At 43.3% G+C, this 55,878-nt stretch overlaps 4 protein-coding genes across 8 annotated transcripts in view; 2 read left to right on the plus strand and 2 right to left on the minus strand.

Moving 5' to 3' along the window:
• tmem238a (transmembrane protein 238a) overlaps positions 1 to 6,374 on the minus strand; it is a 6,752-nt gene extending 378 nt beyond the window's left edge. Inside the window, exons 1-2 of the mRNA XM_012829187.3 lie at positions 6,173 to 6,374; positions 1 to 311 (exon numbers count right to left, since the gene is read on the minus strand). The exon at positions 1 to 311 is cut by the window's left edge and continues 378 nt beyond it. Coding sequence (XP_012684641.1) covers positions 1 to 311; positions 6,173 to 6,181 — 320 coding nt within the window. The 5' untranslated portion in view covers positions 6,182 to 6,374. The remainder of the gene's footprint in view (positions 312 to 6,172) is intronic.
• Positions 6,375 to 7,971: 1,597 nt separating this feature from the next.
• ccdc106a (coiled-coil domain containing 106a) lies at positions 7,972 to 16,216 on the plus strand. Of its 3 annotated transcripts, XM_031576999.1 has the most exons (11): positions 7,972 to 8,142; positions 9,001 to 9,087; positions 9,475 to 9,576; positions 9,997 to 10,182; positions 11,228 to 11,278; positions 11,462 to 11,635; positions 11,832 to 12,038; positions 12,410 to 12,713; positions 13,347 to 13,367; positions 13,471 to 13,564; positions 13,687 to 16,216. In XM_031576999.1, the coding sequence occupies exons 2-10, from the start codon at positions 9,030 to 9,032 to the stop codon at positions 13,523 to 13,525; spliced, it is 1,158 nt and encodes a 385-aa protein (XP_031432859.1). In that variant the 5' UTR covers positions 7,972 to 8,142; positions 9,001 to 9,029; the 3' UTR covers positions 13,526 to 13,564; positions 13,687 to 16,216. The 3 variants fall into 3 exon arrangements, with proteins under 3 accessions (XP_031432859.1, XP_042565001.1, XP_031432860.1); XM_042709067.1 differs by lacking the exons at positions 7,972 to 8,142; positions 13,687 to 16,216 and adding an exon at positions 8,151 to 8,382 and having other exon boundaries at positions 13,471 to 13,635; XM_031577000.2 differs by lacking the exons at positions 7,972 to 8,142; positions 13,687 to 16,216 and adding an exon at positions 8,407 to 8,596 and having other exon boundaries at positions 13,471 to 13,635.
• A 2-nt stretch (positions 16,217 to 16,218) lies between these two features.
• Positions 16,219 to 30,852, minus strand: arhgef5 (Rho guanine nucleotide exchange factor (GEF) 5). 2 transcript variants are annotated; one of them, XM_012829129.3, is made up of 15 exons: positions 30,057 to 30,852; positions 25,242 to 28,914; positions 23,378 to 23,426; positions 22,672 to 22,724; positions 21,740 to 22,119; positions 21,192 to 21,352; positions 20,654 to 20,806; positions 20,098 to 20,227; positions 19,898 to 19,972; positions 19,713 to 19,802; positions 19,279 to 19,421; positions 18,275 to 18,418; positions 17,988 to 18,058; positions 17,493 to 17,597; positions 16,219 to 17,298 (listed from the first exon to the last, which is right to left on the minus strand). In XM_012829129.3, the coding sequence occupies exons 2-15, from the start codon at positions 28,891 to 28,893 to the stop codon at positions 17,156 to 17,158; spliced, it is 5,349 nt and encodes a 1,782-aa protein (XP_012684583.3). In that variant the 5' UTR covers positions 28,894 to 28,914; positions 30,057 to 30,852; the 3' UTR covers positions 16,219 to 17,155. The 2 variants fall into 2 exon arrangements, with proteins under 2 accessions (XP_012684583.3, XP_031432857.2); XM_031576997.2 differs by having other exon boundaries at positions 25,794 to 28,914; positions 30,057 to 30,844.
• Positions 30,853 to 34,203: 3,351 nt separating this feature from the next.
• Positions 34,204 to 41,582, plus strand: m6pr (mannose-6-phosphate receptor (cation dependent)). Of its 2 annotated transcripts, none has more exons than XM_031576535.2 (7): positions 34,204 to 34,527; positions 34,884 to 35,036; positions 35,152 to 35,312; positions 35,651 to 35,760; positions 37,722 to 37,852; positions 38,625 to 38,751; positions 40,486 to 41,582. In XM_031576535.2, exons 2-7 carry the CDS (start codon positions 34,888 to 34,890, stop codon positions 40,609 to 40,611), a joined length of 804 nt encoding a protein of 267 aa, XP_031432395.1. In that variant the 5' UTR covers positions 34,204 to 34,527; positions 34,884 to 34,887; the 3' UTR covers positions 40,612 to 41,582. The 2 variants fall into 2 exon arrangements, with proteins under 2 accessions (XP_031432395.1, XP_012684594.2); XM_012829140.3 differs by having other exon boundaries at positions 34,205 to 34,527; positions 34,864 to 35,036.
• Positions 41,583 to 55,878: the final 14,296 nt, after the last annotated feature.

Consider the following 55,878-nt stretch of genomic DNA (forward strand, 5'->3'; position numbering starts at 1 on the left):
CTGTGAGGCCTGCGTATCCGGCGGCTAAGCGAACGGGCGATACGATCCACTGCGCTTCGTTTGTAGGTCAGCTCTTTGCCAAAAGCCAGACCCTCGATGTTTCCGCTGTACCACATCACCCAGCCACCCATAGAGAAAAGAATCAACAGTGCGCCAGAGTACACCAGTAGGTCGCCAAAGTCTCTGCCTCTGATCTCCAGGGGCGCAAAGACACCGATCAGCAGGGCTGCAACGCCAAGCAGGTCCATCAGCACGGCGAATACCAGCACAAACTTACAGTGAGTCAGTCCACTACCACCCACGGACGTGTCCTGTGTGAGGAAAGAGAGATTACATGAAATAGGCAAGATGGGACATGTGCAGATTCAGGAAAGACAGGGAACTAAATGACAGGATGGAGATAAGAGCTTGCAGAGGACTTCAGCAGGTAGCCTATATTTGTTAGTTGACTGACTAGCTGTTCACATTCTCAGGATGTTTTTTGAATAACATAACTCTTGCCACTACAGTTGAGGCGCGTCTCTGGGCGTGGAGGGAGGCTGTTGCGCTAATGCAACACTCCCGGGAGTAGTCCAAGTAGGCTACTTGTCCCAAGTACCAAGTACACCAGTGACAAACCCGTTGACAGTAAACAAACCTGGGTTAACTCAGAGTAAGTGGTTAACATCATAAAGGGAGAGTCCTGTGGCTTTGTTTTGTTAGGAGAATGGGGCTCATACCTTTACCACCAGGTACTCTGAGTTAATTTGCCCAGGTTTGTCACAAAGCCCGTCACGGCCGATACCTTGAGGCGGCGTGTGTGCAACTTACACATGGGAATATTGTTTTACATTCTCTTCTCTTTACTCTATTTGACCCCACGAAGTGTGTACTTTATTATTTGTAGTCGTTGTGTTTTGTTGTGGAAAAAAACTAAAATGTTTAGACATTTGGCTAATGCTGAAACTGTTTCTGTGTCTTTTGCGCATGTTGATTATTTGTATTTTTTGTTGCCTTTCCTAACTTGGAATAGCCCATCTTCATCTTTATTTTAAGTCCAGAACCATCTGTATTTTGTCAACCAACTAGGCTACTATAGGCTACTTCCTATTTATTTGACTGATTTTGTACTGTATTTTAATGATCAATTTTGCCTCAAGAAAATTGTTAAAAGGGCTGTCTCACCAGTTGCCTCCAGCTGTGCACCCCCGCTGTGCAGGCCACTCACGGGACCTGGGGTCCATGAAAGGTCAGCCTATCAGTTGATCCCAGAGTTCCGTGGGGCTCGTGCACAGTGGAATTTCACTGACCATTTGGTCAAACCCCAACAGTTTCTAAACGGTTTCAAGGCTCCCCTTCATCTACACTATATAAGGCCGACCCTCCTCTGGCCAAGTTGTGGGTCAAGTCGAGCGGTGTTGGAGAAGTCATCATCAAGGAGCACATCGGACAATATCACGATCAGAGACATTCACTTTCATTCTTGCCGTGCGTCATTGAGAATGTGAGTGTTTGTGATATGTGTCATCTGTATAATTTGTATTTCACTTGTTACCGTCACTTCAATCAGTAACTGTTATTACGGGATAAATGGAATGTTCACCGTTACGCGGCACGGTGTGAAAGGAACATATCCGTAGTTAATCATAGCCGTAATATTCATAGTGTATATACTGTTTCATTCTTGTTGTATAGATCATCTTTATTGTATTTAATTGTATATATTTGTCATTTGTATTGTTAATAGAAACCACGGATTCATGTCTATCATTTCACGGATTCTATCAGTCAATCAACTAAATCACGGTTCAAACACGGACTCAAATGTGGATATAAGTCCCTTTACACGGGATAATTATATTCACGGGCATCATTCATCAACCACTTCATGTCTTAACTGAGTGTGTGTGTGTGGAAATAAATCAATCATCATTGGAACATTGGCATCCGTTCTTGTTCTAACCGGACAGACCTGTGGCGATTGTCACCTATTTCACAACCAGTAATACAGTCCTTTTGGGTTTCATTCAATTCAAATATCACCCTATTTTATATGGTCCTTCTTGCCGGAGATTACAATTACCACAGTTAAGGATGTCAATGCCAAGAGACAACACTCGTGCTCGCCGTGTTGGTCATCAGCCCTGCTGCTTGGATGACTACTCGGTGAAGCTCTGGAGGCCTCATCCACTTCAGACACACGCACTCCCAGACCAAGCCGTTGGTGGAGCCATCAGTCCCAGCCATGTGGACGCTCTAGCCCCACCTGCTGGACAGAAGCAGTCAAGCCCACTCCCAGAGGCATTCCTCTCAGCTCTCAGGGAGATGAAGGAGGACAATCAGCAATTAAGGCTTGATATGCAGCAAATTGTCCAAGCCCTCTCACCACGTGCATCAGATGCACCACCAGCTCCAACCAACAGCTTCGCTGCCGCATCCAGAGGACGACCCCACGTCGCAGACAGTGGGGTATCCTATTCAAGGCTTTCTTTCCCGGACTTCTCGTCCACGCCACTGACAACCAGGCAGCCCTTCCTTCCGCCAGCGGATGACCTGCAAGGTGTGCCGTGGACTACGTCTCATCATTCTCAGCTGGTGGTCCAACCAGATGATGACACGTCTCCGTGGCAGGTGCCACGCCCACATCATCCACCTCAACAGTTTGTGGCTGAGCTGACTGACCACATGCAGAGTACGCATATCGGTCCAGGGCACAGCCCGACTGCTCACGCACCGCCATCTCAGGTACCAACACCGCAGGATGAGGTGCCATTCATCCACTCCAGAGCACCGCTGGAAGAGCCACCTGACCGCCAGGGAGGCGTCAGGGCGAATCAGAGCCCAGCCGTGCATTCCACCACTGTCCTGCTTGGGTGTGACTCCCCTGTCAAGGCAGTCGAGCCCACCAAGACAGCACAGCCCTCACCACGGAAGCCAGAGCAGCCACCGAAGTACTGTCCGTTCTGCCACAGCATCCAGCACTACTTCAACCAGTGCACAGCCTTCAGAGTGCTGTCAAAGGATCAGAAGGTCAGCTGGATCCAGACAGGGAAACGGTGCTGGAGGTGTGGGAGAGATCATGCAACAGTGCAGTGCTACCTCAAGGCCAGATGCCAGACCTGCAATCTGACGCATCTGGAAGTGCTGCACGAGTTGAACATCAGACCGGAGAAGCCAGCCCCCGCCATTCATCAGCCAGTGACGGACTACCTTGATCCTACCAGGAGGGGTAGTAGTGTGCTGCTGAAGCTGGTGAAGGTGTGCCTGTACAATGGCAACAGGAAGATGGAGACGTACGCCATCTTGGACGACGGTTCCGAGCGCACAATGCTGCTTCACAGTGCTGCTCAGGAACTGGGTCTTCAAGGACGGAAGGAGGATCTGGCACTCCGGACTATCCGTCAGGACGGCAAGTCTGTGCCAGGGAGGTCAGTTTCCTTTTCCGTGGCATCAGCCAGTCAACCTCAGAAGCGGTTCAGGATAGAGCAAGTTTTCACCGCATCGGAGCTTGGCCTCTCTACCCACTCATACCCGCTCAAAGCCCTGCAGAAGGCCTATCATCACCTCAGAGGCCTGCCCCTGCATTCATTCAGTCAGGCCCAACCACTGCTCCTCATCGGGTCTGACTACCCTCATCTCATCACCCCAGTTGAGCGAGTGCACCTAGGCCCACCAGGTGGACCGGCTGCACTGAACACACGCCTGGGTTGGACACTGCAAGGCCCTTTCAAGGTACCCCTGCATCAGTCCTCCACCCCTCAGTGTCTACTCACTGGGACTCATCCTCCAACTGTTGAGCTGCTACATCACATGGCTCAGCCCTGGCAGATGGATGTCTTGCCCTCCCCGAATGTGAAGCTCATCACACGGTCAAAGCAGGACACAGCCACTGTCAGGTCACAGGAGGAGAAGACAGTCAGAGTGAAGGTGGATCGCCTGCCTCATCAAGCACTCCAACAGTCCGTCCTTGGTCCCCGGTGTGGCACTGGGAAACGGCTGCGTCAGGAGTCCATCCGTGCAGAGGCACGGAGCAGCAAAGGCACAAGGAAGAAGCCTTCCCCGTCAGCAGGAAGAGACGGGTCAGCATTCTACGAGCCTGCTAACCTGCGGAAGTCAATCTTCTGTGGTAACGTCTCTGTGACCTCTGCTCAGTCTCTTACAGATCCCGGAGGTTTCAGCAGCTACCAAGAGCTGCTGGAGGCCTCTATCAGAGCATGTCATGGGGCGGCCACGCCCACAGACCCCGCAGCAGAGGACGTCAGGCAAGCTGAGCTTGCTCTCCTCCGGACAGTTCAGAGAGACTGCTTCCCGGAGGAATTCATTCTTCTTTCCACAGGGAAACCTGTCCCTGCAGCCAGCAGACTGCTCAGGTTGGCTCCTGAGTTTGACGCAAAGGTCCAACTGATCCGCGTGGGGGGGCGGCTCCGCAGGTGTGAGTCCCTGGAGGAAGACACCTTGCACCCCATAGTGCTGGATCCTCATCACCCCATCACCAAGCTCATCATCCAGGATGGTGACAGCCGGCTCAAGCATTCAGGCCCGGAGAGGGTGTTTGCTGAGCTACGGCGACGGTTCTGGATATTGAGGGGGAGAGAGGCCGTCAGGAAGCACCAGCACGGCTGTGCTGAGTGCCGAAGATGGCACAGCAACCCAGTCATCCCCAGTATGGCTGACCTTCACCCATCCAGCTTGCGGCTTTCCAAGCCCGCTTTGCATTCTGTTTCCACAGGTGTGGTTGCTTCAAACTACACCTCATCAGCATACGGACAGCGCAGATCCAGGTCGAGGACCGGACCTACACGCGGCCCGCTGCAATCCGTCTCCCATCATTCCTGCAGGATGCAACTGGCTCATTGCAGGAAAACACCTTTGCTACGCAAAGTTGAGGGCGGCTGTTAAAAGGGCTGTCTCACCAGTTGCCTCCAGCTGTGCACCCCCGCTGTGCAGGCCACTCACGGGACCTGGGGTCCATGAAAGGTCAGCCTATCAGTTGATCCCAGAGTTCCGTGGGGCTCGTGCACAGTGGAATTTCACTGACCATTTGGTCAAACCCCAACAGTTTCTAAACGGTTTCAAGGCTCCCCTTCATCTACACTATATAAGGCCGACCCTCCTCTGGCCAAGTTGTGGGTCAAGTCGAGCGGTGTTGGAGAAGTCATCATCAAGGAGCACATCGGACAATATCACGATCAGAGACATTCACTTTCATTCTTGCCGTGCGTCATTGAGAATGTGAGTGTTTGTGATATGTGTCATCTGTATAATTTGTATTTCACTTGTTACCGTCACTTCAATCAGTAACTGTTATTACGGGATAAATGGAATGTTCACCGTTACGCGGCACGGTGTGAAAGGAACATATCCGTAGTTAATCATAGCCGTAATATTCATAGTGTATATACTGTTTCATTCTTGTTGTATAGATCATCTTTATTGTATTTAATTGTATATATTTGTCATTTGTATTGTTAATAGAAACCACGGATTCATGTCTATCATTTCACGGATTCTATCAGTCAATCAACTAAATCACGGTTCAAACACGGACTCAAATGTGGATATAAGTCCCTTTACACGGGATAATTATATTCACGGGCATCATTCATCAACCACTTCATGTCTTAACTGAGTGTGTGTGTGTGGAAATAAATCAATCATCATTGGAACATTGGCATCCGTTCTTGTTCTAACCGGACAGACCTGTGGCGATTGTCACCTATTTCACAACCAGTAATACAGTCCTTTTGGGTTTCATTCAATTCAAATATCACCCTATTTTATAAAAATTACAAAACAACACGTCCACCCGGTCCTGAAAGACTGGTTCTATCTACCTGCCAAGTGTTGCGTAAATATAGACGGTTCATTTTGACACACTTCTGAAAAACAGCAACAGGACTATGCGATACGCGATCTATGACATCAAAGTTAACTTATTTGCTAATTGAGTTGACCCAAGTTGTAGACTAACATGCGAATGTGAAATGTAGACAAACACGTTGAAAGTGTTTCATTAACAAGTTAGACCTATACCCAACCCTCGCCTGGGTATGTAACATGTTCATGAGAGCTGATTAAATGTCACCTGTCTTGCATTGCACCTGCACACGCTCAACAGGCTGTTGATTCTAGGTTCTCTCAAACTTCACCTAAAAAGCGACAATGAGAATGAGTGTTAAAAATGTTCGCTTACCTTGCCCATCTTTCCTAATTTACCAATGCCGTCAGTCTACATCCCAGCTCGTATACGCACACTGGCCAGTGTTTTCCGGGTCCACGTTTTCAGGTGCAGTGAACTCGTCACTCACAACTCATCCTTCCTATTCGATACAACTCCTCCTCCCAAACGCTACCGTTGGCTATTGTTATCCTAGCAAAACACGTGTTCAATAGCTATATTAATTATACTCAAATCCATAATGAAACATTTTCCCAGATAATCTGTTTGCACGATTGGGTAAATAGTTAAAGACAATAATTTAGCTTAATGCCTTGTAGCCAAACTGCTGTTGAGCAAGTTGTATCCAAATTAGGCATATGTTCATTCAAAAAGACAAATATTTTCCTATGACACTGACTTCGTCTTTGCCCAAAGTTCTTGAGTAAAATTGCCTTTTCCCTATAGCCTCCTAAATGTGCACGGTGTTCGTGGTCTGAATATAAATAGGTCTAAAATGAGATGGTGCGTTATCCCATAAACCAGTGTTTCTTAACTGGTGGGTCCCGACCCAAAACTGGGTCGCGGAGGTGTCCTGAGCGAGTCGCGGAGGGATGGTGTAAAAAATATATATATTTTCATGAAAAGAATGCGTTTTTTTCGCAACCGCGTAACGTTGACCCCATCCACAGATACTAGGCTACCATCGAGTGAAGATGAACAGGGGGTGCGCGATCCCTTTGGAATCGACCTCGATAACGTCGCGTTGCCATGTAATGAAGAGAATCAGCTGATTGAGCTTTCATGCGACCAGACGCTGAAAAAGAAATTCGGAGGAGTCAGCCTCTCTCACTTCTGGTGCAGCAGTGTCACGGCTGAGTATTCCTCCTTGGCTAGCCAAGCAATTAAAATCTTACTGCCCAAGCAAAGAAACAGGTTGGACACTGAACATGATTTACGTGTAGCTCTGTCTACCACAGTGCCTGATTTTGAGTCTCTGATCAGATCTAAAAAGCATCCCAAGTTCTCTCATTAATTATCCTAAAACAGCCTAGGCCTGATTTGCTCATTGTTAAAACTGCCTGTTCAGGTTTCATTGTAATTTTGGTCATTGTAAAAGGAGGTAGGTCCATCTCATATTAGTTGCAGTGTTCACATCCAGTTCATACATATGTCAAATCTAAATGGATGAAATGTTAAGAGTATTTTGCCAATGAATATTTGAATAAAAATGCCAATATATGTGCAGTAATATTTCCCCCAGTTCTCTCATTAATGACCCTAAAACAGCCTAGGCCTAATTTGCTGAATTGTTAAAACAGCCTGTTCTGGTCTTTTCATTGTAAATCTGGTCAATGTAAAAGGCGGTAGGCCCACCTCATGTTATTTGCAGTGTTCACATACAGTTCAGTGTGGTGTCAAATCTAAATGAATGAAATGTTTGAGTATTTTGCCAATGATTTAATATTTTAATACAAATGCCAATGTAATATCATATGTGCAGTAATGTTTTTGAGAAATAAAATAAGTTATCTTCAATGTAAAAAAAAAGTGGGTCGTGACCTAATGACCATAGGAAATTGTGGGTCCCAAGGCCAGACCAGTTAAGAACCACTGCCATAAACCATCCTTGGACTTTGTATTGTTCACTTTTCCTAGGAAACAACCTAAAAACATTGGTAGGGCTTAGATGCGCACTTTTTTTGTGCCCGCATGAGAGATTACATCCTGAATGTTTATACTATACCGTTCCAGACTGAAAAGATAAGGGTAGTTCGTGATGGTCCCTAAAAATCCTTCGCTTTGCAAATGAAATGAATATATGCAAACGGTTTCTTACCTGCTTTCCTCCACCGGAAATGCGTCACAAGAAGACGGCACAGTGAAAACGTTGTTAATTGTTATTGTTAGCATAGTTATTTAGTTAATGCAAGTGGATGGTACAATTGTTCATCGAAGGAAACACGTTTCGTTTTTTAATGCAGTGCTGTTTGAGCTGCAAATAGGTTTGTACACGACTACATTTTATTGTAGGTTACTGGCATGGCGGAATTATACTTTGCAATTGAGCTAGCTAGCTAGATAGCTTGCTTGGAAGAAAAATCACTAACTAAGCTAGTTATCAGACTACAGGAAGAGCTCAGAGTCGTTTGGCAGTTACCTGTTTTCGATAGCTATCGTGTTCGTATCCAGACTGCGCTTTAATTTCAGAATAAATGATATGTCCCCGAAAATGTCTCCGAGAGGTAGCCAACTTGCTCTTGATTTATCACCATACTGACAGCAGCATATGTAATGTGTTGTGCACGTACCCTATGGCTAGTTAGGTGTTTTAGTTAGGTCGCTAACTTGCTAAATGCTGAGAATGTAGAAAATGGGGTTGTATCATTTGCACTGCTTCAAAGCATTGGATGAGGCTTTGCTGCCACGGCTATTCTTGCCATTTCGGGTTTACGTGAAGTAAGTTGTCAATAGCTTGCTAGCGGGCTTCGCCGTCATATGTGCAAGAAACTGTAGCAATAGTTGTAGTTAGCCTAGCATAGCTATCGTAACGGGGTTAAATACCGACCTGTGTGTGTTATCGGCTACGTTCGCGTTGTCATGGAATTATAGGGTTAATCTATTATTACATTTAGCATATCGATTGGTAAACAGAATGGCCGATTTTTAACAAACTGTCCCATAACTGACATAGCTACGCTAGCTTGACTATCAGATTGATAAACCTTTGCAAAGCTTGTTGGGTTGCAACGGTGATCGACAAGGATCGTTTGAAAACGTTTCATTCTTAAGATCTGTGATAGACTTTTTTTGCGACGCCATCCAAAAACCAGGCTATTGTGTTTTGTTTTCCAATTTCTCAGTATAGAGACCCTCGCAATAGAAAGGAAATATGAACAATGCAGAGACCCCCACGACTCGGAAGCATGGAAGTTCACGCGAGCTCCAAGGTAAGTTTTACAGTTGAGGCTTTATGTAGTGAAAACTCGTTGCTACACTGGTGTGGACGGACTTGTGCATGGTTTTGACACATAGACTTCAAACCGTCTACTTAACACTAAATATCGTCACGTGAGAAGTAAATGTATGCCCCAGTTTCTTGCTATCAGCATTGAGAATTAAAGTGAACCCATCAAACGTCAGTCCATTCCGACTTTTAAGTTCGTGCAAATGCGTTGCATTGGGTAACGTGAGCCTGCATTGCTTACTAATTGATTAATGACGTTGCATGTTTTGCGTGAACATCTGAACATTATTGGTAGTGCAACCGTCCCCCCATTGCCGTAGCCAGTATATTGCTAAGCTTCAGAGCATGTGTGTGATGTTTCCCACTGCAGCTCCAAAGAACGAAGACGCCTATGAGATCTCCATCCCGTTTGAGGAGAATAACTTTGAACAATCTGGCAGCTTTTACAGTCAGCCCGAACAAAGCTTTGAAGGTGGGTATTAGGCGTACCTAGGCCGAGAGCTCTTAGGGGAAATTAATGATGTTGACTGTGACATGATCAGAAAATGTCAAGATCACCTTCTCATTACATTGTTTGGGATTGTCAAGCACGTTTTGGCATTACATTTGACACTTGTAGGAATTGCTTGTAGGAAAAGCCATGCCTCAACTAGTAATTTCTCGAACTGTGGTGCTGTGCAACTGGAATGCATGGGGATGACACAAGATGTATTTTTTTTTTACTTAATAAGGTAATGTTTTTAAAGACCTCCTGAACACTGTGTACATTTGTGTGCGTGTGTGTACACATGTCTGTGTGTGTGTGTGTGTGTGTCTCACTGTAAAATCCTATAATGAAACCACAGTGACCTGAACTGTGTTCACGTGTGTGTGTGTGTTTGTATGTATGTAGGTGCTGAACCCCCAGCCCCAGGCAGCTCCTACCTGTTGATCACAAACTTGCGCACTCAGCTGCAGATCTCCCTGGAGAAGAACTCATGGCTGCAGAAGCGCATTGAGGACCTGGAGGAGGAGAGGGACTTCCTGCGCTGCCAGCTGGACCGCTTCATCTCCTCCACCAAGAGCCAGGAGAGCAACGGTGAGGGTGGGGTAGGGAGGGAGGGTGACGAAGGAGTGAGAGAAAGGGGAACGAGTTGACAGAAAAGCGTTTTTAAAAAGAAAGGAAGAAAATGAATAAAGTGAGTGGTGGGGAGGTTATTGAGAAGATGAAAAGAAAGGGAAGCAGGTTGATGGAAGAGGTGTATGGGGGGGCCTCTTCCTCCCTCTCTCTCCCAAAGGCCATGCCAGTGCCTCCTCTCTCTCTCTCCACTCCTTCACTCATCTCTCTCTCTTCACTCCTTCTGTTAGGTAAATTATTCACCCTAGTTACCTCAGGACTCCGGAGCTGCATATAAGTATATTTATTAGACAAACAACAATTGCAATCGGGCTCACTCCCAGCACAAGGCTGAAAGTGAAGCCATGATAAACATCGCACAAGGTTTATATAGACAGAAGTTTAGCGTTCAGCAGAGTAACCACGCAGTGGATTTCTGGCGTCCGAGGCAAGGATGGAAGTTTTGCACAAGGTCGGAAGAAGCACAGTTCGACCCTTCTTATCACCTCTGGTCTAAACATGCTCTTGTACATATGCAGACTTAGTGGCACCTAATAATCTAAGTTACACACACACACAGAAAAGCCATGTTCCTGCTTTCATAAGCACATGATTCATATGCGGTTATTAATAATACAAGGCACTTGATTATTATATTCTTAAGTCATTAACAGTGTTAAAATTATCTTCATCACCTTCACTCATTTCTCTCTCTCTCCACTCCTTCACTCCTACCTCTTTCTTCACTCCAAGGCGCTCTCAACCAACAGAAAGGTGACAGTAGTGGCCAACAGGCCTTTTGTGGCACCGATGTTTACTCATCTCTGTTACTTCGGTAATTTGTTTCTGGGAACAGGACAATGGCGGGTTGGGATGTTTGTGTTTGTTGGTTAGAGAATACAAGGAGGCAGGGTAATGTACCATGAAAGTCGATGCTCAGGTGTCTTCACTTGGTGATCCTAGAGCCAACTTCAGGAGGCTCAGCTGACATGTGGCAGAGCCTAACGTAGTCACTCTCTTTTGGCAGGTAACGATTCCAGAAGCTTCTCCTGGAGGCGACGACGAGAGAATGATCGAGGTGAAAAGCACTTGGATCATTAGATTATGATGAAAAATCTGGAAAAGTGAATAACTCTTTGGCCAAATGTGCATTAATGTTGTTGAATCTATTAGAATTGTTAATGAATTCAGCCTGGTTGGTTGGATTGATTGATCGATTGATTCATTTATCTTGGTCATTTACCATCCCTTAATCCCACAGACCAGCAGTCTGATGGCCAACGTTCTGCCAGCCACCAATCATTCCAGAGGCCCTCCCTGCCCTCATCCAACTCCAAAAGTGGACCTGTCAATAATCAGATGGGCTCTCTGTTTGGTTCCCCCCACTCTCAGTCCCTCAACAGCAGTAACAACAGAACGATGAGTGACCTGCCAGGTAAAGGATTGTGTGTTTAGTTTCTGTGTATGTGTTTTTAGTTTCTCTGTGTGTGTTTTTAGTCTGTCTGTCTGTCTGTGATTGTGTGTCTTTGGTGCTATAAAGGTAATTGACCATATGACTGGTTGTATATAATAAGCAATGGATATTTTCATCATTATTCTGGTTGTTTTGTGAATGACTGTCTTCCTCACAGAGGCACTTTCACTCATTGGAGATGAGGAAGAAGAGTTCCTGGAGGACAATTATCTGGAGGAAGAGGAAATGATGTCAGGACAGGATGTGATGACAGAGACCATGACTCTGCGCAACATGGGAGCAGGGGGGCACAACAACAGCGGCCTTCCCGGCATGAAGAGGAGGCGGGTGTTCCGCATCTCCCGGGGAAGGGAGCGACAGAGAGGTGAGACTGGCTTTAAAAAGAAAAGGAAAGTGGGGAGGGGGATAGAATTCATAATTCACAATTACTAAGAAGATAAAAATGGATACGTTTACATTTGCAAAGAGAGAACGATGCAATTGGACATCAGGTCCATCGTCACCATTCACATGGTGAAAATCCAGCCCGACTATAAACCTTTCAGCTTCCTTTTCTTCATTTGTTAAGCACTTTCTTTACCAATAAGTATAAACTGTGTTTTAAAGCCTTGCATTTTCATTCACAGTCAAAGATCATTCACAATTCAAAATTACTAATTGATGTGTATATGCTGGAAGAGGTGGATCTGATCGGACAGCGTAACTAGAACCCTTCCCCCCCCTTGTCTCTCTCAGTCAAAGATCCCACAGGCGTGTTGTTCCGCTACAAGAAGATCCTGGTGACCTACCAGCGCTTGAAGAACATGTCCAAGGCCTTTCAGATCCACGGGGTGGACCGCAACACGGTGGCGTCCACCACCCCCATCGCCGAGTTGCTGCTGGTGGCCCCGGAGAAGGTGGCGGAGGTGGGCGAGTTCGAGCCGTCCAAGGAGAAGCTGCTGGACTACGCCCGGCGCTGCTTCCTCGCACTGGACCCGCAGACCCTCAGCAAAGTGCAGGCCCTGAAGAAGAACAACCTGCTCCTGCCCATCTCCTACAGGTGACTGAGTGGTGATGGCACTAGCGCTCCTTGGCTTGTTGGAGCCGTGTGCTGTTAAATAACATGTGCCACATGCTAGCTAGAGGTGTGCATGGATAACTGAATAACAGTTTTAAGCATGACTGTTTGGATGCTAGTATCCCTATTCGATTCATTGTTTTTTATGTACATACACCGAATCATGGGAAGATATGGAAACATGGGCCACTTTGGCAAATATCCACTTAAGATAATTACATTGCTCATTTGTGGAGATGATATGCACACTAGTTTTAGTTTTCATTTGAGGAGTGAGGCACATTTGAGGCAATATACAAAGAAATGGGATTAGTGCTTTCCCTTTTATTCATTTAATTACGTGATTTGTCTACCCCCACAAATATCTGAATAACCATTTGTGGACACTGTTGTAGGATATTCGCCTATCAAAAATGGTTAATATGTACTAATATGTTTTAATATGTAAAGAAAGAATTGACAGACCAATTACTTTTTTGGTCTTAATGCGTAATGTTTATTTAAAAAAACAAAAACAAAGGCAAGTTCATATTTGGTTACTAAAAACAAAATGGTGTGACTCTAAAGCCTAAATCTAATATGAAAACTAATCTGTGATCTTTTCTCCCTCCCCAGGTTGAAAGGCGCAGACCCACGGTAGTGGAATCTTGTAGCTCTATGTCCTTCCTGCTGTTCTCTAATGAATCACACTGTATTCTAATGTACCATCATGCACCTCTTCTTTCATGTTTTGTACCAGACTGATACAGCCCGCAGCCATGGAGGCACAGAGCATAGATGCTGGAGTCAGTTGAAGCGTCTGCTCCCCGGTGTACTGTGATGTACCCTCCCACTGGTGTGTGTGTGTGTGTGTGTGTGTGTGTGTGTGTGTGTGTGTGTGTGTGTGTGTGTGTGTGTGTGTGTGTGTGTGTGTGTGTGTGTGTGTGTGTGTGTGTGTGTGTGTGTGTGTGTGTGTGTGTGTGTGTGTGTGTGTGTGTGTGTGTGTGTGTGTGTGTGTTTCCTCAGTGGAAGCTGTCGTGTCCCATAGATTTTACCAGGGGCCTCTGTTTGTGGTTATGGTCCCCTTAAAACACTGGTTAATGCACCGGCCCCTTGCCATGGCAAATTAAGTAGAGGTAGGCTTTTGGAAGAGCTTGACCGATAGAATACCTAGTTTTATTGTACCTGTGTTTGAGACGGTAACGAGCTTAATGTCGAATGTAATATCACACGCAGTCTCAAGTGAAGTTTTTAACTTATTTAAAAAAACATTTTTTTATTGTTTTATGTTTTAGGGACCTATGTTCGTTAACATTTCCAGTGGACTACGTTGTGCAAGTGTAGAGTTTGAAGGGTACTGTCATCAGTTCTGTACTTGCAGCCATTAGACAACCACAAGACTACTCCTCTCACCCAACTTTGGCCATTTTGAAATACCTCAGTGTTAGGGCGATTTTTAGGTTGATTTTTATGATAATTTTTCTCTGGGACCTCTATACAGTTTTATTAGTGATGGGATATGGTTTTACAATCTCTCCCTCTGACACAGGGAAGAATAACAACCTCAAATCTTTGTAATCTGCCATGCTAGGAGCACCAGTTGACGGCGCTGCAGCTTGTGTGATGTATGACATGAGCTAAAAGAGATGGTCACTAAGTTAAAACCTCGTATTTATAAACCTCAGATCCGCAGGCACGGCTAACGTCTTGGCTCCGGTCAGTGGCATTAATGGTTAGGGAGACACGCTCAGGTGCTCTTATGTACGTGATTTTTCCTCAGTCATCAACACCAAGTCGCCCTCTAGACCTGTAAGCATGTCATGACTTCATAGCCAGCAGTAATACTGCCCTCTGTTTTAGCACTGCGTTCGTGAGTGACTGTGTGAATGTAAGCAGTGTTAACTGGTGCCGAGTAGCTGGATTGTTTTAGTTTTGCAGACTTGTCTTTTGTACTTCTTCTTTTTGAGAGAGAGAGAGAGAGAGTGAGCGAGAGAGAGAATGGAGGGAAGCTTTCTGGGGGGGGATAAAATAAACAGCTACTCTTAAATCAACTCTGGCCAATCATGGACTGGTTCATCTTGTCGCCAGGAGAGAAAAAAAGTTTGTTTGTTTGCTTGCATCACTGATGTCATTTCAGTGTCTGCCATTATTGATTACGGGTCCGGGACTTTTCAGTTCTCCTCAGGAACCAATCACTTTGGGAAATAGTCAAGAATGAAGCAGAAACACTAGAGTTTACCTTGATACTCCTCTACTAATAACAACAGTCCTTTCTGCAGAAACTAAATTAGTTCATGCCTTTATTGGATTAAGAAATTGCAAAGCATCTCCTCAAGAATAACATGGTTGTCAGAGGGGGGGGGGGACCTTTCAATACCATGTCAGTTATAATGATCAATGTGACACTAAAGTCTCTATCTGGCCTGGTTGTCTTATCCTTCTTCTGACTAGGGTTGCAAAGGGGCGGAACATTTCCGGAAACTTTCCATGGGAAGTTAAGCTTGGGAATTTTGGAAATTTTGACCCTTTTTTTGTGTGCAAAAGTTAGCTTATAACAGTGAACTTAAATGTAGTTGAAAACAAGACTAGGCAAGCCTAGCTCATCTGGACCCTGGATGCAGCTAGTTGGGAACATTGTCTGCCAGAACAAAAAAAACCTATGACTTTCTGTTGTTTTTGGACGTCTTTGTCATTACCTAGCATATTGATTACTTGTTACACTAAAGCCATGTTCATTTTAATACCAAGTTTATTTGTATACAGTAGGCTAACTTTTTACAAGAGTGAGAGTAGGATGTATGTATGTCCACACAAAAGTACACCATCACCTTGATTATTCGCGGCTGTTGGGGTCCATCAAAAAAGCACAAGTTGGGCGACTTATCGAAAATAAAAGTAATTACTGTAAATTAAAAGATTAACTAAATGCTTAATTTAAGAATGGGACTTTTTTGGAGTGGGGATCATAGGGAACACATTTATTTTATTCAATTCATGTTTTTGTTGTTCAATGAAATAATCCATTAAAGTTCTATTCACAAATGGATTCAAAGTCAAAAATTTCATTTGTAAAACGTGTATTAGAAATGTTTGCATGCATGTCTGCTTATGACGAAACAAAATGTTTTTGTCATGTATGACAAGGTAAATACAGTTAATATAAATTACCCCAAAATGTCCAGTATATTCCCGTTAATTCCCATGGAAAGTTTCCAACTTGGAATATTCCTGGAATTTTGCAACCTTACTTTTGCAACCTTACTTCTGACTGATGTTGCTATGTACTTGTGTAGTGGACGCTGTACTGGCCAGCCTCCCCTGTCAGGAATGTATGTATTGTAACATTCTATTCATGTTGTGAATTTGTTGACCTGGTGTGATGACGATTATCTCCATGTTTTACTGAATTTGCATTGAAATTCCCATTAACCACATGCACAAGGCCAGCTCTCGGTGGCTTTCAGGAGCTTGTTGTAAATAAAAAATGCATTGAATGCAAAAACACACCTTTGAGGTTAAGAGTAATGTTCCCATATTTTATGTTTCCTAGGTTTTTCACTGTACATTTGTTCTATTGTGTCAAAGGGGAAGCCATGGCAACTGCACATTGATTGTCAGCTGTTCCACAAGAACATTACAAAAGCTTTAAAATATTTAAATATGTACAGTAAAACATTTTGAGAGTTGACTGATTGCGATACAATACAGATTTATTGCCATTTCCATATCACACCAGGCAATGCAGGATGTACACCAGCACTGCATGTTTACAGTTCAATAAAAATGCACACAGCGGTGAAGCAGAAGTCTAAATCGGTCCTTTTACTTTGGTAAACCATAGCCAGGATCAGTGTGGTGTGCTTATATGAATTTTTGTTAAAAGTAAAACTATATTGTTAATTACAGTTCAAATATCATACAAAGTTCACTCCCAAGAAGCAGAGTTACAAAGTTCACAACAACAAAAAAAGCTTAGCGATGCACCTCCCATTTCTCTCTAACCTTTAAACAGCTATCTTACTTGCAAGTCGACTTGCAAGGCCTGGGAGCACAGTAAGACAAAAGAGTCTCGTGGCTTCACCATGTTTCGGGCAGCTCCCTCTTGCTTTTCCAGCTTGAGTTCATCCATATCCCCACGTGACTTGGAAAGTGATGCTGGAGCGCGGTCTGGCAAGTCTTGCCTCCAGCTGTGCTCCCGACGCTCGTCAGCTTTTGTGTTGCAGAGCGACAATAACGGGGCTCTGTGAGCCAGCTGTCCGAGCCCAGGTATTCTGGGGGTTCTCCCACGGGTCCCAGCAAAAAGTCTAGTTTGGTTGAGAAACCCTGACGATGCTCAGGGGGCTACATCCAGTCTGTGTGTCTGGAGGGCAGGGTGTCTTGAAGAATCCAGTAGTCTGAAGTTAACCTTCCTGAGTGAGGGTGCGTGCGTGTGTGTGTGTGGACACTCAGAGAGCTGCAGTCGCTGTGGTGATTTTATGGGTATCCATGAGGTTACGCTGCCGTGCTTTTTCATTGGTGATGGTCTCCAGGTGCGAGACAGGGGCCCACCCTCGATGTCTGTCCGACATCCTTGTTCCCTCCACCCAGCCTGCATGAGAGGGGAGGGAATCAGGTCAATGTTCGTGACATAATGTTTTTTTGTGTAGGTTACTCACTAGTTTTAAGGTTATGACACCCGGAGACATTTATGCTGAAATTTGTTAAAAATTTAAAAAAAATCTTGTGTCCTCAGACATGTGAACCCTAGGTGGGAACCCTTGTGGGAAACGTGGTCCAACTTACCATCACTACTCTGCTGATGGACCAATAGGACATCTGCTTTCTCCAGACCGAGTTCATCTGGTTGCTGGGCCATGTAGGCACGTATGCACTGCATCTGAGGAAAATCTGTGTGTGTGAGAAAGAGAGCGAGGGAGGGAGCGAGAGGCTGCAGTCAGAACAATTAAAACATTTGGGGTTTTGTCAACAAGAACCAACATGCTTCCTCTAACGTCTCTGGCTGGTTACACAACTCTCTCTTTCAGATAGAAGTGTCTGTGGATTACGTTCCAGCCCTGATTAAACACCTAATGCTACTAATCTCATGTCCCTCGGTGACTGAACCGTCATCTGATCTGTTTGTGTGTGGCTAGAGTTGAGCTCTTCCTGTTTCCAGGAAAAACAGCAGAGGGCGCCACACCCTCCTGTCGCCCTGACACTGGTGACTTTACTGGAACCGCCTGAGCGCTGGCCTGTTTACGACATAGCTTCCTGTGGAAGGAGCGGTGTGACACATACCCTGGGCTGCGGTGAAGTCGATCTCAGAGTGGGGGCTGGAAACGGCTGAGATCCAGCGCAATTTATCACTCCTACACACACACGGACAGACGAGAAAAGGTTTACCTACTAATAAACAGGAAGCAAAGCTATCCATGTTATCACAGTGAATGGACTAATAGGATTAGCGTGAGGCTGAATGTAAGCATGGCCAGTCATCAGGAATAAACGGAAATGTGAAAAAATGTGTAAAACAGACTGTGTAGACATTGTGTGTGTTTGTCACACACCCTGACTCTCCCACTTACAGCGTGTCCGTCCTCAGCAGTACAGATTTTTTGGACAAGTAAAGGCGGAAGACGTTCTTCTGCAGGGAGTGCAACTTGACCCGACAGTTTTCGGCGCGCAGTTCCTTCACAGGAGCATGATCAATCACTGTAAACTTCCCACCCCTGAGAGAGAGAGAGAGAATAAAAAAAACAAGAGGCAAAAAAGGTGATCTAAAGTGATGCGTGAAAAACACTACCAACTACTTCTCTGAAAAACACATGCTAAACAAAAGAGAACACTGAGTCACTTCGCTCCAGTTAAAACATGGGCTGTGGCGCTAGTTCAACAGTAAGCGGACAAACTTGTCTATTTTGATCGTGGGAAACGTACAACTGGAGGGTTTGCTCCACAAACGTATTCATCCACCCATTTATTAATGCGCTGCCTTTCTGCTAAGCCACATAAGCTTGTCATTATTCAGAATGAACCTCATCTTTTCAATTCCTTTTTAACACAGTCAGGACAACACAAGTAAAACACCTGAGTCCTATTGTCAGCACCACCATCAATTTCAGTGGTTGTTTGGTAAATTATAAATTGTATATACTCTTTGCTACAAAAGTACACACTTTCATGACCTGTAATGGCTTAGAGTGACAGTTGTGTGATTCACATAGTCATCTCCAGACTGTAAAACCCATTGTGGCAACATTTCCTTCAGTAATGATTCAGCTGTGGTTGTGAAACATGTCTTTGGAGCTTTTGATCATTACTACAAAGGCACAATCAGCAGGCTGAGATTTGAAAATAAGGCTATCTTGAGTCTTTTGCCAACTGTATCCCCTATACATTGGTAGCCGAATTAAAATTTTTATGGTCCGTTTTCTACAATTAAATCAAGTTAATTACTAGCCTACAGTGTTTTCACAACAAACACAGACAAAAACACCAATCGTGGGTGCATGCGTGCGTATATATATATATATATATGTGTGTGTGTGTGTGTGTGTGTGTGTGTGTGTGTGATCCACAATCCACTCACTCTTTGTGCAGTGAGAGCAGCAGGTGATCATTAAAGAGATGCATGTAGATGCTCCGCTCAGTCTCCTTCATGGAGAAATCCATCAGCTCCGTCACCAGGCCCTCTCTGACCATGCGACGGGACTGACTGATCAAGGGCAGGGTCTGACAAACAATCAAACAATAAACAAAACAACATCAACACCATGCGACGGGACTGACTGATCAAGGGCAGGGTCTGACAAACAATCAAACAATAAACAAAACAACACTATAATCAACACTATAGTCTAAAGTAGACGATATCATTTATATCCCATTGTGTCTTCATTTTCATCATAGCCCCTTCTTCAAACAGTTTGGTGGGTAAAACAGTCAGATGAACAGATATGTAAATGTAAATAGAAAATATCAGATTATTTATTTCTTTGTCAGTTGTTTTATTTTAGGTCTCACCTTGCATTCAAAGTCCACCTTGGCACTAAGAGACACCAGTGACTCTATACTCTTCATCTGAGTAATGCTGTCATTGCTGTCCTGAATCATCTGCAGAGAAAAGAAAAGAAAAATAAACGTTATTTGACAGGCAATTCCAGAATTTTGTCGAGAGATTGAAAGAGTAAGATGTGTGTGGTTCTCACCTTCTCTAAGAGCTTCATAGCTTTGCTGGCTTGAGCTTCCTCTTCTGTTTTAGGAGCGGTTCTTTTCACAATGTTCTAGAGAAAAAAACAACCAGATGGTAAATACAAACGTTTACCAGATCTACTCTGCATTTCAAAGGAGGGTAGCGATGGAGAGACAACGACAGAAAACACGTGTCATGGAGGAGAATGGTGTGTACCTGCACCAGTAGCTTTAAACGGGTAATGCGCTGGAAGGGGAGGATGAGGAAAGAGCGCAGAGGTAATCTCTGACAAACCGGGCTGCGCTCCAGCTTCTCAACATATCGCTTGAAGCTCGGATTCTCATCCCTGACGGAACAGAGACACAAGACGCAACTTTGATATGGATTCATTGATTTGATATATCTAATTTGCAATTGGTACTATGCACGTGTTAACCCATTCTTTGAGTGTTTATTTAACTGTATTACACTGAGAATAGACCAGACGGTCACAGCCCTGCTCTGAAAACCTAACTGAGGTCCTCTGCAGCATTCATGATTGGCCGATTTAGATAACCAAGAGCATTTCATTTGTTCTGGTTTCCACCTAGTGATTGGAGTAGACAGGGATAGATATGAGATTTTCAGTGTGTGTGTGTGTGTGTGTGTGTGTAGGGGGTCGCAGGCCTGAGAACCAATGGAGTAGACCAGTATTCCATAAGAATGAGTGGGAACATGCTAAGAGTGATGTGCATGCTGGGAGTAAGTAGATGGACAGAGACACTGTACTTACATGAGCCGCTGGTAGGTCTTGTCCTGGTAGGACTGGTTGGTGAGATACGGCACGTACACCATGCGGAACATCTGGCAGTGCTTCGAGATGATGTCACACACGCCAAAGTGCAAGGTGTCCTTCTCCACGCGTTCCTCCAGCTTGGTCAGGAAACTGGACATCACCATGGAACAACAGTCAGACAAATCATAGTAACCAGATTGTAGGGGATATGATTAGGTTTATCGGATTTATTTTGTGTAAACTCCCTGAAGATAGTCGGTGATTTGACCTTTTTAGTGTTCTTAATAGCACTTTATTCTTATTTGGTGGAAGAGAAAAAACAGCTGAGTACACCTTGAACACAGTGTGATTTAGCAATAAAACCGGCTCCTTTCAAACCTTGGGTTTGGCTCAGTGGAGGAGATGAAAGGTTATCCAAACAGTACAATTGATGGCACATTAGCACACAGTAACTGAGAAACCATTAGCACACAGTGACATGGCCATAAGTGACACATAGTAACGGAGGCCTGATCCTGTGATGCGCTTCACTGACCTGTGACTGATGGCCCTGACGTCAGCCAGGCGAGAGAAGAGCCAGTTCCTGTCCTGGGTGGTGAGCAGGGGACTCAGGTCTTTATTCTTGACAAAATGCTCGACCACGATGTCCAGACTGCGGCTGTATGATGCCTCGCTAGTCACCACCTCAAATCGGACCTGTTAATCACACACTGGCTTTTAGCATGCGTGTGGTGAGGTAAGATAGTAAGGACAATGACCAAACAAAAAACAAACCCCAAACCACTCAACACTGATGCAGAGAAACACACACCTCAGTTGCCTAGGATCCTGCAACATACAGTAGTTTGCTCATAGGTTACAAATATTTTCTTGTGCCTGGAGACCTATGAAGAGATACTGCTATTCAACGCAACTGTCGTGTTCTCGACCAAAACCACCTCGTCAACAGAGTTTTATGTGACATCTGAAAACTACAGTTCCCCCGAGACTTGCAAGTAAAACATTCCTCCTACACCCATAATTTCCAATGCACACTCATGTCTATCCATGACATGATGGGTGATGGGAAATGCAGTTCTGTACCTCCTGCAGCCTCCTCTGGTCCTCGTTCATATCCTCCAGCTCAGCGCTGTTCCTCACGCTAGGCAGGTCCTGCCACAGCGACTGCGACTGGGCAGAGATGGAGACGCGAGGCGAGGGTGGGCGAGGGGGTGGAGCGGGCACGAGCAAGGTGGAGGTCCCGCTGGAGATGGAGCCTGAGGAGGGGATGAGAGTGTGGGGGTGGGGAACAGGCGGCAGCGGGGGCAAGGGCCGCTGGGCCGGGCTGGGGGTGGGGGCCGCAGAAGAGCAGGATGCCGGGATTGCAGGAAGCTCGTCGGACACTGAGAGTGTGTCGGAGTGCGACTGCCGCAGGATCTCCCTGTTCAACACCACTTCACTGTACTGCTGGTAGAGCTGAGAGTCTGACAGAGAGAGAGAGAGAGAGAGAGGGAAAAAAAGACAAAAATGAATATATGGGAAAGGCAAAAATAGAGAAAAGAAACTAAGCGAAAATGGTAGAAAGTCAAAGACAAAAAGGAGAGTGGAGGGCGGGACAACAGTAAAATCCCTGGTGGAGTGAATAAAAAAAACAAAAAAAAACAAATTGAACTTCCATTGAGAGGAACAGATATGTTATGAGACAAATTCCTCCCTCAACATACTTGTTTGAATGATAAATAAGCAGAGGGAGCAGCTGTTTTTTTCCACAGAAATCGGCTGCCTGCTCTAACCTGTCCTAAAGCCCGGGGCAGAGTCAGAAAACAGCCCGTGTCTCACCATAGCTCGCGCGCCAAGCTTGCACTCTTTTACAGAGACCACTGCAACTTACAGTGGGCATCTAGCACATTAGATAATAGCTGATTAGTCCGTTAGATATTTGGACCTGTTTATTAAAAGACATGATACAAGGAGGAAAAGGGGTGAAGACAAGAGTGAGAAAGGCGTGCTTGTGGAAGGGGAATTGGGGCACCTACTGAAGAATTTAGAGTTCCTTTTCTTCGTCCTCCCAATGGAGTCCACCGCTTTCCTGAGGGGGTGAGGAGAAAGAGGAAAAAACAGGGAAGAATGTGTGTGTGTGTGTGTGTGTGTGTGTGTGTGTGTGTGTGTGTGTGTGTGTGTGTGTGTGTGTGTGTGTGTGTGTGTGTGATAGAGAGAGAGAGAGAGGGATATATGAAGAAAAGCAGAATGTATGTTAAAGGTCAATGTTCAAATCTTGCTATACCCATCTCATAAAAGACTGAAGTCCGCACCAGATGGTACGGGAATTGCTGATTCTATCTGTGCTTGCCCTGTTGCACACAGGCATAAAGCTGCCTTCCACTTTCAGGAATGTATTGGATACATTTAGTCACACACACAGGAGCAGGAACCCTCGAGTGGAGGAGTTCTTAACAGTCCGTTTCAGGAAATTAAGCACTTTATTCAATGTAAACTATTAGCGATATTCCCAGAAAGTCATGTGATGCCGGTCATGATACCAGAGGTCATGATACCAGCTGTTACTTCCAACATGTAAAGTCATTAACTTGATATTGAATATTAACATTCAGATACAATAATTTAATGTAAAGTTCTTCTCATCTTTTAACAGGTCTGACTGACTGGTAAAGATAACAGATGACAAAGGGGTGTCTTGAGTGGCAAGATGGTAATGGGTCCCCAACTGCCCCTTCTTCTTACCTTAGATCTACTTCATTCCAGCTGAAACGCATTTCATCGTTTTCGTCCTCTGCAAACACACACACACACAGACACATATTTACTCCATGCTATAAGTCAGGACAGCTCCCATACAGATATCACACGTTTATGTATAGTGACACTTGGGTACACACAGTGAGGCTGGCAAGGATTGCTATTCTACACAACTGTCACATACACATACAGTGACAGCGGACAAGATTACCATCAAGCAGAGTAGCATTCGAAATTGAGAGGTCCAAAGATATACCCACACTCACACGAATAAAATACACTGAGAAAAAAGAATAAGGTTCGATACATTCAGCAGTAGCGTGCACACACACACACACACACAGACACACCACATCGCTTTAAACACAAAACGGCAGAGAACAACCCAACACAGCCATGACCCAGAAACTAGATAGAAGCAAAAGAATGCCATACAGGGCCCATGCAGGGCTCTCTCCCTCTTGATTTCTCTCTGTCTCTCTCTCTTTGCGTGTGTGTGTGTGTGTGTGTGTGTGTGTGTATGTGTATGTGTGTGTGTGTGTGCGTCCAAACCTCCTGTTAAACTGTTTAAAAGCCTCCTCTCTCTGGTCTGGTGTGTGCTGAGAAGTGAGCAAGTCTGAGCTGAGCACCTGCCTAGCCTGCCCCCTCTGGCTTTACAGCCTTGTATGAGAAACACAACCCCGCACTTCCCAGAAGTGGGAATTCCAGATTTACCCAACCAAACTGTTTGAAGCTGCCGGGGTGACATCCTCCTTCCTTGGAAATCTACACGTAGCAGACTAGTCTTACTTACTACGCAATACTTCAACAGCTACAGAGGCAAGAAACTTCAATAAAACTGTCAAATCAAATCTGACAGGATATTCATTTCATACTCAACCAGAATATAGATAACAACATACAATATTATGATGTAGGATTCGGATAACTTATGGAACTGTTGTTGATTATTGTCATGACTCAACATTATGGTGTGAATATATAATGCGTTTCCCACTATGAAATGGATCTTTCTGTTTCTGTTTCATTCTTTCTCCTGACCACTAAAAGCCTTGAGGAGAGAGATCCAATGGGCCAACAGATCTTCACAAAAGAAGAATAACTAGGGCACAGTATTAAGTCACGTTCATGCATAAAACATATTAATTGTGATAGACAATGAATTAATTGTAGTCCTGAACACTGACTCGTATGAACAGAGAATCATAATCACAGGTATCATAATAATAACTAAATTAAACCTGATTCACACAATCACCTGCTCCATGGCCTCTTCAGCATGTTAACCCACAATTTGCCACTTTTTGAGGTATGTTTTTAATGAGCAATTACTTTTGTGATCATCTTCAAATTAATTTGGATGGAATATGATCATGAGAAGGACAGATAAACACACCGGTCGTTCCCACTAGTTGCCAAGGCTATGCACTATGAAATTCTGTGGTTCGGGTTGGAACACCCCGTGAAAATGTAACAAAAGCCTTCACAGTACGACACTGGCGTGAAAAGACGCCAGTTAGCATGTTAGCAAGCTTTTATAAGTGCCAACTGGGCTGTTGGTGGTGTTGGCTAAATGCCTTTTAGGTATTTAGCGGAGTAGTTTTAGACCAAAACTCCATAATGCTTCTTTAACCCTTGGAACTGGTATAACATGATGTAGCCTGCACTCCAAACCAAACACTACCAAAGGGCCTGCTGAGATAAAGGATTCACAAATTTGCCAGAGAGCACATGCAGATAAAAAAAAAAGCTGGCAAAAAGTGAGGTTTTTTTTTTGCATGTGCTTACACACAGCAACTGTCAAGCATTCAGCATTAACTCATTAACCCTCGCTGTCCTTCTGCCTTACCTGAGTGGAATATTCTGGTCCTGCGGTCTCTAGACACTGCATCTCCCTCCTCCAAATCCTCCTCCTCCTCCACCTCCTCCTCTTCCGGTTTGCCTTTCTCCACCGTCTTTCGGAACCCCCTTCTCCTCAGTCGCGCCTCTGTCCCCAGATCCCGAAAGCTGTTGGTGCTCTGCATCAAGTAATTCTCCCTCTTGTTCGTTGTCATCACTTCCCCTATCCTGCCCTCCCCAGCTGCCTCCTTCACTGCCTCCCTCTCCACAGACGAGTCTCTGGACTTGGAAACGGGCTCGGCCCCCACTTCGGGGTCCGTGTCTGCCCCTGGCACTGACACCTCTCTTTGCCCAGCACCCAACTCCTGTGCCTCCCCTTCTACGTGTATCTGTATGCGTGCACTTGTCTGTATGTCAGTGATGCCTGCACTTGTCTGTATGTCAGTGTCCGCATCTGTCTCTCTCTCCGCATGCTCCCCCATCTCTCCCTCAACATGCACATCTACCTCCCTCTCCACATGCACGTCGGTGGGTGTTAAGTTCCCAGCATGCACCACACTACCTCTTGGCTCCTCCCAGTTCACCGGCTCCTCCTCTGGTGGCGGCGGCGGCTCGGGGTCCGTGTCCTGTTCTTGTGGTCTTTTCTGGACCGTGGCGTAGATTGGCAAGGGCTCCGGTGTTGGCAGACCTTCCGTGCCCTCAGACGTCTGGTTTGGGTCGGCGGGTGTCTCAGTCTGAGCCTCAGACACCTCCTCCAGCCGTCGGTCCTCGGAGGCCCCGAGAATCTCTCGCACCACGTTCTTGGCCCATTTGAGGTGGGGCATCTGGGAGTGGCGTTTCCTCTCCTCTGCCGTGGTCCACACCTCCTCCGACTGGTGGCTCTCCTCATGTTCCTCCCCACCTGGCTGTTCAGAGGAAGGTTCAGGTTCCTGTCTCTGGTCTGGTATAACTGCGTACCCATAATCCTCAAAACTACCCGGCATGTCGGTGCCCATGGGTGGGAGTGGATTGGCCTCTGGTGTGGAGTTTGCATTGGTTTGGATGTCTGATGATGTCACTTCCTCTTGTAAATGTTCATTAGATAGTGTTTGTGTCTCAAGCTCCCTCTCTGCCTCTTGCAGGATTGGTGTCGCATCAGCAGCCTCATATTCAACCCTTTCCCCGTTTTTGGACAGAGGTGGTTGCTGTTTGGGTTGTCTGTCTCCAGTGAGGTCAAGAGACCTACGGTTGATGGACTCTTGGTTGGAGTGTTCGGTCTGATTGTCACGCACTGATTCTAGGTTATCCAGATCAAGGTAAGCCCTTTTGATTGCCTCTTTTCTGGGAAGCTTGTTCCCGCCCACACAGGAGACAGTACCAGCCTTATCTGACTTTACAATCCTTTCCTCCGATCCGTCTACACCTCTCTCCCTCTCGGGAACTCTGTAGGAATGACTGGTGGCGTCATCTCGGACCCCGCTGTCCCAGAATTCCTTGCAGTCCTCAAAGTTTTCCTCCTCCTCCTCCTCCACGTCCTCCCCTCCACTGGAGACGGTCACAAATCCATCCTCCAAGGAAGGTGACACCCGCCACACTCCCACGCTCTCTCGGTCGCTCAGGCCCTCACTTCCCAGGCGATCGCCACTGTCACTCCCGTCCTCCCTCTCTCGGTCACTCTCCTCCGTCACGTTTGCCTCCTTCTCATCGGTGCTCTCAGACTCTGACTCCCCCTCCCTCCTCTCAAACCCGCCCTCTTTCTCCCCGTCTCTGCCTCTGTTCTCCACAAACTCTCCAGCTCTCTCCAGTTTCCTGTACCTGTCTTCCAGCCTCTCGCTTGCCGTCTCTGTGGCTCTTTCTGTCTCGCTCTTTCTCTCAGTCAGCTCTTCCTCTTGCGAAGATTCTCTGGAGTTTCTTGCTCTCCCAGAGCCAGGCACCAGCCACATTCTCCTCATGGTCTTTGTCTCTGGCTTCTCACCTCTCTCAGCTCCCGTCTTGCTCATTTCTCTCTCCCCTTCATTGTGACCTCTCCCCCTCTTTTCTTCCTCTTGTGTTGCCACCTCTTCACTGACAGGCACCTTGTTTTCTTCGTGGACCGGAGCGGGTCTGTAAAAGTCCTGCTCTCTCTGTCTTCTCCTCTCTCGCTCTCTCTCTGGAGTGCTCTCCTTTCCTGACTCTCTCCCTTCAGTGCCGTCCCTCGCTCCTCTCCGCCTGCGCTCGCTCTCCAGGTCACTCCCTGATATCAACTCCCCACTGCCCTGGGCCGTCTGCTGCGTCCTAACCTGCGGTCTGCTCGGTGAATGGTTCCCTCTGTCCTCTCGTTGCCTTTCCCTCTCTCTTGGTCTCCTTTGCTCTCTCTCCCGCTCTGAGTATGTATGCCTCTCGGTAAGCTGGTCGCCTTCTCTACGCGGCCCCACGTCATCTCTTGAGGATGGACGGCCATCTTCCCTCTCTCTGCCACCTCTGTCATCCCTCCCCCTCCGCTGTGTCTCGCTAAATTCATCTCTCTGCGTTTCCGTGATGCTCTCCATCTCCCTCTCTCTCTCTCTTGGTCTGTCTCTGCCATAATATCTGCCCTTTTGTCTCTCCCTCTCCCCCTCCCTCTGTCTGTAATGCTCTGCCTCTCTCCCTCTTTCTCTTTCTCTGTCTTTCTGTCTCTGTCTCACTCTCTCTCTTCTCCCATCTCCTTCATTGTCTCCCTCGCTCCTACTGTGCTTGTGTTCCAGTGTCACAGAGTTTTCCTCTCTTCTCCTTATCTCCCCTCTGCCTCCGTCGCTTTCGCCCTCGCTTCTTGTATCCCTCCGTCCTTCTCTCGTGCATTCTCTCATGTCCCTGTTAACCCCTCTCATACTGTCCATCCTTCTCTCCTCTCCTGTCACTCTCTGTCGCTGGGGAGAGTAAAATCGAAATGGTCTGTCACTTGGTCTCTGTCTTTCTCTCTCTCTGTCCATCTCCCGCTTTCCACGTGGGTCATTGCCCTCGGTGTTCCGCTCACGCCTCCTCTCTTGGCTGCTAGGGTCACATTCCCTCACTTCCTCCCTTCTCCTGTCCTCCCTGTCCAAGCTTCTCTGCACATTTCTCTTCCAGTCCTCTATCAGCCGTGCTCTTTCCCTCTCCCTTAGCCTCTCCTCCTCTCTATACCTCTGAATGTCCTTGTCCCTCTTCCGGGCCATATCTCTGTCCGTCTCTCTGCCGCCGTTGCCAGATTCAATCCTTCCCTGTCTCTCTTGGATTCTGTCTGTCCCCCTCTCCACCTCCCGGTCTCTCCCCCTCCTCTCCTGTTCTGGAATGACGTTCGCTCTTCTATCTCTGTCTTTGCTGGGTCTTCTCATCCTGGGAAAGGTGTCTCCTTTTCCCATTTCTCCCTCCCGTTCCACCACAGGACCTGGCTCCAGCATGGACACCACCCTGCCATTGGGACGCTTTGGCATCTCTCTTCTCCTCTCTCTCTCTGTCCACTCAGTCTCTCCCTCTCTTCCCTTGAAGGTGGTGAAGCTCACGTCCATGTCTCTGTTCCACCCCCGGGGGGTGTCTGGTTCTCGGCCTCGCGGCGGCCTTTCGGTCATCCTGCCCGCGTCGTTCTCTCTCCTTCTCCTCGTGCCAGTGTGTGGGCTGATATCACGGCTGCCCCGCTCTCCTACTCGCAGCGTGTCCGCATGAGTCAAATTGGTGCGTCTGGTTTCCATGGCTACATACTTTCCTCAAACCTGTGGCGGCAGAGAGGCATGACATTAATTAGCTGCTTTTTCTAAGGTCACCCCATGACAAGAACACCTCATCTGTTTAATCACACAGCATTTGGTTCAACTATCACTGGTGACAAAAATGCCTGGGAGTTCTATGTCCTTTAGAGGCCAATAATTGTGAGTTTTAAGATAATTCAATCTGCAGTTCAAATAGGAGACTTAGGCTAAGCTGAAGCTCTTAACTCCACTTTAGACAGGTATGTTCCTATCTTCCTTACCATCAGTTAGAGGCACATGCTCATGGAATGCAAGGAATATTGCATGGTATATTATGCTTTGCTAGCTGAAAGATGTCATGACATGAATCTCTTTAAAACAGTACCTGTGCATCTTGTGCCAGTTCTAAGGCTTGGAGAAAAAAATGCCAATCACAAAACACATTTATTGGCTGATGGGGATGATCCAGATGTGCAATTGAGCCATTGTTGCCAAATCAGAAAAAACGAGACTTGACCAATCATTTTTTTTTAATGTAAGAAGATTTATAACAGACCAGCAAACTGCAACAGCACCAACTTGTGCACAGTACTATAAAACCTGCATACCTTTGTCGTTACATGACATCATTGTCTGGTACATACCAAACTGATTTTAGTGACATTAAACTCTGATTTCTAGATTTAGATTTAGTCTTTCCATTTCATCCCTGTGCATTTTCCCTCACATCTACCAACAATATGAAAGAAGCAGTCCTAAAATGGCTGTTGAACTACAAGTGACTCTTTTTCTCTAAGTATGCTTGAAAGTGAAGAATGCAAGCTGTCATACACAAGGCCCAACTGCTATGCAGAGAGAGAGAGAGAGAGAGAGAGAGAGAGAGAGAGAGAAAGAGAAAGAAAGGAGAAGTAGAGAGACTATTTCACCATAGTTGATCACTGGAAACAGACATGAATGACCACATTCTGTGGTCATTCATGTCACTTCAAAATCACGTCAAAAGAAATAGGTCAAGGGTGTGAGAACACCCTTGAGTGGCCAGAAAGGACAGTAGCAAACCTTAGCGCCGCCACAAGTAACCTGAGTTAGACGTGAAGTACTGTGTGGTTTAGTGGTAAATGGAAGGAGAGGAGAAAAAAAAACGTCAAGCTGAGCTGAGGACTCACCTGAGTTTGGTATTTGGGGAGATCACCGTCTTTCCCCCACCTCTGTGTTGCCCCTCTTTCTTAGGAGATTTCTCAGAAGGCTAGCAGGAGTTGCACAACACACACACATTCCACATATCTCTCTCTCTGTGCGTGTGTGTGCTCAGAGGCCAGACTCCCTCGTGTTCCTGCTAAGGTGCGTTTCCCCTTGTTCAAAAGTTTCATCCAGTTTTCTTGCCTGCTCCAAGTCCTTTTTTGCACAACTTCTCACTCCAAAGAAACAAATGTTTACACCGCCACCAGAGCCTCTCCCCTCTCTGTTCCTCACTCACTCACTCTTTTTCTTTCTCTCTCTCTCTCTCTCCCCTTCTCTCTTTCTGTTGCTCCCCCTCCTTCCTACCTCCCTCCTTAAATTCCCAAACGAGTCTGAACAGAGTGACACTTATCTCAGCCCTCTTTCCTTCTCGCTCTCTTTCTGCCTCTCAGTGTTGTTTCATAGCCGAGTCCATCTCATCCTGTAGGCAGTTTTCTTTAAACAATCTCCCCCTCCCCTTTTCTCCACTCGACCCTGTTGTGTTTAGTCAGCGCTGAGCTGAGATTGCGCCAGAACTCTCTCTCTCTCTCTCTCTCTCTCTCTCGCTCTCTCTCTCTCTCTCTCTTTCGGTCTGTCTTTTTTTGCCTGAGTCCTGGTTGCTCACTCTCACACAGAGACAGGAAGTCTACCTCTTGGGCGTCTTTGTTCCACACTGTGATTGGCTGATGGGAACGTGTTGGGTGTGGCTCCACGTTCAGACAGGTAAAGGCAGTATGTGGATTGTATCTGGGGCGGTGTGAGAGAAACAGAAAGAGTGGGGGGAGGGGAGGTATATGCTGTCACAGAACACATATGGGTGCACACACACACACACACACACACACAATGACCCTGCCTGCTGTCAGAAGGTAATAAAACACTCACTGCATTCTCAGAAAAACACATTGTGGGGAAAAACGGGGAGTCCTCAGACTTAGGAAAATAAGACTGACTTTCCCTAACCTGGGCCTTAGTGTGCACTGTGAGTCACACTCTTTCCTCTTAACTTACTCAATTTCACTTTCCTTAGAACTTACTCAATTTATTAATCAGGATTTGGAAGAGAGAAAATGAATTCATCTCCCTGACAATTGCGAATGTACTTAAACATGTGATGTAACCATTTGCTTTAAAATGGTCTCTATTAAAGTTGTCTGTGTTTTTATTGTTTATAAAATTATATTTAAAAACGGAGTTTGTAAATACTGAAAAGGTAACCACATAACATTCTTAAACCAAAAAAAGAAGCTGAAGAAAAGAAAATGACTGCAATGAGCACTGTATCAGTGAAGTGAAAATGGACCAGCAGACTGAAATCACTGTTTAATCACTGTTAATCAACAGTCACTTGACTGGTTTGGGGCAAATATGTGTTGAGGCAATCAGGTCCTAATTGCTTCTCATTCCCATACAAAGGGTCTTCAGCTCTGGTGATCTTAATACATATCAAAGGGTGGCAAACACACTGGGACTGTGAAAAAGGGATCTGACTGGCCTCAAAGATTTAACCCTGAGAGTATGCGATACTTGTGACTCTTGAAAGTTCAGATGAAAGGCACTTTCACTAATCATTCTGTGGTGTAGCATGTAGCAATGTTAAAATATTCCAAAAGGTTATATTTTATGTAGGTGATTTTTTTTTAGGTCAATAAGTATTGTGTAGGTGTAACATTCTTTTGGTGAATTATATAAGAGCGTTTTGTGAACGGTGAGACACATACATGGAACTACACGCCAATATAAAGCTGCATCATAGCAAGGTTTGTGTTTTTCGCACAGTCTAACAATGTTGCCCGAGTATGTTATTTAGATTTTATTCAATTTAATGTCTGGCCACTTCGGCCATAGTCATGTGTTGGCTTTGAATAGCGAGTCGCCATAATAACAGACATTGTCTGGGATATCTCGGAGGGTTTAATCAGGGGAATTCCATTTTCTAAGCCTGGAGAGGGCTTCATTTGCACCAAAATAAACATTTGGTGTAATCACATCATGGGTAACAAACAGGTTTTGCTTTTCCCCGAAAGATGGCCTGAGGCTGATGAAGTTTGTGTACCTGAGTGTTTAGTCAGCCTCGCAAGAAATTATACCCCGGATTCCTGATTTATTTAATTGTGAACACCAAGGAGTTTTCATAGCATTCATGTCATGAAAATAACCTGATGAAATTCTAAATGAAAATAGTCTGATGGACAATTAAAATACGCTATATAACAAGCCTATATTGTAGATTTTTGTGCATCATTGACATCATTGGGCTGATTTTTATTTATTTTGCAGCAGTAGTGAATGTAGTGACCAAGACACACCCTATTCCAGCCAATCAACACACACACTCTCTCTCACAGACACTAGACACACACATGCACACACACACATGCACACAGACATACACACAAACATGCACACAGACATACACATACAAATACAAATACACACAATATGAGAGTGTCATGTCTTTTTCTCAGGGTTTCTCACACTTACACACCACCAACTTGCTGATCTTTACAAAAGTGTCCTACAGAGTGATGAGCTTTCAGAACTACCACCAGTAGTATGTGTGGTTTTGGTGTTTCTGTCTTGCTGGTGTAAACGTGTCTATTATGCTATTAGTTCTCAGAACCATACACACCACAGGAGGAACAGGAGGAGTTGAACTCCATCACACACACAGTGAATGTACCGCATATTCAGTAAAGAGCCTTGTTTTAAAAAAATGAAAATAGTCTGATGGACAATTCAAATATGCTATGTAACAAGCCTATATTGTAGATTTTTGTGCATCATTGACATCATTGGGCTGATTTCTATTTATTTTGCAGCAGTAGTGAATGTAGTGACCAAGGCACACCCTATTCCAGCCAATCAACACACACACACTCTCTCTCACAGACACCAGACACACACATGCACACACACGCTCTCTCTCACACACACACATGAACACACACACACCACACACATGCACACAGACATACACATACAAATACACACACACACAATTGTGATGAGAAAGGAATCAGTGTGATTGTCTTGTCCTTTATGATTGTCTGTCATTTATTTGATGCAGTGGTCTTCAGTAAAACAGTCAAGTTCTTAATGATTATGTAGACCCAATATGAGAGTGTCATGTCTTTTTCTCAGGGTTTCTCACACTTACACACCACCAACTTGCTGATCTTTACAAAAGTGTCCTACAGAGTGATGAGCTTTCAGAACTACCACCAGTAGCATGTGTGGTTTTGATGTTTCTGTCTTGCTGGTGTAAATGTGTCTATTATGCTATTAGTTCTCAGAACCATACACACCACAGGAGGAACAGGAGGAGTTGAACTCCATCACACACACAGTGAATGTACCGCATATTCAGTAAAGAGCCTTGTTTTAAAAAAATGAAAATAGTCTGATGGACAATTCAAATATGCTATGTAACAAGCCTATATTGTAGATTTTTGTGCATCATTGACATCATTGGGCTGATTTCTATTTATTTTGCAGCAGTAGTGAATGTAGTGACCAAGGCACACCCTATTCCAGCCAATCAACACACACACACTCTCTCTCACAGACACTAAAGAGCCTTGTTTTGAAAAGGCCTTTCCTAAACCAAATATTGCAGTAAGTCCTTTACTATATTTTCAGTCTTGGCTACATATTAGCAGGCCAAGTAAGACCAAAACATGCATGACAGATTGCCATTTGGTTATTTTAAATAGCTAACTACCATAGTTTTATATATTCATATGATATACAGATCTGACATACATGGACTGTATCTTCAATCCTTTAGGGTATCCAATCCATTTCAGTGAAAACTAGATAGATGTAGCTGTGCTTGAGAATGGTCTACCATTTGGCTATATACACTCCACAAACCAGCTGTCACGGGGAGATCAAATGGTTTGTTCATACAAACTGATTTATGTAAATCAATGGTTTTAAATGTAATTTAATAAAATAAGGTAAGAGTACATATTTTGTTACAGGCGCCAACAAAGTAACTTTCTCGCGGAGAACTCCACTATGTCTATTGAAAACTCAACCTCCCACGACCCTGCTTCGTAAATGAGACGAGTTCCGCTTGTTACCGGACGCGCTTGTGCAGCGAGTCACATGCGCCAGAGATGCGATGTTTAGTTTCACTTCCGCATTTGGGTTCCTTGTTATAGTACGGTTAAGATACATATTGAGAGCCAGTTGATTGGAAATTAAACTAACTTGTATTAGATAATGACATTGTGTAACCTTTGTCGAGCTCTCAGTTTTGGAATGACAAATCATAACTAATAACACTGTAGCCACGAACAAAGCAAACTGGAAGCGTGTAACGTCATTTGAGCGTCGTTGTAACGGCTTTTTCTTCTACAACCTTATTGAATGTAACGTGCTACACTACTGTTCAACAAAGTAGTAATTCAGGTAGGATAGATAATCGGTTTACGCTATGCATCTTTGAAAGCTATGCTAAGAGTTCTTGCAAGATGGCAGGCAACTAACTTTACTGTTAACCTGACACCTGTGTAAGAATGAATGAGGAAGGTTAGCTTTCTTCAAAATGTCCTGTGTATCGTTAGGTTACACAGTCTACCTCGATTAATGTATTTCGCACTTGGTTAGTGGACTTGCAATGTATGTGTTGTAACTGGGAGTACAAAACAGTGCTGCTGCTTTAACTATGACTGTTAGATGTGTGATAACCATACAGTGGACAAAAATACATGAAATGCTCTCGGTGTCCTGTTTCTTTAACCATAGGTTTCCATGACCGCATTTAGAATCATGTCGCTGGTCGTGGCGGTGGCCTTTCAGCTTATGTTGTTGGTCGGGGGAGGGCAAGCGAGCAATAATACGAAGAACTGCAAGCTGGGCACGGAATATGAAAAAGAGCAAGCTGCTCTCAAGCTACTTGAACCGCTCACAAATACCACGTAAGACAGGTTGCTTGTAGTTCTGTGCGTCGCACGTTATGTGATCTCGATGTAAATTAAATTAGCAATTCTGTATCACTTAAATGCTTAAAATAAATCGATCCTTGCTCTGCAGGTATTCTGTTACGGAGAAGGTGGGTGAAGAGAGCTACACCTACCTGTTCCAAGTGTGTGGAGATGTAGATGGGGTGAAAGGTGGTGGACTTGTCCAGAAGGACAACAACAAAAAAACAGTTGTGATTGGAAGGTACAATACCACACAGGCCATTGCTGGAAGTGAGTATGTTATCATCGCCACATAATCACTCCATACATGTAAATCCCATACATACTTTGTAAACATTTCCTTTTCTGTTTTGTCTGCCAGAGATGGTTTGATATGTTGTAGACCAGCAAACCAGAACCTAGCATTTACACTACTGTAGGCACTTGTAGTATCTTATTACTGTCCCTTCCTGATGTAACACTAGTGATAAACCTAGACTCTCAGCTGACTGTAGATGTGAACTTCATGGCCTATACCTTGGTGAAGTTCATCTGACTTATGGTTGGGACTGTGGTGACGTGAATGTCTTGACCAGAGCATGGCGTCTCTGTATTTTTTCTCCCCACAGGTGACTGGGTGATGCTCACCTATGGACACGGAGAGAAGTACGATCTGCACTGCTCCAAGGAGAAAAGGAGAGCAATAATTATGATTTCTTGCGACAGAAATGTTGCTGCGGTGAGACTTTCTTGCGATGATGATTATGGTTGCATGGTGATTCTGGTTTGAAAAGCTATGAGAGGACCTTACTTTGGGGCTTCTCTGCTAGTCTTACAGTTAAGGTTTGTTACCATTGGTTGCAGAAGTGTGTGATTTTAACATCTTGCCCCTGCAAAGTGAGCTTTGATATGTTGCTTTGGGCTCTTTGAATGATTGATCTGGTGCTTGTTCTTTCTTTTGAAATCTGATGGTCAGGGCCTCTCATTGGTTGAACAGGTTAGCCACTAATTGTCAGGAGCTTATTTTATCTTATCTTATTTTACTAACAAAATGCAGGACCTTGTAGATCATCTTCAAATTATTGATATATTCTGACCCTATCATATATTGTGTTTCATATTAAAAAGAAAAAAAAATGGAACAGTAAGAAAGATCGATGGATGAATTTCAGGTGAAAACACCATCTGTTATACTGTATTCTAACAGAACTCTTTTTTTTTAGGTCTGAAGTTAGTTGCGGTTTTAGTATTGAGTAAAGGGATCGATGGAATGCCGGTCTGATGGGTAGGGTGTTGGTTTATCCTGCGTATTCTATGCAACAGATCTGAGACAGACAGACAGACAGACAGACAGACAGACAGACAGACAGACAGACAGACAGACAGACAGACAGACAGACAGACAGACAGACAGACAGACAGACAGAGAGAGAGAGTAGTGTAAGTCTCTTCTGTCTCACAGAGAATATTCTAAATCTCCTCAATAGTCATACTCAGTTGTTTGAAGGTAGAATACACAACTTAATATAATGAGTGTGTTTGGGGGTCTGGATCACGGTGTAAGGTGGGGCGTGATGGGAAGAGGAAGTGTATGGGGTTTTCCTAGATATGAAAGGTTTGAAGGCTTTGGCGCCAGTTTACTTAATGTAAACATGATACATTGTTGTGGGGGAAAGATTTGCAAGAGTTGAAAGTATGCAAACTAACATTAATACTAAACACTAATATTTTTCAAGTATCAAATTAATATTTAATGTGCAGGATGTTATTGTTATGTCGTAGCTTGCAAAGCATGCAAAACAGACTGAGGTTGATGCCATTAGCCAATCGGTTTAGCATGACTCATGGCGTTTGTGGCCCATGGCATTGACTCAGATAATATTTCCCAGAACAAAAGATGGTGACACCCCTTTTTGTTGCGTCAGAGCTGAATGTTTCATATAACCTCTCTCTCTCACTCACTCACTCACTCACTCACTCTCCCTTCTCTTAACATGTACTCTCTCTCTCTCTTTCCATCCCTCTGTCTCTCCCTCTCTCTCTCTCTGTCTGTCTCTTTCTCTTTTTGTAACACCCTCTCTCTATGTGAGCAGAAAAAAAACACAAAAAGTCTCCCTCTCTCGTTTTCTCTCTCTCTCTATCTCTTTCCCTCACTAAAGGTGCATTCTGCATTATTTGCATGCTTCCTCTGTCCTCCTTCCTCGGCCATCCAGCTCGTGCCCCGGAAATCATTCAAAGACAGTTGTCATGAAGGGCGTCTCATTTTGTTAAAACGTGGAAACGTTTTCAATTGGAATGCACAACGTATGGCCCATAGTGGAACTTCCTCTCCCCTTTCTTCACATCTGTCAACCTGCAATTTAAATTAAGACAACGCGGTTTATGAACTAAAATAAATTATCCAAAAAAAGACCTTCACATGCTTGAATTATCGTCAAATTTACCAAATATAGGGGGGGCACATTTCTCCTGTCCACTCCCCACATCTTTTCCCTCTCATTTCCTGTCCCACTCTTCACTGATCTATCAATTAAAGGCATAAAAAAAGCTCCTTCCTCATTACCTTAACTTTTTTTAATCAGAAAGAGGGGCTAGGATGTTACTGAAGGAAGGAAGCGGGGATTGGCAAGTAAATAACTGATATGTACCCCTTTTTATTCATCCTCCCACCTATTCACTATTTTTCACTGTAATTCTCAGGGCCCCCTGAAGGTGGTGCTAGAGAACAGGGAACGCGCTGAAGACTGCTTCTACCTGTTTGAGATGGATTCCAGCGCAGTCTGTCCTGTTTTGTCCTCAAAGCTGAGTGCTGGCTCTGTTCTACTCATTATGTAAGTGTTGGTGTCACACTCACATAACATACATATCTATTATACCTGCATCACCACAAGAAACAGTTGTGTAGTATTCATTCTGACTAAAATGTTTCACTCAATGTATCCACTTTGTTTTATCTTGACCCCCTCATATGACTTGAGGGTTTTGGTGTAATTGCACATGTGCTGAGCATTGTACAGTTGATGTAATTGATGTAGGTGATTGAGCATTGTGTAATTACCTCCACCAAAGAGGTTATGTTTTCCATGCGGTTTGTTTGTTTTGTTTGTCTGTTTGTGCGTCGGGCAGGATGACGGAAAAATTACTAACCCGGTTTTCATGAAACGTGGTGGAAGAATCAGTTACATTTTGGACTAGATCGAAATCACGGGGCAAATCCACAAATGTAGTTACACTTTCGTTAACATTGCATTTGGCCTAAGCGGAGGTCTGCTCTCCGAGTGCCCTTCTAGTTGTGCATGCGATGACGCTGCGCTGCCCTGCATGCCGTCTCTCTATCCCTGCTCCAAGCATACCTGATTTTAGAGAGTGTAACTGTTATCCTATTGATTTGCTCATCATGTGTGTCCAGCCACTGACGACTTTAGTCAGGTATGCAGAGCGGGGAAAGACAGACAGCATGTAAAGTGGTGAGACTGACAAGAACCACTGGTAGAACCAAGAGGGGCAAGAACCACTGGTAGAACCAAGAGAGGCAAGAACCACTGGTGAATTAGTATGTTGATTGGCTGCGTGCAACTCCAACTCCCATCCTTTTCTTTCCAGAGGCTTCTGTTGCTTGGCGGTGTATCTGATTGGAGGATTCCTCTATATGCGATTGGTTGTTGGGGCTAAAGGGGTGGAGCAGTTCCCACACTATGCCTTCTGGTCTGAGATTGGCAACCTGACAGCGGTAAGTGTGTTTCGACAATTTTAAAATTTGAAGGTTTAATATACAACCCCAAATCAGAAAAAGTTGGGACGGTATGTTAAATTAAAATTAAAATTGAAAACAGTGAATTGTGAATTCTCTTTGACCTGTACTACATTGAAGACAATACAGCAGCACATTATTTTATGTTTTACCTCATGAATTTTATTGTTTTTACATTGTTTTTTGTATTGTTTTTAACACTTGATTCTTGCAACATATTTAAAAAAAAGTTGGGACAGTAAAGCATTTATCACTTTGTAACGTTGCCATTCCTTTTCACAACACTTAAAAGATGTTAAGGGACTGAAAACACCAAGTGAGGAAGCATTTCAGATGTAACTTTGTCCCATTCTTCCTGCAAACAAGTCTTAAAGTGTGCAACAGTACGGGGTCTTTGTTGTCGTATTTTGCATTTCAAAATGCGCCACGCATTCTCTATTGGGGACAAGTCAGGACTGCAGGCAGGCCAGTCCAGCACCCACACACCCTTCTACCTCAGCCTCCGAGCCCAGAGAAGTCAACGCCGCTTCTGGATACGGTTAACATAAGGCTTCCTTTTGGCACAGTAAAGTTTTTAACAGGCATTTGTGGATGTAACTACGTATTGTAGTGCTTGACAAAGGTTTGCCTAAGTAATCCTGAGCCCATGTGGTTATATCGCTTATAGATGAATTACGGTTCTTGATGCAGTCCCGTCTGAGGGATCGGAGATCACAGTTCAGCTTAGGTTTGCGCCCTTGCCCTTTACGCACTGAAATTTTGCCAGATTCCTTGAATCTTTTAATTATTTTATGCACCGTGGAGGGTAAAATATCCAAATCCCTTACTATTTTTCTTTGAGAAACATTGTTTTTAAACATTTCAATTATTTGCTCACACATATGTTGGCAAACTGGCGATCCTCGGCCAATCTTTGCTATTAAAGGACTAGGCCTTTCCTGGATGCTTCTATTGTACCACATCATGATTACAATGACCTGTTGACATCACTTGTTTCAAATCACATCATTATTTTATTATTCTACCTCATTACTACCCCTAAATTGCCTCCGTCCCAACTTTTTTGGCCCGGAATGGATGTATGAAGTTTGCCAGACAAGATATGAAATATCACAGTGTTCATACTGTCTGTAATGAAATACAAGTGTATAAATCACTGCTTTCTTTTTTTATTTGCATTTACCATACTGTCCCAACTTGTTCTGATTTGGGGTTGTATATTAAATACATAAACTTATCATCTCTAAGGAAAAATGAATTACATGAAAATGTAGAGCAGAGAGGCACATTCACCCAAAACCCCACAGTCTATCATCATACTACATATGAGATAATAACAATCTCTTTTTGAATAGGATTTGGTCAACCCCACCACCACTATCAGTGACCTTATGTAACCTTAATTATTATTTTTTGTTTAATCTTTACATGGCTGTCTAACAGAACTCACCACTTATATCAATTGTTAGAAATCAAACTTTTGATGAAGTAGGGCAAAAAGGATAGAGTGGTTATGATGATGACTTTGTAGTTGCCCTGCAACTGCCCCACCTTGACTGCTTGATTCTGCTTTATTTTATGTAACTGACTCTAGTCTGATCTGTATCGCTCTATTCTTTTAATCAAATATTTATAAATATATACAAAAGTATCTGCTAAATACCTTAACTATAACTATAAATGTGAGTTGATGTGTACCTCTGCTTCCCATAGGACGGCTGTGATTTTGTTTGCCGTTCCCGTGGCAACCGTCAGGCACCACCCACATACACTGGCGTGGCAACGGAACCTCTGGGGGAGGAGCCTGAGGAGAGGGATGATCACCTCCTCCCCATGTGATTGCGTGGTATGGAACGCATGCGAAACGGCAGTGCTTTGCAGTGACATCTATTTTGTTTTTGGTACCGACTCAGAAAACACAACAACCGGAGTGGTTAGACCAGGTCTTCGAGGGCTAACATCGTTGAATGGCTCTCATCACTGCTCTGCTATGCCTGGGTTTCCTCATAACTTGGCAATGGCACTAGTTTTGAGAACTGAGTGGGGGGAAAATGCACTGAAGAGAAGCACTTAAGTGAGCACTTGATACAGTTTCAGGGAGAATGATGCATTGTAGACTGGGCTCTGACCAAATGTTAGTTTTCCAACCTGTTACACTTTTTGTTTGACCAGCTTTAAATATTGTGCAATTTAAATAAACTGGGGTTTTTTTTGTGTGCAAGTTATGATAATTATGATGGAAAACAAAGCTGTGGCAGTGGTCAGTTCAAGGTTCACAACATTGCTCAACTGGGGAGCCAGTTGCAGGCTGACATACCAGATGTTTTTTGTTAAATACTTAAATACTTAACTTTGCCCCATACTGTTCCATACAGCTCTTTGCTTTTTACCTCTTATTTCTCTCCTCAAAACCCCACAAATATGTAGATGAATACATATGCTGTACATTATGGTTTTTAAAAGCTTTTTCATACTTTCTAGCAAATATATAATTCCACCAGGTTTAAGATTCTCTTGCGCAGTCCCAGGATGTCACCCTGGCAATGAAGCACAGTACAGCAAAGCACAAGGACCACTGGATCATGTGTTTTCTAGATGAACATGAACTACCCAGGCTTCCAAGGTTGAGTCTCTGAGTCTAAACTGAATTCTGTGCTCTGGGTCTGGAACCATTTAAACCAGGTAGAATTTTGAACTGACAGCTTGTTTTCATGATTTCTTGCAGAGAAGATGTGTGTGCTGTTTTTTTTGCCTTTGCATTAGAAATGGGTAATATGAATAAAGTGTGTTTAGATACAATGTCAAGCGAATTCGCTGTGAAGAGTGTACTTCATGTGTGTCTTTTAAGACTTGTCAAGTGTTGAATTTGAATTCAGTATAATTTATTTATATGGCACCATTGAAACAGAATTCCGTGGGAACTTTCCCATTAACAGCAAAATACTTTGAGAGAGCACAATTTACAACCGATCGCTCATCTACCTATGATCAGCCTGGGAGAGGTGTAAGTATGATAGAGACAGCGAGGAGGGAAGAACAAATAAAATAAGCAAGGGAACAGATTGGTGTCTAAAACATCAAAGTGAAGTAGGTACAGTGCCCTCCACAATTATTGGCACCCTTAGTGAATGTGACCAAAACAGGCTATGAAAAAATATGTCTTTGCTGTTTATCCTCTCGGTCTTTTACTCAAAATATTCACAAAAATCTTACCTTTTCATTGAAGTAAAATTATTGAAAGAATTTTTTTTTTTTTACATTAAATAAAATATTTTTCTCCAAAACATGGGTGCCACAATTATTGGCACCCCTAGAAAATCTTATAATTAAAATCTAACTGAAGTATATTACCAGTCATGTTTTACATTTTTAAGTTCACCTGTTTGATTAGGAACTCTTTGGTGGTCAACCATGACTTCCTGTTTCACTCGGGTATAAATATGAGGTGACACAGGCCAAATACCCTTAGTCATTCTTTAAGATGGGAAAGACAAAAGAACACAGTGTCGAAGTGCGACAAAAAGTTGTTGAGCTGCAGAAATCCGGAAAAGGATATAAGAAAATATCTTAACAGTTGAAAATACCCATTTCCACAATTAGGGCAATAGTTAAGAAGTTCAAAGCGACAGGAGATGTAAGGAATCAGCCTGGAAGAGGACCTATCTGTAAATTGACCCCACGCACCGTGAGGAGGATGGTTCGACTGGCAAAAGAATCTCCAAGGATCACAGCTGGAGAATTGCAGAGGTAAATTGAGTCTTAGGTTCAGAAAGTCTCCAGAACTACCATCAGACGCCACCTCCATCACCACAAATTGTTTTGGAGGGTTGCCAGAAAAAAGCCTCTGCTGTCAATCAACAACAAACTAAAGCGCCTACAGTTTGCCAAATGTAAGTCAGACTTTCAATGGGACCGAGTTATATGGTCAGATGAGACCAAAATAAAGCTTTTTGGCAACAAACATCAAAGGTGGGTTTGGCGTAGACAGAAAGATAGCCATACAGAAGAGACCCTCATACCCAATGTGAAGTATGGTGGCGGATCTTTGATGTTGTGGGGCTGTTTTTCTTCCAAAGGCCCTCGACATCTTGTTAGGATACATGGTATCATGGACTCCATCAAATACCAGCAGATATTAAATGAAAACCTAACAGCCCCCTCTAGGAAGCTTAAAATGGGCCGTGGTTGGACCTTCCAGCAGGACAATGATCCGAAGCACACCTCAAAATCAACACAAAAATTGTTCACCGACCACAGAATAAAGGTTTTGCCATGGCCATCACAGTCCCCCAACCTAAACCCCATAGAAAATCTGTCGGAAGAGCTGAAGCCGAGTATACAAGCGTTGACCTAAGAATCTGAAGGATCTGGAGAGATACTGTATGTAGGAATGGTCTCAGATCCCGTGCCATGTGTTCACCAACCTCATCACGCATTATAGGAGAAGACTCAGAGCTGTTATCTTGGCAAAGGGAGGCTGCTCAAAACATTAAATTAAGGGGTGCCAATAATTGTGGCACACCTGTTTTGGAGAATAATATTTATTTAATGTCAACATTTTTTTTTTCTTTCAATAATTTTACTTCAATGAAAAGGTAAGATTTTTGTGAATATTTTGAGTGAAAGACCAAGAGGATAAACAGCAAAGACATATTTTTTCATAGCCTGTTTTGGTCACATTCACTAAGGGTGCCAATAATTGTGGAGGGCACTGTATGTATCGTGTATTACAATTCGGATATGGAAGCAACAATTGAGAGACAGGTTATTGGCAATGTCTGTTTCACAGTGTTAGGTGAAAATTCACTCAAGTTACCTCAGGACTCCGGACTTGCATATAAGTATATTTATTCAACAGTGAGTCAGGCTCACCCACGTCCTGGCAGGTGAGAGAGAAAGCGAGCCCGGGTTCACACCCAGACTGCAGACGAGAGAGGAGCAAAATAAAACATCACACAAGATTTATATAGAAAGAAGTTAACATTCTCTGACGCCAAAACGCTTTGTCAGCAGGGATAACCACGTGGTGGGTCTCTTACGTCCGAGGTCATCTTACTATGCTTTTTTGCAAAGTAATGGATAAGCAAGGCTGAAAAGAAGGACTATTAGTTCCTATCAGCCCTTGCTTATGCACACACAGAGAAGGTACACTTTTAAGCACAGAGTTAGAACCGTCAGCACTTAAGAATCAAATCATTAAGAATTATCATATGCAGAAACAAAAAAGTCATGTTTCAGCTAACAAAGGCATATGATTAACACAACTGTCCTATCTCAATAATAACAAAATAAATGAACTAAAACACAATATGTTTAAAATAAATATATCTCGTGTGTATATACACTACCGTTCAAAAGTTTGGGGTCACTTAGAAATGTCCTTATTTTTTAAAGAAAAGCACTGTTTTTTTCAATGAAGATCATTAAATTAGATCATTAAATTAATCAGAAATACCCTCTATACATTGTTAATGTGGTAAATGACTATTCTAGGTGGAAACGTCTGGTTTTTAATGAAATATCTACATAGGTGTATAGAGGCCCATTTCCACTCCAGTGTTCTAATGGTACATTGTGTTTGCTAATCGCCTTAGAAGACTAATGGATGATTAGAAAACCCTTGTGCAATTATGTTAGCATAGCTGAAAACTGTTTTTCTGGTGAGAGAAGCTATACCAAACTTTTGAACGGTAGTGTATATATATATATATATATATATATATATATGGTGTGCCTATGCCTCTGTGTATATATATATATATATATATATATATATATATATATATATATATATCCACAGAGGCATTGGCACACCATAACAAGGAACAACCTTCACCTTCACTCAACATTAACCGTGATTTCCTTCTGAAAGATGAGATCTAACACTGCCAGGAAACAGGCCAACACTTTCCTCCGGCAGTGTTTCATCAGTTTATCAATCTCTTTCTTGATCTTCTCATCCAGCTGGAGCTCGTTCCAGTAGAAGTCCTGCGGGCTGTTGTCATCCTTATGATAATGTCTGATAACCATCACAGCCCTGTTTGAGAGAGGCCTACTCAGCAGTTTATTATCTTGGTTCAGGATGTACATATAAGCCTGTGTCTGAAAGAAGTACCCATGGGTTTCGACCAGGTCAGCAAGATGGTCATCGCTCTGCGTTTTGGTGAAGACCTTCCCCACCATGTCGCCAGTGGTGCCTTTGCACTCGATCACAAGTCTCTCCTGTTGAAGGTGGGCTAAAAAGTCCAGTCTTCCCGAGAGGAAGCTGTATTCCACTGTGTTGCCTCTGGTGTACTGTACCTTCTTACCGGAGTTTTTCATTTTCAGCTCATGGTAGAACTTCAGGCATTCCATCTCATTGAGACGGGGCTCTTCTGAGTCCTCCAAATAATTTTTTTCCACACTCTTACCTTTAGTCACTTTGGGTTCAGTATTCAAGGTCCTTTTGGTTGCTGTGGAGTCCATTTTAGGCGTGGAGATGGGCTTGTATTTGTACATGTCCCTCATCCTGAACCCTCTGACTGTGCTCGTTGAGTTATTTCTCCAAATCTCTTTGAGTTTTTTTTCTCTTTTGACTACTTGTCTGGAGCTGAAGAAGATTGCCTCTGTGATTTTGAGAACATTGCCCTGATCCTTCAGATTCAACATTCTCCTCATCTTCGTGCAGGCCAATCGTGGCGTTATGCTGAACTTGATCTTAAAGGCCTCAAGCTTAGTGATGATGTCTCTGGCAGGTTTAATGCAGGAATCTGCTTTTGATAGTTTGATCACCTCAGGACTGAGGACCCCCCCTGGAAGGTTAATGTGCAGCAATTCCAGCAGGTGAAGGTAGTCATTTACATCCAGGCCCAGACCATCTCCTGCTCTGTCAGGTTGCTTGACTGCCTCATCTCTCGTATTTGCCAGTGATGCTTCCTTCCTTCTTCCTTTGCCTGTTGTCACTGTGTGACCCGGTGCTGTCTTTCCATCTCCACTCCCATTTTTGGTGCTTGGTTCCCCTTTCTTTGTGTTGCCCCCCTTTTTCTCCATTGTCCTTCCCGTACCATTAAGACCTCTTTCCTTGGCATCTTCTTCCTGAACTCTTTTCCCTTCCATTTTGCTCTCCCTGAGTCTTCCTTGACCCTTTCCTTGAGTCTGTGTTCCCTTTAAGTCCTCCCTTTGGCCTTTCTGAGTCACAGCTTTTCTTTTTGTTTCCATTGCTCTTTTTAAATGATCTGGTTATGCTGGTGTGTTAGCTTCCTTCCATGTGGCATGTAAGCAAATGGACAAAGAAAAACAAAAGCAAGATGAAAGGTCATTATTTTCCGATTTAGTTCAGATACATTATGTTGATTGCCAAATATTATAATAAAATAGTATTATTATATTCATCTTGAAGAAAAAGTTGACCCCGCCCCCATACACACAACTGTCATAGCATAATTCACTCTTCACCAAACAAAACATATGATCATTTGGTATTGACAAGTTTCTTTCTCACACAAACACAGCATTACTTTTAATAGTAATTTCCCATCCCCTTCACGTGCAGTATCATACTAAGATTAAGACCAAAACCGATTACCTGGTAATGTCATGCACTCTCTTATCTCTCCTCACCCTTTCACCATCAGTATTTCATCTTTTTTTTAACCCTTTGCTCTCCCTAAGTCTTCGTCTTTCCCGTTCTCCTCCTGGACAATTTCCTTGAGTCTGTGTTCCCTTTTACTCCTCCCTTTGTCTTCTCTGAGTCACAGCTTGTCTTTTTGTTTCTATTGCTCTTTTACGAGGATCTTTCAGCATGTGGTTATGCTGGTGTGTCAGCTTCCTGCCATGTGGTATGTAAGCAAATGGAAAAAAGAAAAACAAAAGCAAGATGAAAGGTCATTATTTTCCGATATATTTCCGATATATCATATATATATATATATATCATGTTGATTGCCAAATACTATAGAAAAATAATAATATTATATACGTACATCTTGATGAAAAAGTTGACCCCGCCCCATACACACAACTGTCATTGCATAATTCACACTCTTCACCAAACAAACATATGATAATTTGGTATTGACAAGTTTCTCTCTCACACAAACATAGCATTACTTTTAATAGTAATTTCCCATCCCCTTCACGTGCAGTATCATACTAAGATTAAGACCAAAACTGATTACAACACAATATCTTGTATATTATCTGTTACACTTGGTGTCTGTCACGGTATGTGTAACATACCCATGTCACGTCTAGGTAAAGTAAAACATTAATTTAAGCATGGTAGAGAATGAATGATTTCTTTATCATTAAATTGATACTCACAGATATGTTTGTAAGAGCTCACACAGATCCCTCTGTTTAGGTATTTCAGATTGATGGGAGTGAACGACAGTCCAGTTGACAGGGAGAGACTGGCATGAACACACCCCTTCCCGTGTCTCTATCACCTCTGCTGTTTTTAGAAAACCAATTGGCAAGGTAGGGCATACGTCGATTTTAAAAGCCCTGGTAGCTGACACCTGAAAATGATCGAACCTGTGTAGATTATATTGCAATGGTCTTAAACACATCTTAGGACCTTCTGTCAACTATGGATGTGTAGCATATTCATGCAGCTCAACGTTTAAGTTGGGTACTAGCCAAGCAAATTATTTTTATTATGCTTTGTCAGCGAGTGATGGTATTTAATTTTATACCATATATTGGAGATCCAGTCTTAGATTTGTCAGTCATGATTCAGGTTTAATCTTGAACAATGGCGGCCACACATTGAAGTTCCACTCGCCCAGAGCTTCACCTAAGATTATCTGATTCTCCATTTGAAGGACAGTCTGTTAAATATACTGAGTTTAAGGGGTGTCACCGTCTATTCAAATAGGCCCTGGAGACAAGGCTCTTTGTTTTGACCTGGGGGGAAGGTGAGAGCTCTTATCACACCTCACTCCTTAGGTCAACCCATCAAAGTATATTCACCAAGAAATGCTTACATACTAGTTAAATCCAAATAAAAGTAACAATTTTAACTAGGTATAAGATACATTGAATTATTGACTATGGCATATCCTTATTAACTATAAATCTCAAATGCCGGTCCCTTCACGAGTCAAACATGCTCCACTATTTGGCTAAATCTGGTCAGTAAATGAAAATGTATTTGATTTGCATCTGGGCACGTAGGCATCTCCACAAAATGTAAAATGCCAATATGTGTCATTAATGTTTATTAAATGTTTTATGTCCATTTGTTATAGCAGCACCTTGATTAGTTTTCACATTCTTTCAGATGCATTGCATTGTATCATTACACTTAAAATGCAGTTAAATTCAACTGCAGCCTAAGCTAATTTGACATGGATGTTTTAGGCCATCGGTTCCCAAACTGGGGTACGCAAAGTGTTCAGGGGGAGAAAATGTGATTTGCGTTTTCAAAGTGAAAAAGCCCATTACATTTTCAAACGGAGCTATAAATAGACATGCAATCTTAAATAGTCCGAACAGCCAAGTCGCAATGCCAGAAATACTTATGTATACCCATATTCAGCGAAATAATTACACTGCCAAAAATAGCTACAGGTAGGTTAGTGACCTACCCTGACAGTTTGAAGTGTTATAGGATGAATATGTGCACGGGGGGAGGGGGCGTGGCAGCGGCGGTTAGTGACCTACCCTGACAATTTCACAGTTTCAAGTGTTATATGCTGAATGTGCAGCCTTCCTCAGAGATAGTGAAGACAGTAGCATGGACAACTCTTAAGTACCTGTGCCCACCCCTCGGTGATCTCAATGGACCTCTAATTATGTGTGGACCCAGGCATGTAAAGCATGCAATACCATGCATAACGCATTAAGAAATAACCAGGTCTTAAAGGATCAGTCCACAATTCTGGCAAAAGGTTTTTGATATTTGAGCTCAACAGCCAATGAAGTTACACCCCTGACGCTACATGTTGATTGGCTGGAATACTGTATGGCTCGTTCTGAGCCACTTATTTTGTTTCCTACTTACAGTGCTGGGACTGTGTATGAACACTAGAGATTTTTGTGCACACACAAAAACAGACTGCTAGTGGTCTGTAAGGAGAAATTCACTCAATTTGGCAAAATATGTATTATGTTAGAATTGCAAACTTGACCTTTAATTCCTCTTAATGCAAATTTCAAATCGCTCTCACCAATAGAGATGTAAACCAAATGTCCAAACACCATGTGATCATGCCTTTTTTAAATCACCAGTACAAGAGTTTTGTGAATTTGGGACCAGTTCGGTTGTCCTAGCTCCACAATCTGTTTGGTCAGTTTTGGAAACTTAACTGTAAAAAGTATATTTTGATTTTAAACATCTTGTATTGCTGGCAGGTTGTTTGAAAAAGCCCAATATTTAAAAAATGTTTGATTCAAATAGCACAGTTAATAGGATGGGTTTATAGTCTATAGAGTGAGAAAAATAGCAACTAAATAGATTTTAAAGACTGTAGCCTCTCAACCATTTCTATCCCAGAACATGCAGTTTTGCTAGGAAAAATAATTGTGTGTTTACATAGGTAATATGAATAAAGTGTGTTTAGATACAATGTCAAGCGAATTCGCTGTGAAGAGTGTGCTTCATGTGTGTCTTTAAGACTTGTCAAGTGTTATTGAATTCAGTATAACTTATTTATATGGCACCATTGACTAAACAGAACTCAGTAGGAACTTTCCCATTAACAGCCAGAAACTTTGAGAGAGTACAATTTACAACTGATGGCTCATCTGCCTATTATCAGCCTGGGAAAGGTGTAAGTATGAGAGAGATCGCGAGGAGAGAACAAATAAAAGAAGCAAAGGAACAGATTGGTGTCTAAAACATCAAAGTGAAGTAGGTATGTATCGTGTATTACAATTGTGACATGGAAGCAACCATTGAGAGACAGGTTATGGCTAGTGTGTCTGTTTCACAGTGTTAGGTGACAATTCACTCAAGTATCCTCAGGACTCTGGATAAGTATATTTATTCAACAACAACAACAAGCTTGTCGGGCTCACCCACGTCCTGGCAGGCGAGAGAGCGAACCCGGGTTCACACCCAGACTGCATCAGATGAGAGAGAAGATAAATAAAACACATCACACAAGGTTAATATAGAAAGAAGTTAGCGTTCTTTGACGCCAAAACACTTTGTCAGCAGGGATAACCACATGGTGGGTCTCTGATGTCCGAGGTCATCTTACTATGCTTTTTGCAACGTAATGCATCAGCAAGGCAGAAAAGAAGGATTGCTACTTCTTCTTATCAGCCCTGGCTTACGCACACACACAGAAGGCACACTTTAAAACACATACACAGAGTTAGAATCGTCAGCACTTGAGAATCAAAGATATACAGAAACAAAAAAGTCATGTTTCAGCTAACAAAGGCATATGATTAACACACATACATACTTGATTAAAGTCAGATATTCACATCACGCAGTGTCTGTCAAAACATAGAGATGCTTCAGTTAGATTCCCTTCATCTCCTGATCCCACTCTCTCAATAATAACAAAATAAATTAACTTAAACACAATATGTTATATATATATATATCTCCCCAGAGGCACACCATAACAAGGAACAACCTTCACTCGACATGTCAGGTGTCAGGTGATTTCCTTCTGAAAGATGAGATCTAACATTGCCAGGAAACAGGCCAACACTTCCCTCTGGCAGTAGGTCCTCAGTTCATCAATGTCTGTCTGGATCTTTTCATCCAGCTGGAGCTCGTTCCAGTAGAAGTCCTGTGGGCTGTTGTCATCCTTATGATAATGTCGGATAACCATCACAGCCCTGTTTGAGAGAGGCCTACTCAGCAGTGTATTATCTTGGTTCAGGATGTACATATAAGCCTGTGTCTGATAGAAGTACTCGTGGGTTTTGACCAGTTCAACATGACGGTCATCTCTCTGCGTTTTGGTGAAGACCTTCCCCACCATGTCGCCAGTGGTGCCTTTGCACTCGATCACAAGTCTCTCCTGTTGAAGGTGGGCTAAAAAGTCCAGTCTTCCCGAGAGGAAGCTGTATTCCACTGTGTTGCCTTTGGTGTACTGTAATGTATCCATACCAGAGTTTTCCATTCTCAGCTCATGGAAGAACTTCAGGCATTCCATCTCCTCCCTTCCGTTCTGGTGGTACATGCCAAATCGTTTCGCCCCGGATTTATCGAGAAGGAACTCGTCTAAGTATTCAAATTTCTTCAAAGATTTTATTTTTACACTTGTACCTTTAGTCACTTTGGGTTTGTTGTCCCCAGGCACAAGGGTCATCCATGTCCTTGTGATTGCTGTGGAGTACACATCAGGCGTGGAGATGGGCGTGTTTTTGTACATGTCCCTCATCCTGAACCCTCTGTCTGTGTTTCTTGAGTTCTTTTTCCAAATCTCATTCAGTGATTCTGTTTTTTGTGCGGCGTTGAAGAAGATGGTCTTTGTGATTTGGAGAACATTCCCGCTGTTCTTCAGAGCCAACGTTCTCTTCACTTCCCTGCAGCCCAATCGTGGCGTTCTGCAGAACTGGATCTTAAAGTCCTCAAGCTCAGTGACGATCGATTGGGCATCACTAATGCAGGTCTGTGCTTTTGATAGTTGGATCACCTCAGGACTGAGGACCCCCTCTGGAAGGTTGATGTGCAGCAACTTCAGCAGGTGAAGGTAGTCTTTTACATCCAGGCCCAGACCATCTCCTGCTCCTGTCTTTCCAAAAAAGCCTCCCATTTACAGGCTACAATGCGCGCGGGGACACAGGTTCGATTCTGGCCTGATGTCGTTTCCCAATCCTCTTTACTCCTCCTCACTTCCTGTCCAAATACTTCACTGTCTTATCCAAATAAAGGCTAAAAAGCTCATAAATAAATCTTTAAAAAAAAGCAAGATGAAAGGTGACAGAGATCATTTCGAAACAGTGTTAACGACTTAAGAATATATTAATCAAGTGCCTTGTATTAATAATTACCTTGTATGAATCATGTGCTTATGTAAGCAGGAACATGGCTTTTCTGTGTTTCTGTGTGTGTGTAACTTAGATTATTTGGTGCCACTTAGTCTGCATATGTGTAAGAGCATGTTTTGCATTGCAGAAAGCATAGTAAGATATCTTCGGACGTCAAAGACCCACCACGTGGTTATCCCTGCTGATGTATTGCTTTGGTGCCAGAGAACGCTAACTTCTATCTTTATGAACCTTGTGCGATGTGTTTAACATTGCTTCTCTCTTGTCTGCTGCAGTCTGGGATTAAACCTGTGCTCCTCTCTGACCTGCCAGGAAGTGGGTGAGCCCAACTTATATGCAAAATATACTTATATGCAAATTTTCACTTAACATAAGGTCATTATTTTCTGATATATTTCCGATATACACTGGGAGTCTGTGTTCCCTTTAACTCCTCTCTTTGGCTTCTCTGAGTCACAGCTTGTCTTTTTGTTTCTATTGCTCTTTTACCATGATCTTTCAGCATGTGGTTATGCTGGTGTGTCAGCTTCCTTCCATGTGGTATGGAACCAAATGGAGAAAGAAAAACAAAAGCAAGATGAAAGGTCATTATTTTCCGATATATTTCCGATATATCATATATACAGTATATATATCATATATATATATATATATGTTCATTGCCAAATATTATAATAAAATAATAATATTATATATATCTTGAATAAAAGGTTGACCCCGCCCCCACACAGACAACTGTTATTGCATAATTCACATTCTTCACCAAGCAAACATATGATAATTTAGTATTGACAAGTTTCTCTCTCTCTCACACACACACCGTATTATTTTTAATAGTAATTTCCCATCCCCTTCACGCGCAGTATCATACTAAGATTAAGACCAAAACTGATTACAACACAATATCTTGTATATTATCTGTTACACTTGGTTTCTGTCACGGTATGTGTAACATACCCATGTCACGTCTAGGTTAACTAAAACGTTAATTTAAGCATGGTAGAGAATGAATGATTTCTTTATTATTAAATTGATACTCACAGATATGTAAGAGCTCACACAGATCCCTCTGTTTAGGTATTTCAGATTGATGGGAGTGAACGACAGTCCAGTTGACAGGGAGAGACTGGCATGAACACACCCCTTCCCGTGTCTCTATCACCTCTGCTGTTTTTAGAAAACCAATTGGCAAGGTAGGGCATACGTCGATTTTAAAAGCCCTGGTAGCTGACACCTGAAAATGATCGAACCTGTGTAGATTATATTGCAATGGTCTTAACCACATCTGTTAGGACCTTCTGTCAACTATGGATGTGTAGCATATTCATGCAGCTCAACGTTTAAGTTGGGTACTAGCCAAGCAAATTATTTTTATTATGCTTTGTCAGCGAGTGATGGTATTTAATTTTATACCATATATTGGAGATCCAGTCTTAGATATGTCAGTCATGATTCAGGTTTAATCTTGAACAATGGCGGCCACACATTGAAGTTCCACTCGCCCAGAGCTTCACCTAAGATTATCTGATTCTCCATTTGAAGGACAGTCTGTTAAATATACTGAGTTTAAGGGGTGTCACCGTCTATTCAAATAGGCCCTGGAGACAAGGCTCTTTGTTTTGACCTGGGGGGAAGGTGAGAGCTCTTATCACACCTCACTCCTTAGGTCAACCCATCAAAGTATATTCACCAAGAAATGCTTACATACTAGTTAAATCCAAATAAAAGTAACAATTTTAACTAGGTATAAGATACATTTAATTATTGACTATGGCATATCCTTATTAACTATAAATCTCAAATGCCGGTCCCTTCACGAGTCAAACATGCTCCACTATTTGGCTAAATCTGGTCAGTAAATGAAAATGTATTTGATTTGCATCTGGGCACGTAGGCATCTCCACAAAATGTAAAATGCCAATATGTGTCATTAATGTTTATTAAATGTTTTATGTCCATTTGTTATAGCAGCACCTTGATTAGTTTTCACATTCTTTCAGATGCATTGCATTGTATCATTACACTTAAAATGCAGTTAAATTCAACTGCAGCCTAAGCTAATTTGACATGGATGTTTTAGGCCATCGGTTCCCAAACTGGGGTACGCAAAGTGTTCAGGGGGAGAAAATATGATTTGCGTTTTCAAAGTGAAAAAGCCCATTACATTTTCAAACGGAGCTATAAATAGACATGCAATCTTAAATAGTCCGAACAGCCAAGTCGCATTGCCAGAAATACTTATGTATACCCATATTCAGCGAAATAATTACACTGCCAAAAATAGCTACAGGTAGGTTAGTGACCTACCCTGACAGTTTGAAGTGTTATAGGATGAATATGTGCGCGGGGGGAGGGGGCGTGGCAGCGGCGGTTAGTGACCTACCCTGACAATTTCACAGTTTCAAGTGTTAGATGCTGAATATGCAGCCTTCCTCAGAGATGGTGAAGACAGTAGCATGGACAACTCTTAAGTACCTGTGCCCACCCCTCGGTGATCTCAATGGACCTCTAATTATGTGTGGACCCAGGCATGTAAAGCATGCAATACCATGCATAACGCATTAAGAAATCACCAGGTCTTAAAGGATCAGTCCACAATTCTGGCGAAAGGTTTTTGATATTTGAGCTCAACAGCCAATGAAGTTACACCCCTGACGCTACATGTTGATTGGCTAAAATACTGTATGGCTCGTTCTGAGCCACTTAGTTTGTTTCCTATTTACAGTGCTGGGACTGTGTATGAACACAATAGTTTTTTTGTGCACACACAGAAACAGACTGCTAGTGGTCTGTGAGGAGAAATTCACTCAATTTGGCAAAATATGTATTATGTTAGAATTGCAAACTTGACCTTTAATTCCTCTTCATGCAAATTTAAAATCGCTCTCACCAATAGAGATGTAAACCAAATGTCCAAACACCATGTGATCATGCCTTTTTTAAATCACCAGTACAAGAGTTTTGTGAATTTGGAATATGTTCTCCACAATCTGATTGGTCAGTTGAAAAAGCCCAATATTTAAAAAGTTTGATTTACATAGCACAGTTAATAGAATGGGCTTATAGTCTATAGAGTGACACACATAGCAACAAAATCGATTTTATTTGTTAAGGTGTTTATTTTTGTAAAGAATGTAGCCTCTCAACCATTTCTATCCCAAAACATGCACTTTTGCTAGTAAAAATAATTTTGTGTTTACATAAGTAATATGAATAAAGTGTGTTAAGTTACAATGTCAAGCGAATTCGCTGTGAAGAGTGTGCTTCATGTGTGTCTTTAAGACTTGTCAAGTGTCATTGAATTCAGTCTAATTTATTTATATGGCACCATTGACTAAACAGAACTCAGTAGGAACTTTCCCATTAACAGTAAGAAACTTTGAGAGAGCACAATTTACAACGGATGGCTCATCTGCCTACGATCAGCCTGGGAAAGGTGTAAGTATGAGAGAGATCGCGAGGAGGAGAGAACAAATAAAAGAAGCAAGGGAACAGATTGGTGTCTAAAACATCAAAGTGAAGTAGGAATGTATTATGTTTTACAATTGTGACAAGGAAGCAACAATTGAGAGACAGGTTGTGGCTTATGTTTCTGTTCCACAGTGTTAGGAAACAATTCACTCAAGTTACCTCAGGACTCCGGATAAGTATATTTATTCAACAATAACAACAACAAGCTTGTCAGGCTCACCCACGTCCTGGCAGGCGAGAGAGAGGCACAGGCCGACTCTCTCAGAGAGATAGAGAGCGAGCCCGGGCTCACACCCAGACTGCATCAGATGAGAGAGAACAAAAAAAAAACACATCACAACAAGGTTTATATAAAGGAAGTTAGCGTTCTTTGACGCCAAAACACTTTGTCAGCTGGGATAACCACATGGTGGGTCTCTGATGTCCGAGGTCATCTTACTATGCTTTTTGCAACGTAATGCATCATCAAGGCAGAAAAGAAGGATTACTAGTTCTTCTTATAAGCCCTTGCTTACACACACACACACACACACACAGAAGATACACTTTAAAACACATACACAGAGTTAGAACCATCAGCACTTGAGAATCAAAGATATACAGAAACAAAAAAACCATGTTTCAGCTAACAAAGGCATATGATTAACACACATACATACTTGATTAAAGTCAGAGATTCACATCACACAGTGTCTG

Source organism: Clupea harengus, chromosome 11 (genome assembly GCF_900700415.2).
Source record: "Clupea harengus chromosome 11, Ch_v2.0.2, whole genome shotgun sequence".
In the NCBI taxonomy this organism is placed as follows: Eukaryota; Metazoa; Chordata; class Actinopteri; order Clupeiformes; family Clupeidae; genus Clupea; species Clupea harengus.

What these genes read in the sequence shown, in the direction of transcription:
- ccdc106a (XM_031576999.1), top strand. Translation starts at nt 9,030, where the DNA reads ATGAACAATGCAGAGACCCCCACGACTCGGAAGCATGGAAGTTCACGC. An exon ending in CAAGAGCCAGGAGAGCAACG is followed by an intron (nt 10,183 to 11,227) that starts GTGAGGGTGGGG and finishes CTCTTTTGGCAG; the next exon opens with GTAACGATTCCAGAAGCTTC. An exon ending in GGGAAGGGAGCGACAGAGAG is followed by an intron (nt 12,039 to 12,409) that starts GTGAGACTGGCT and finishes TGTCTCTCTCAG; the next exon opens with TCAAAGATCCCACAGGCGTG.
- m6pr (XM_012829140.3), top strand. Translation starts at nt 34,870, where the DNA reads ATGACCGCATTTAGAATCATGTCGCTGGTCGTGGCGGTGGCCTTTCAG. An exon ending in GAACCGCTCACAAATACCAC is followed by an intron (nt 35,037 to 35,151) that starts GTAAGACAGGTT and finishes CTTGCTCTGCAG; the next exon opens with GTATTCTGTTACGGAGAAGG. An exon ending in CACACAGGCCATTGCTGGAA is followed by an intron (nt 35,313 to 35,650) that starts GTGAGTATGTTA and finishes TTCTCCCCACAG; the next exon opens with GTGACTGGGTGATGCTCACC.
- arhgef5 (XM_012829129.3), bottom strand. Translation starts at nt 28,893, where the DNA reads ATGGAAACCAGACGCACCAATTTGACTCATGCGGACACGCTGCGAGTA. An exon ending in ACCAGAGGAGGCTGCAGGAG is followed by an intron (nt 21,353 to 21,739) that starts GTACAGAACTGC and finishes TGTGATTAACAG; the next exon opens with GTCCGATTTGAGGTGGTGAC. An exon ending in GTTTAAAGCTACTGGTGCAG is followed by an intron (nt 19,973 to 20,097) that starts GTACACACCATT and finishes TTTTTTCTCTAG; the next exon opens with AACATTGTGAAAAGAACCGC.